Source organism: Anabrus simplex, chromosome 1, assembly GCF_040414725.1.
Source record: "Anabrus simplex isolate iqAnaSimp1 chromosome 1, ASM4041472v1, whole genome shotgun sequence".
Lineage (NCBI taxonomy): Eukaryota > Metazoa > Arthropoda > Insecta > Orthoptera > Tettigoniidae > Anabrus > Anabrus simplex.
The window spans coordinates 102,696,652-102,768,740 of NC_090265.1; positions in this window are offsets into that span (position 1 = coordinate 102,696,652).

The following is a 72,089-nucleotide window of genomic DNA, read 5'->3' on the forward strand; positions in this document are numbered from 1 at the left end:
GGGAGTGGATGAGGCTTTAGTTATGGGCAACTCTATTGTTAGGCGTGGCCGAGCGAGTTAGCCGTGCGGATAGGGGCGCGCAGCTGTGACCTTGCATCCAAGAGATAGTGGGTTCGAATCCCACTGTCGACAGACCTGAAGGTGGATTTCCGTGGTTTCACATTTTCGCACCAGGCGAATGCTGGAGCTGTACCTTAATTAAAGCCACGGCCGCTTCCTTTCCACTTCTAGGCATTTCCTATCCCATTGTCGCCATAAGACTTATCTGTGTCGATGCGACGTAAAGCAAACTGTAAATTGTTAGGCATGAGGGACAAGTGTGTGGAGGAAAGGGAGCCAGCATGTAGTGTTATCCAGGAATTGGGTTGAGGCAGATTTTGCTGAAAGTAGAATGATGGGGGTAAGGAAAATGCGGTAATTTTTCACGTTGGTACCAACAACGTAAGGCAAACAGGAATAGGTACTAACATTGTTGAGAATATATGGTATCTAGTTACGACAGCGCGGGAGAAGTTTAAGGAAGCAGAAATTGTTATAAGTTGGATACTGTGTGGGAGGGATACTGACCGGAAGTTGATTGGGGATTTAAATGAGACAATGGAGAAGGTATGTTGGTAACTGGATCTTGTATATCCTAATGGGTGAGTAGGAGAAAGGGATCTACGCTCAGACGACCTTTACATGAACCGAAGTGGTACATTTAAGTTAGGAAGTTTGTTCTTGTTTAGAAGGGTTATAGGTAGGTATATTCAGGGAAACGGGGTGGACTAGTGAGCGATGGTGAAGGCATAGGGAGCCGGAATTCCAGTAAGGACGACATAAATATGTTAGTGTTAAACTGTAGAAGTGCTGTAAATAAGGAATGGAATTAATTTAATAGATATAATCTACTCTCTACTGTAATAGGTGCTCGAGCATGGTTAAGAAGTGATATTATGGAAGCAGAAATTTTCTTGCAGAACTGGAGTGTTTATCGCAGAGACAAGATGGGAACGATTGGAGGTGGCTGTGAGTATTCATTCCGGTGAAAGGAGATTTCGTAAGTTACGAAGCAGTTAAGGCCGGGAAATATCAAATTCTAGGTGTAAGGCTCATATCTAAAGATAAGAGGCAACTTTATGTTTTGGAATGTACAGATCTGGCAAGGGTGGGGCTGACAATGACGCGGAATTATTTGCTAAATTAATTGTAGGGAACGACACAGGAAGGAACGTTATTGTAGCAGGGTGTTCTTAATTTACCGGATGTTAACAGGGAAGGTAATGAATATGACGGAAAGAATGGCCAACAGATGGTAAATAAGTTTATCCGGGGAGGAAAGCCGAATCCGAATGTAATGGAACCAACTAGAGAGCAAAATACTCTACACACTGGTTCTCTCAGTTTTTATTATTGTATCGATAGGGCGATAGCACATCATGGGGATCACTGTAATAACTTAGGTGTTAATATAAGGAAATAACTTCATTAAGGTAATCATTAACGAGATTGTAATTTTTTTTTTTGCTAGGGGCTTTACGTCGCACCGACACAGATAGGTCTTATGGCGACGATGGGATAGGAAAGGCGTAGGAGTTGGAAGGAAGCGGCCGTGGCCTTAATTAAGGTACAGCCCCAGCATTTGCTTGGTGTGAAAATGGGAAACCACGGAAAACCATCTTCAGGGCTGCCGATAGTGGGATTCGAACCTACTATCTCCCGGATGCAAGCTCACAGCCTCGCGCCTCTACGCGCACGGCCAACTCGCCCGGTAGAGAGATTATAAATTAACATTACTAATCTCTTCATATGTAAAGGAGAGAGCGTATAAGTCTCTAGTAAGAACCCAATTAGAGTACAGATCCAACGGCACCAAAGGTATACTTGCTACCTTCCACTGGGAGGGTTCGTCCAGAGCGCAGTTCTTTATCAAATCTTGATTTGTCGGCATTTACTACTTCATCAGGTGACAGACGTTTATCTTCAATGAGAGACTTGATTTCTATCACGAATTCAGGAGCTCCTTGTTCAATCCGTAGCCCCTTCAACCAATCGCTTGCTAAATCTGTGGGTTATTCCCCGACAAAGGATCTTATAATTTCGTTTAAACTTCTTAAACCACGAGTTGGAAGCGTCTATGGCATTTTCCTGACTCTGCTATAAAACGGTCAAGCACGTCAAGGTTTATCGTGTCGTGCAAGTCGGACAAGCACTGTTCTTTCTGCGCGTTTTCGAGGTTATGTGGCGCAGTCATGCTTTGTATATCTTCTTTTCTGTGCCATGACTGTTGAATGTTTCGGGCTAGGTGTCATATCAATTGCTAATCTCGATCGACACAGCGGAGGGAGGAAAGTGGCGATATTTTTCCCTTGGTTGTTTTGCCCCTGCCTTGCATACATCAGCCATATATTATTGTGGAAATTCCGTTTCTGCTTTTCTCGGAGGTGATGGCTGATAAGATGAACTGCTGCTTCCCTTGTCATCCACCACCGGTGACATTGCTCCACCACTGACCTTCACGCACTATCTATCATTTTCTTCATCTGACGCCTCCTCATCATTCAGAATTGTACTTACTTCTACTATTACAGCTTCTTCTCCTTCTGACAACTATTTCTTTATTAGAACTTATAAAACCGAGCTAATTGGCCGTGGGGTTAGGGGTACGGATATGTGAGCTTGCATTCGGGAGATAGAGAGTTCGCACACCACTGTCGGCAGCCTGAAGATGGTTTTCCATGGTTTCCAAATTTCACACTAGGCACATTCTGGGCCTACCTTAGTTAAGGATACATGTCTCTGAACGACCATAATTTGAACCAAAAGCACACACTCAATATCTCAACAGTACGCTTCATGTACACTTGAAATTTACTTTACTACTGGACAGGACCTTTTAGAACAATGAAATAACAAAAAAGAATTAGTGTGTCAAATACTTAAATATTTAGCCTACATTTTATTCATTAGGAATTTTACTTTTAAGAAGTGCAAATGGTTATTTTAGATACCCATATCTTAGAAACTTACCAATAAAAATCCACTAAAATTTTAACTGTATACAGAAAATATATGTGTGCACAAAGTACAGTATTATGGAGAACATATAGAAATAAATCTATTAACAGCATTAATTAAATTTCTGTCTTAAAATATATGAAATGTTTGATGGGTGTAACTAAAGTCATGTGCTTATTTTTTGAGACAAGTTCATGATTGTAGTTTAATTTCCTCCAATAATCATACTGAATGTATGTATAAATTTTCAGCTCTCTGGCTCAAGTAGTTATTTATCTATTAAATTAAAAGTATCTGAAAAGTAAACGTGCGGGGAAATGGACTTAAAGTTGGATATTGCTTTTAACTAAGGGTGTGGCATAACCTGATGTGTTTAATGCATTCCAGCCCAATAATAATCTTCGTTGACAAGTTTTTTTATCGTCCTTCCTCCTTGTATTTCTTTTTCTGGTTCTTGCCACCTTCGAAATCTCCTTGTACATTCTATCTGCCTCGGAAACTCTTCTTCTGTCAATAGCTGTGAGGGCATGCTTCATGTTGTACCCCGATTCCATGCTTAGCAGCTCCAGGACCATACATCTATATGATGTCCCTTCATTAAAACATATAACTACATTTAGAACTCATACTTTTAGTGTATGTACGCCCACAAAAAAACAGTTTTAGGAACACTGCCCCAGACTGAAGTACTCGTTGTGATTTTGAGTCCTACCATGAAGGCAATTCTCCAGTAGTTTTGGATTTCTTAGATCCCTGAAAATAGGCTATATTGCCTCAACAAAATAAGGCAAGGAATGCTTATGCTCATATTCAGTACCATTTACCTTTGCTTTCTGGAACTTGCACCATGAATCAGGACCTGTCGGGCAAAGAGCATGGCAGGGATGTTCATCAGTTGATGATTTGTGTATAGACTAGCCCATACATATTTTCTCATACCAACTAGGTTTCTCTCCTTCCTCCTAAAGGCCAGTCCATAACATTTCTGTAGTAGGTCTATTTACCTATCAGTGAGTTGACCTCTCGCACTCAAGTACTTCCCATCACAGAGCTTCTGACCTTTTAGATATTTTTGCAGCTTCCACATTCTAGTGCTTAAATCTCTTTTTCAAATACCATTTACCATTTCTGCTTACTCAATTACTTTCACTGCACCAGAATATCTTAGTTAGGAAATATTATGAAGGTTATGAAGGTATATTATGAAGGTTGATTACATCTGACATGTAAAGGGGTGTGGCAGAGCTCTGATGGCATTTAAGGATAGGGGTGTAAAGGGTCGCGAGCAATTAATAATATGAACTTCAGATATATGGCTAGCTTCAGGGAGAAATAGGCAATGATTTAGGAGCATTTTGTTTATATTTTTCGAAAAAATTCGCGTACATAGCCTATACCCTTAAGGCCATGGATGCTTCCTTCCCACTCCTTGCCCGTTCCTATCCTATCGTCGTCATAGCACCCATCTGTGTCGGTTCGACGTAAAAATTGAGAAATCATGAACTTATAAGCGTTAAAGTCTCTCGAAACGCGACATTCTTCGACGGACTGAAAAGCTTATAAGTCCTATTAACACTGAAAAAAAGGCTTCCATCTTAGCAAACAAACAAACAAAAATCCCCAGTTCTGGCCCTTCAGGCAAGCAACTCAATGTTGAAAACATTCTAGGGATATGAGCTACGAATTTTAGGTAAATAAAATATAATAAAGTGTGAGAATATATTCTTTATTTATTCCTAAAAATTACAAGCCGTTTCTTAATCATCGTTATCCGGTCGATTAGATTAGCAGGTTGCTTTCTTCTACCCCTGCGAGTGCTAATGTGAGTCAATGCAGAGTTTCAATTAATCCCTTAACTACATTCAGAGTGAACATTTTTTTTTAAACTAAGAAAAGCCTTGAGGGATGAGAGCCAAGAAACACATTACAGAAACAATTACGTAAATTAGTGAATTTTGTTAGGATATGAATCACAAAGAAAACGAATAAAGAAAAAAGCGATTTTAGGCTGTTTTTCCGGAAGTGCATTTAGATCGGAAGTGATTTTAGAATTTTTTTAAAGTTTGATATAGCTATCCAAAACTCACAATTTAGAAACCTTTTCTGGCTCTTTAGCTCTTCAGCTTTCAGCACAATTGATGAGATTGCTTAATTTTACATTTTTCGTAGTATGGGATCGCCTAATTTGTATGCTAAGAAATTTTTTCAACATTAAAAATCTTTATTTGTTCGTAAGTGAGCCTCCGTGGCTCAGACGGCAGCGCATCGGCCTCTCACCGGTGGATTCCGTGGTTCAAATCCCGGTCACTCCATGTGAGATTTGTGCTGGACAAAGTGGAGGCGCAGCAGGTTTTTCTCCGGGTACTCCGGTTTTCCCTGTCATCTTTCATTCCAACACCACTCTCCATTATCATTTCATAGCATATATCAGTCATTAATAAATCACCTTGGGAGTGGCGACCCCATTGTAATAACAGCCGCTCAAAGACTGGAAAACAGGTTGTAGGTTTTCATTTTCATTTGTTCATAAATAACACGCTCTTCACCTGTAAGTAATCGACCAAAAATTATAAATTACCGTAGGGCTCATTTTTGAGGACGGACTTACTGTACAAACCTACTCACACTGTAAACACACTTCCACACCGCACAGATAACGTGATCTATTCTAGCGGAAGACACAAAACTGTCTTGTGAGTTGGGACCACTGCACTGCTTGCAGGGAGATAGGAGAAACCTGTACTGTCCTACCTACTCCTCCCTCTCCTATCCACACCGTTGCACCGCAACGTAAGAATTGTGTGCTTACGATCATTAACAAAAAGGAATGAATCTATTCTCAGGAACAACTGCCGCGACCTCCCTTGTAAGTTTGCGGCACCTGCTATGTAGGATCTTCTCGCCCTGAGCCTCCGTGGCTCAGATGGCAGCGCGTCAGCCTATCACCACTGCGTTCCGTGCTTCAAATCCCGGTCACATCACTGTCATCTTCCATTCAAGCAACACTCTCCACTATCGTTTCAATGTATGTGTCAGTTATTAATCATTGCCCCAGAGGAGTGCGACAGACTTCCGCAGCCGGCACAATTCCTGTCATCGCCGCAATATGGGGCTTCATTCATTCCAAACCTGACCCGGTCATTCGCTGGAAACCAGGTTGTACGTTTCCTGCCCGACCTGAACGGGAGGGTGCTAGAAGGTGCCCTAAAATTCGAATTACTACCTAACTTGAATTCTTCATTTAGTTTCTTAATTATAACTCTACTCATTAGTATAGGGCTCATGCAAATAGATCAGCCATAACCCATTGGTGAAGTTCCCTCCGGACGAAATCCATTGAATAATATACGTACTAGTGTCATAAAAAGTAAACTCGTGCCCTCATCCCGAAGTGGTGCAGCTCTTTTCGGGTGAGCTGCATGTACCATTTCAAGCACATTCCAGCCTTCCTGCCATTCTTCAATTTCTGGCAGTACCGGGAATCGATCTTGGGCCCCCGAGAACGGCAGTTAATAACACTAACAGTTACGTTACGGAGGCGGACAGTAGTGTCATTAAGTTCGTGGACTGGCCATCTACGCTATGGTAGCTGCCGTGCACTACAGCGAAGAGTTTGCACCACAGGATGTTGCCGTGACAATTCTTCGCTTGTCCCAGCAAGAGGCAGTTGCGTACATACAGTATAAGCAGAACTACGGTCTATGTTGTGAAGGGTAGTTGAATGTCAGCGGCGGAACTTGAGAATGTCGTAGGTAGAGCAAGGGGCAAATTTCAAGTTCTGCCAAAAAATAGGCAAATTCGCTGACGAAACGTTTGAGACGCTCAAGGCGAAATCGCCTGGATCACTACGACGCGAATAGGCCGGGAAAAGACAGGTCGAGAGACTATGTGATCCTTGAACTCTTGACGCCAGTCCAAGAACATATTATTGGCTGTAGTACACGAGTGTATGCCATGTTGCCTGTACTGTAGGCACCAGTCCATGAAACTATTGACTGTAGTAGTATTCTACAGCAGAACAACGGAAAGAGGGACGTGATTAGCTGAGTAGTTTAGCTGCTGGCTTCCTACACGGAAGGCTAAATTTCGAAATCCGGTCGATTCTACGATGAGAATTTCATCTCAAAAATCACGTGGCGTCAGGAAGGGCGTGAAGCCTTAAACGCCCGGCCATAACAAAAATGAGCTTGCGTGGCTCCGGTGACCCCAGAAGTAACTGCGATAAGCTGAAGAAAATACGTCAGGACAAGTGAACGTTCAACCCAAGTAATGTAATGTGTTAGGTAATACAACCGACCACTTCGAACGAGCGAATACTAGTCCGCTTCACAAGGAGCTTCTTCACATAGTCATCTTTGAACTTTCAAAAGGTACAAAAGAGTGATGAAAATAGCTACTGAGTCCACTCGTAAGCACAGCATTCATTCATATACAGAGAGAGATACAACTGGGGAGGTTTTGTAATTACTCAAGAGTCTCCTCCAATGAAAATCACTGAACTAATTAAGCTGGCCATGCCACAGTGAAGTGATTGCTGCTGTATGCTTTACTTTGAAGTTTGCTGTGTAATGAACATTTTTTTAATTGGAAGATTTTTGGTGGCTAAAAATTTTAATTAATTTACTCCTCATCATAAAAAATTACAGAAGATTTCGTTGCTGCGGTAGACTTGTAGCACAGGCCAACTCACGATCCCTAATTCTCGATTTCGGTCTCGGTTGAGGTAGTCTAATTTTGACATACTTCATCATCATCATCATCATCATCTGTTTACCCTCCAGGTTCGGCTTTTCCCTCGGACTGAGCGAGGGATCCCACCTCTACCGCCACAAGGGCAGTGTCCTGGAGCTTCAGACTCTTGGTCGGGGGATACAACTGGGGAGTATGGCCAGTACCTCGCCCAGGCGGCCTCACCTGCTATAGTGAACAGGGGCCTAGTAGGGGGATGGGAAGATTGGAAGGGATAGGCAAGGATGAGGGAAGGAAGCGGCCGTGGCCTTAAGATAGGTACCATCCCGGCATTTGCCTGGAGGTGAAGTGGGAAACCACGGAAAACCACTTCGAGGATGGCTGAGGTGGGAATCGAACCCGCCTCTACTCAGTTGACCTCCCGAGGCTGAGTGGACCCCGTTCCAGCCCTCGTACCACTTTTCAAATTTCGTGGCAGAGCCGGGAATCGAACCCGGACTCCGGGGGTGGCAGCTAATCACGCTAACCACTACACCACAGAGGCGGCTTTGACATACTTACATCTTCATTATAGAGTGTATGACTTTCCGCGTTCAGTCTGCAAGCCTCTGTGAATTAAAGAAACGCCTCCACAATCCTCTATTTGTAACTAGCTCTGTGGAATCATTTAGTTCAATAGCTCTTATCTTTAAATCACTACAAACTGAGTCTAACCATAGACATGTTAGTCTCCCTCTACTTCTCTTACCCTCTATGACCAAGTCCGTTATTCTTCTAGGTAACATATCCTCATGCATTCACCTCAAATGACCACACCACCGAAGCCGGTTTATACGTACCGCTATGGCTATCAAGTTCATTCCCAACTTAGCCTTTATCTCCTCATTCCGAGTACCTGCCCTCCAGCCATTGTTCCCACTTGTTTGTATCAATGGTCGTACTCGCAACTTTCATGTCTGTTACTCCTAACTTATGAATAAGATATGCTGAATTTACCCAGCTTTCACACCCGTACAGCAAAGTTGATCTAAAAACAGACCGGTGTAAAGATAGTTTCGTCCGGCAAGTGATTTCCTTCTTATAGAATACTGTTGACCGCAACTGCGAGCTCACTGAACTAGCTTTGCTGCACCCCGATTCAGTCTCGCTTACCATGCCACCATCCTGGGAGACTACATATCCTAAATTCTTTAAATTATCTCTACCTGTTCTAGTTTTTACGCATGTCTCTGACGAATGGGAGTAATGGCGTCCTGGTTGCGTTTGACAGGCGAGGGACTGATTGGATACAACTTCACCTAATTCTGAAGGATGGTAAAATGTTGTTATTCCACATCATTGCTCTGAGTGTAACACCTTAAAAATAACTCAGCCGCAGGAACCATCCAGTTGAATTCTACTTGCGTTGACGGATATCGAATTGGTAGGCAGGCCACCTGTATGACACCGTTTCAGGAAGTCCGTAACAAGTGGCCGCGCGTGTAACCGCTGCGGCAATGCAGCCAAGCTCTGCATTCGGGAGATGCGTGGGTTCAACCCCCATCTCCGGCTGCCGGTTTTCCGCGGTTTCCCAATTTCACCTCCAGTCAAGAGTTCCTATTCATAGGTGACAGCCGATTCCTTCCTCTTCATGCGCAGTTTCATTCGCCATCATTCATTTAATTTTCACTAGACCGGGAGAGTTGCCCGTGTGGTTCGGAGTGCGCAGCTGTGAGCTCGCATCCGGGAGATAGTGGGTTCGAACCCTACTGTCGGCAGCCCTGAAGATGGTTTTCCGTGGTTTCCCATTTTCACACCAGGAAAATTCTGGGGCTGTACCTTACAGTAATTAAGGCCACGGCCGCTTCCATCCCATTCCTAGGCTTTTCCTGTCCCATCGTCGCCATGAGACCTATCCATGTCGGTGCGACGTAAAGCAACTAGCAAAAAAACTTCACTAGGTCCCCAAATTGAGTTTGGCGTTGGGATGGGCATCCAGCCATGAAAACAGGCCATATAATTTCACCACACCTCATCTCCGATCACGTTTCAGGAAATGGAACTCAAAGGTAGACGTACATGCACTACCGGTACTACAGTACCTTTCATGACCACAGAGCTACAATTGTGAACCGAGCTCGATAGCTGCAGTCGCTTAAGTGCGGCCAGTATCCAGTAATCGGGAGATAGTGGGTTCGAACCCCACTGTCGGCAGCCCTGAAAATGGTTTTCCGTGGTTTCCCATTTTCACACCAGGCAAATGCTGGGGCTGTACCTTAATTAAGGCCACGGCCACTTCCTTCAAACTCCTAGCCCCTTCCGGTCCCATTGTCGCCATAAGACCTACCAGTGTCGGTGCGACGTAAAGCAACTTGCAAAAATTATTATTATTATTATTATTATTATTATTATTATTATTATTATTATTATTATTATTATTCCGTACAGTTGTTATTTTGTTGTAAGTAATGTGGTGCTAGGTAGGAAAGTAGCTGCCAAGGAACAATTATTATAAAGAAAAATGTCCTTTGCGAGTTCATACACCTGTTATTCACAAGTGGAAAGATGTACGTGGCAGTGTTTAAATACATTAAATTATATGTGTCATCGACAAGGCGATAATTAAAGCAGACACAACCACCAGCTCTACGAGGGACTACCGAGGCCTGTCACAGAGAGGAAACGCGTAGTTCTCGCCTGCCAAATTAGTAGCCACAGTTTGTAATGTCAGAGAAAAATTATCTGAATTTGACGTCTAGTTTAGTAGTGAAGAGATCATAGTACTAAAGTTTTGGGACGAAATTTTGAATATCTGCCGTTCCGATAAAACCATAAGACCTTAGTAAAACACGTTTAAAGTATGAAAAAATAAAGTGACATATATTCGCAATGACACTTTCTTACTGGTACCGATAGGTTGTATCTGTATTCAAGTGCTTCGTGGGCGTCTAATTATGGTATCTCGTCATAGCTATGGAAGAATGAGGTCCCGAAATGAAAATTTTAACGGTGATGATAGACGATTACGGTAAGTGTTAATAATGATTTCGTGAACATTCAATTCATTGTTATAAGCAGACTGATTAATCGTAGCAAAATATTCATTTAGCTCTTGCACGGCTCCATGGTTAAATGGTTAGCGTGCTGGGTTTCGGTCCAGGGCGTCGCGCGTTTGATTCCCGGCCTGTTTGGGGATTTTACTCTTCATTGCCTCGGGGACTGGGTGTGTGTGTCCTCTTAAGCATTAGAATCGATCATAAGTAACGCCTCAACCTTACAAACGCACAGGTCGCCTATACGGCGTCAACTCGGAAACCTGCACCAGGCCCCTTTGGAGGCCACACGCCATTAAGTTTAGCTCTTGACCAGCAGGTAGTGATCTAACCTGCAACTCATATTTGTATAGATGAAGAAGCTTTCTCAGCCACATTTAATCAATTATTAAATTCTGAGTGGAATTCCACACATAATTATAGATATTTCGTCAGTTTGCAGCGAAATCGGTGCTCAAGATTTTTCTTCCCCAAAACAATCACCATCCTCAACACCTAGTCCTTAGATAGATCATGCGTGACCAGTGGTCATATGAATTGTCCTCATTCTGAATTCAGACGAGTTTAAAGATCATGAAATGTATTTAAATTTAAAAATAAATTTAATAACTTTGGTTTAGTGATTTATATTTTATTCGTTCAAAAAGAAACGACTCGTGTAGCGAAATCATTGAGCTACTTGAATTTATCAGTATCCGTAAGTGAATGTAACTTCTAGGGCTATTTCCATACGACATGTTTTCTGATTTGTTTGAGATATTATCCCAACAAAACACTTTTCACTCACTGAATTTCATCATCATCATCATCATCATCATCATCATCATCATCATCTGTTTACCCTCCAGGGTCGGCTATTCCCTCGAACACAGCGAGGGATCCCTCCTCTACCGCCCCAATGGCAGTGTCCTGGAGCTTCGGACTCTTGGTCGGGGATACAACTGGGGAGAATTACCAGTACCTCGCCCAGGCGGCCTCACCTGCTATGCTGAACAGGGGCCTTGTGGAGGGATGGGAAGATTGGAAGGGATAGGCAAGGAAGAGGCCGTGGCCTTATGTTAGGTACCATCCCGGCATTCGCCTGGAGGAGAAGTGGGAAACCACGGAAAACCACTTCGAGGATGGCTGAGGTGGGAATCGAACCCACCTCTACTCAGCTGACCTCCCGAGGCTGAGTGGACCCCGTTCCAGCAATCATACCACTTTTTCAAATTTCGTGGCAGAGCCGGGAATCGAACCCGGGCCTCCGGGGGTGGCAGCTAATCACGCTAACCACTACACCACAGAGGCGGACCTCACTGAATTTACGAATCAATATTTACAGCATTTATAGCATAGTCTCACAATACGTATAACCTCGACTGGTATAGAATTTTATCTCTTGTAGGACAATGTAGATCTTATGAAGAAAGTTTGCAATGCGTGTCTGTAAATGAAAATTATTATCTTTGATATTATATAATTCATTTAATTTGTTTGTTTATGCATATTCAGTTAATAAACAGTAAGTTAGGTGAGTGTTTAACACTATTTTTATTAAGAGATGCATTAATATTAATATATACCGACAGAAAGTGAATCATCATACCAACGAATGTGCAATAATTGAAAAATATTTCAAGAAAAAAAAATTAAGATACATATATTTTGGCTTATTTTTAATATCAACAAACGAAAAGAATGTAAAATAAATAATTACTTCTTCACTTCTTTTTTCGCAGGCGTTCAACTTTGTAAATTGATTTCACAAACGATACCTGAAGTGGATCATACGGATATTCATTCATTACGACACCCCCTTTCATTCTTATATCAGGATGTAACATGTGACTTAAAATTATTTATAAAAATACACCTCATTAATTGCACCCACAATCGGATTACTTTCTGGCCTTTTTGATTATTGAGGTGACCAGAATTGAAAAGCATTGATATCTCGAATATTTACTGTATACTAAGGCATGGATGTGACAAACAAGCCAGAGTATATGAAGGTAACAGTAGTCACGTAGACATTAAGGTGTTTGCTCGGGATAGGGTCATATGGAGAGGTGCATTAAGTCAGTATGTGGAGTAGTGACCCAAATAACTACTATATGCATCCAGGTATTTCTTCAGGAAGGTCAACGTGTTAATTCGCTGTTGCTTAAGCCTGTGTTCGCTTGGTCTACGTATACAATACACCTAATGTTGTCCTGACTGTAGAAATCATCAGGCTAATAAGTATGGCGTAGTGAGATTACTATGTAATATACAAAAGGACGGAATCATGAATTGCAGAACAAATGAAAAAAAGATGTGCTGCGAATCAATAAGCTCGACCTCGCTGTGAAGCTCTACCATAAAATACAACCTTCATTAAGGTCTTTTAACGTCACTCGGGCAGAGCTTGAAAAGTATGTATTCCTGCACATGCATCATAAATAAAATATATAAGGTAACATTTATTGCCAAACCTTATACCTTGAATTAATACTTTAGATCATTTTGTAAACACAGGAATAGGTACGTTAAAGAGGTCAGCAATTCCATTGCCATTAGTTCAAAATCACATCCTAGTTTTAATTCCGTGAGTTTTGACGACCAATATTACTTCAGAAATTTCGCTCGCTCAGAGATTTTAAAATATACATATTTACTTTCAAAATATATACCTCCACATACGACTGACGTCAAGAAAGACGTCCGTCCATAAAACTCAATTCGATCATATTAACTTATGTAGAACATATTTTCTTTGTGGGCATTTATAATAATATCCCGGCATTAACTATCGATTTCATGAAATGCCCGAGCTCTTTAAGCCACTGGAAACAATGGCACGAAGTTACTTGTAACATTGAAATTCCCTCGAATACCACTGATTTCACTCAAAATCGATACCGCTTTCTTGGTAACAGATGGACAGTAATTAATGCACCACCGACGTCACTTAAGTAGAGGAGTAGTGAGAGTTCAACGGCCCTCCAATCAGAGGCCACACAGTGGGTCACGTGACTGCGCGCGAGAAATTTGAATTCTACACGTGCGAAATTTGGATTCCACGTGCTCTTGTTCGTAAACAAAGCCACATGCTTTTTTGACAGCTGACAGCTGTCATTTTCAAACAAGTGACCATCGCTAACCTCAGTGTTGCCATCTTTACATCGCTAAACCTCATGGCTGTCACCTTATGCATTTGGAGGGGCGAAATTTGAATTCCACGTGCTTTTGAGGGACCTAACTACACTTCAACAACCAGTTGCCTTTCCCAACGCCTAAGAGAGCAATCCTAACCTAATGGAGGGGCCTAAAATTAGTTTTACGGCTAGATACCCTTATTGACGTGGACAGTCGTTATAATGGAGGGGTTTTACCTTAAATGACGTAGTTTTACGGCAAGATGCCCTTCCCGACGATAAATGAACATGATGACGGCTATACACAGCACTTTATGAGACGACATCCTAACCTCACATGAACGGCTAGTTGCCCTTTCCGACGCCTAAGGAAACGAGCCTAAACTCACATCCGCCACCTTGAAGGGACTATCCTTAGTTTTACGGCAAGATGCCCTTCCCGATGCCAATTGCACAAGATGGCGGCTATACACAGCTCCTTATGAGACGGCCTAGGGACGCTTGGGCAAGATGGTCGCTATACATAGGCTCTTATGAGGCGGATTAGGGGCGCTTGCTTAATATAGCGGTTGCTCTTCTGAGGCAGCCTAGGGGCGCTTGCGCAAGATGGCGGCTATACATGCGCTCTTATAGAGAAAGATGCCCGCCATGGGCGATTGCGCAAGATGGCGGCTATACATAGGCTCTAATAGATAGATGACGGCTATAGACGATTGCACGAAATGGCGGCTATACATGGGCTCATATGAGAACACGTAGTGGTGTAAGAAATACATTGGTTTCATTTATGCCCCTAGTAGTCGAACAAATTATCGGATAAACATGTAACTTAAAATTTCGGTTCGACAATATACTACTTCAGTTGACATGGGTTATGATCATGTAGCTCATGCGGAAAGTAAATTAAACAGAACGCCTTAGTGCTATAAGGAATACATTGGTTACATTTAAGCCCCTAGCAGTTGAACAAATTATCGGATAAACATGTAACTTGAAATTTCGGTTCGGAAATATACTATTTGAATCTCTTGGCATGGGTTATAGGCCTGTAGCTCATGCGGAAAGTAAAATAAACACTTCGCGTAGCGCTATAAGAAATATAATGCCTAAATTTAAGCCCCTAGCAGCCGAACAAATTATCGCATAAACATGTTACATAAAATATCGGTTCGGATACATATTATTTCAATCTGTTGCCATAGGTTATAAGCTTGTAGCTCATGCAGGAGTGAAATTAAACAGAACGCCTAGTGCTATAAGAAATACATTCGTTACATTTAAGCCCCTAGCAGTCGAATAAATTATCGGGTAAACATGTAACATGAAATTTCGGATCGGAAATATACTATTTGAATCTGTTGGCATGTAGCTCATGCAGGAGGTGAAATAAATAGTTCGCGTAGCACTATAAGAAATATATTGCTTACATTTAAGCCACAGAAGCCCTCCTCCCCCTCTTTACTCATATAGCAAAAGGGCATACGGGCACGAGGCGCAGACTCCCTTCTCCTCCTCCTCATCCGTATAGCAAAAGGCAAAAGGGCAAAAGGGCTCCTCCTCATGGCTCTCCATAGGCTCTTATAGCCTCCTCCTCCGCATCTGTATAGCAAAAGGCAAAAGGGCTCTTCTTCTTGGCAATACATAGGCTCTTATAGCCTCCTCCTGTTCCCCTTCCTCCTCCTCCTCCTCCGGCACGAAAGAGGGCAAGAGAAAACATGTTGACTATTAAACAGAAAAAACTTATAACACAATAGTTACTGTGCTATATGTTTTTAATCGACAAGACAAGTTGAATTCTGTTACAAATAGCACACACAGGAATTAAGTGTAGAACAAGAGAAAACATGTTGACTATTAGTGTTTAGAACAGAAAAACTTATAACGCAAACACAATAGTTATGTGCTGTATGTTTCTATTCGACAAGACAAGTTCAAACCTGTTACAATTAGCACAAACTAGAATTTATTGTAGAACAAGCTAATGTTGCATGCCTTCATCCAGCAAAAGAATACATGTTGACTATTAAACAGAAAAACTTACAACGCAAACACGGTACTTACTGTGCTGTATGTGTCTACTCGACAAGACAAGTTCAATCCTGTTGCAATTAGCACACACTAGAATTTATTGTAGAACAAGCTAATATTGTATGTCTTAATGCGACATAAAACACGTTGACAAGTAGTGTTAAAAATACAAAAAACTTCTAACGCTAGGGCCTACTGTGCTGTAGGTTTCTATTCGACAAGACAAGTTACAATTAGCACACACAAGAATTGATTGTAGAACAAGACGAAACATGTTTACAATTAGTGTTTAGAACAGAAAAAACTTATAACGCAAAACATTATGAGATTTGAAATCTGCATTATAAGATTAATCTCTCTGTTGTTACAAACGCACTTCTATGCAATCAGCGCGCGCACCTAGTATTGCAAATGTTGTATATCTCCATCCGACACACTTCTTCTTAATCACTGCAGATAAAATGATTTTACTACTTAGCAGGGTATATTATGAAAGATCTTTGGCGTAAGGAGGTGGATTTTTGCGGGATTCTGACACTTGCAACAGAAAACAAATATGTATAGATTTCGAAATCTGATTTTGTTACAATAGAAAAACATTAATTCAAACCCTTATTCCCTTATCGCAAACACCATATAGAAAGAAAAAATATTAGGAATCGAACTTAGATCCCAGGGGGGAAAGGAAATGATGTACTTCCTCTAAAATCAATGATCACTACTACAATGCAGATAAAATAACGCAAGACAATACTATGTTTTTTTCAAATATATCTTCTGTCGATATTCATATTAGAAGTTAAAAGCACCATAACAGCCTATACTTACTACCTTCTTGTAATCCCGGGAATCGAACTCGCGATTACGCTACTTAATTGTGCAACGATAACGCAGTAGTCATTGACAGAAGTGCAACTCCAAGTCAGCGGAGCGATAGAAATAGAGGATAGATGTACTTCCTTATAAAACAATAATTACTACTACTATTGATGTTATTAACGGCACAAGCTATATGCTACTAGGAATCGAACCCTCAGCCACATAGCAGAACGGTATAGACAGTTACAACAAATGTTTAGAACACACAATGTTTAAAATCGATCTACGAAGTACAGAATAAAACGTTACATTTCTCTTAAAACAATAATCACCACTACCACGATTAACATTACAGTTTGAACCGACTATCTTACAATCCGAAGGCTAACACCTCGCCAAACTTACAGTCTAAAGTTGATTACAGCTAAGATACAACTTCTATTATTTGTCTGGTGCGAAAATGAGAAACTACGGAAGCGCATCTTCAGAGTACGGTTCGAACCTGCCCGCTCCAAGCTGATAGCTGCATGCAGTAGCATGTGAATAAGCGGTGAAACAATCATCACAGCCTACTATTACTCTGCATCGTGAAATTACACACGCATACACAAGATGCATCCGGTTTTCGAAGGCGTTGATCTGTAAATTATTAACACTGTACAGTAGAAACGCACCTAAGATTAACAATACTTACATATTGAAAGGGAAAAGAACAGAACTGCAGTTAACACACAGTACATTCAAAGTAAATACACTGACTGACAGAGCAAATGCAACACCAAGAAGGAGTGGTTCGAAAGGGATAAAAGTTGGGGAAAAAACAGAAACGGCACGGACGAATAATTGATGTTTATTTCAAACCGATATGCAGGTTACACAATGCGCACGACATCGACTCAGTAGGATGTAGGACCACCGCGAGCGGCGATGCACGCAGAAACACGTCGAGGTACAGAGTCAATAAGAGTGCGGATGGTGTCCTGAGGGATGGTTCTCCATTCTCTGTCAACCATTTGCCACAGTTGGTCGTCCGTACGAGGCTGGGGCAGAGTTTGCAAACGGCGTCCAATGAGATCCCACACGTGTTCGATTGGTGAGAGATCCGGAGAGTACGCTGGCCACGGAAGCATCTGTACACCTCGTAGAGCCTGTTGGGAGATGCGAGCAGTGTGTGGGCGGGCATTATCCTGCTGAAACAGAGCATTGGGCAGACCCTGAAGGTACGGGAGTGCCACCGGCCGCAGCACATGCTGCACGTAGCGGTGGGCATTTAACGTGCCTTGAATACGCACTAGAGGTGACGTGGAATCATACGCAATAGCGCCCCAAACCATGATGCCGCGTTGTCTAGCGGTAGGGCGCTCCACAGTTACTGCCGGATTTGACCTTTCTCCACGCCGACGCCTCGTCTCACACTCGTCTGCGGTGACTATCACTGACAGAACAGAAGCGTGACTCATCGGAGAACACGACGTTCCGCCATTCCCTCATCCAAGTCGCTCTAGCCCGGCACCATGCCAGGCGTGCACGTCTATGCTGTGGAGTCAATGGTAGTCTTCTGAGCGGACGCCGAGAGTGCAGGCCTCCTTCAACCAATCGACGGGAAATTGTTCTGGTCGATATTGGAACAGCCAGGGTGTCTTGCACATGCTGAAGAATGGCGGTTGACGTGGCGTGCGGGGCTGCCACCGCTTGGCGCCGGATGCGCCGATCCTCGCGTGCTGACGTCACTCGGGCTGCGCCTGGACCCCTCGCACGTGCCACATGTCCCTGCGCCAACCATCTTCGCCACAGGCGCTGCACCGTGGACACATCCCTATGGGTATCTGCTGCGATTTGACGAAGCGACCAACCTGCCCTTCTCAGCCCGATCACCATACCCCTCGTAAAGTCGTCTGTCTGCTGGAAATGCCTCCGTTGACGGCGGCCTGGCATTCTTAGCTATACACGTGTCCTGTGGCACACGACAACACGTTCTACAATGACTGTCGGCTGAGAAATCACGGTATGAAGTGGGCCATTCGCCAACGCCGTGTCCCATTTATCGTTCGCTACGTGCGGAGCACAGCGGCGCATTTCACATCATGAGCATACCTCAGTGACGTCAGTCTACCCTGCAATTGGCATAAAGTTCTGACCACTCCTTCTTGGTGTTGCATTTGCTCTGTCAGTCAGTGTATTTGCATGCAGCAAGCTGGCTGACTCGCGACCGGAAATATGCGCAAAATTACTAATGACACAGCAGTGTGCGTCGACAGCATGCCGTGGCTTACAGAGGAATATTGTACCCAGTTAAGATTGCGTGGATTTTAAATTACCCGCCACCACATGCATAAGGTGGCAGCAATGATGTTTAGCGCCGTGAAGATGGCAGCAGTGAGGTTAGCGATGCTCTATTGTCCTTAAAGGTGAGGTTAGGGTCCGTTAACAAAGCACGTGGCCAAGCACGTGGCTTTGTTTACAAACAAGAACACGTCGTGCCGTCGCGATCACGTGGTATGCTGGGCCAGGACGTGAAGTTCAAAATCCACACCCATGTCGTTAGAACTTGTCAAGAAACCATGTAGATTTTAAATTTCGTGCACCTACGTCGTTAAGATGACAGCTGCTCTATTAGTATGTCCTATCTATGTGCACTAACTTAAAATTAGCCCCATGTAGGTAGATTTTACTGGTACGTAAGGCAATTGTTGTGGAACAAAATTCTGGCACCTCGGTGTCTCCGAAAAACGTAAAAATAGTTCATGGGACGTAAAACCAATAACATTGTTATTAAGTCTGATGGATGAGGTCGTTAAAGACTTGAGTAGACCCCTTGGTATTATTAGACAGGAATTTGACAGCGAGTTTCATCCTCTCCCTACGATAGATCTAATTGGTCGCAGTGTAAGATCGTACAGTGACCTCGCCCTTGTGACCTAACCTAATCTACAAGGTGGGAGAGAAAGCACAAGTCCATTGCTTATTTATTTATTTATTTATTTATTTATTTATTTATTTATTTATTTATTTATTTATTTATTTATTTATTTATTTATTTGCTTTCTTTCAGGTGGTGAAGTTAGGGCGCCCGGCCCTCTCTTACATTTAAACGCATACAATTCTGTAAATAGACTATCTTATAATTTAGCAGTTACGTTATGCAAACACACGCGCTCTCACTCACATTTATATAGGAATTAAAATAGTATACTATTCATTAACCAATATGAAATAGTATTGCTCAAATATACATCTCTATATATAAAATAATAGTTTTGTCTGTACATTGCTCAGAATTTAAAAAACAATGGTATTTCTGTATCAGTCGTGCCCACAGTAACAAGGAAATACACTACTTAAATTTCAGTCATGTCTGTCTGTCTGTCTGTCTGTCTGTCCATCTATCTGTCTATCTGTCTGTCTGTCTGTCTATAGGTGCAAAATGAGAAAATAGCTGAAGAGAATTTAATGAATATCGGTATGTATAGTCCAGGAATGAGTCACTACAATCTAGGCTATAAATAATTTTATACTCGCTGAATGAAATGGTAGTTTAGAGGAAGGCCTAAAATGTAAAATGTAAAATGTAAAATGTAATAGTATTAATATCTATGTTAGTAGTGGTCCTATCGATAAACACTGCATAACAAAAGTTATAGAGAATTCAATTTCCTATCATTCATGTTCCATACATTTTTACGTTACCGGCTATGATAACAGAGATATGCATGAATTTAAATTTTTGTTACTAAGTCCAAGCTACGAGAAAATGGGTAAATATAATTTCATGAAAAACGGCATCTATAGTCGGGGAATAAGGAACAATAGACTAGGCTATAAATCATTTTATTCACCTTGGAGTATATGGTAATTTAGGGGAAGACGCCCGAAATTTAATTTTTAATACCTATGTTATTGGTCCTATAAAAAAAGGAAAAAGCTGTGCAATTTAATACAATCTTACCCACAATATGTACACTACTTAACCTAGAATCCTGTATACAATGTAGAATTCCGTAGCGAAACACGGGTACATCAGCTAGTACAAAATAAATGTACATATTACACAACTATCAACTACTGTAGATCTACATATGCAAGAGAAACACTCACAGTATATCTCCATTCTCTCACTCAGGTGTACATTGCACACATCAGTCGGTAGCTTTCAACAGGTAATCTCGGCAAGATCAATTTTTAGGTAATGAATCACTGTCCATGACAATGAGAGGTAAGGAATTACAAAGTCTGGTATTGTTGAGTATTAATTGCTTTTGTCCAGTAAACACTGAATGTGCAACAGAAATCATTTGCATTGTACAATATTGGGTGTCAAATGGTGTTGTTCTGACCTCCAAAAATATCGGGATTGTACCCTCTGCCGTAGGATCCGAAAGCTGACACACTACCCCAAGTCCACAGAGGGAGGTGGCAAGAGTCTGAATACATTTTAATGGACACGAGACCAGAAAGGCTCTAGTGCATATGGCCCTTATATGAAGTTAAAACAAGGTTCTTCAGAGTTGTCGGTTGCCGAGCCTTGCTTTCGGCTCTAATTCACTCTGGCGTCGCAACTTGTGAAAATTGTGATTTATATTGCTCTCATTCCATCAGGCTACGGAGTGAGAGGAAGGCTATGCCTTTCGCTGACGTCACGGCTGTCATCAGCAGACATGACTTGCTAGTTCAATTTGTGCCGTTTCATTGTAACCTAAAATACTCTGTATTAATAAAATATGAAGGAAAAATCTGAAGTGCTGCGATGGCTCAATTATACAGTGAGTGGCCAGTAATCGGAAAAAGCTAGCGATCAAATTCCAGCTTATCAATTCCTGGTAACCTTGTTTTGATTACTTCAACGTTTATTACCTGAAGATTCAGTACGGTAAGCACGGCATGTGTGTACAGTGTTATTTGTAATATCTGTCGGCCTGAGTGGCTCAGACGGTTGAGGCGCTGGCCTTCGGACCCCAACTTGGCAGGCTCGACCCTGGCTCAGTCCGGTAGTATTTGAAGGTGCTCAAATACGTCAGCCTCGTGTCGGTAGATTTACTGGCACGTAAAAGATCTCTTGTGGGACAAAATTCCTGCACCTCGGCGTCTCCGAAAACCGTAAAAGCATTTAGTGGGACGTAAAGTCAATAACATTATTATTATTGTAATATCTGGTGCCATCACTTTTCAGTTTCGAATCAGTTAATTTAGAACTGATAGGATCTTTAGTGTGCCGAAACTAATTTTGAGTAATAAATTTCAATTTATAAACTACCCTAAAAAGAAAATATACCGGATAATACTGATTATATTTATTTATTTATTTATTTATTTATTTATTTATTTATTTATTTATTTATTTATTTATTTATTTAACTTAATTAACTTGCTTCTTTTTCAAGTATAACACTGTTACCATATGTTTTTCTTTTTCAGGTAGTGTATAAATTTATAACTCAAACTTAGTTTTGGCAGACTGAAAGTTTTTCTTTTTTTTTCTTTCTTTCTTTCTTTCCTTCTTTCTTTCTTTCTCAATCCGTTTACCTTCCAGGGTTGGCTTTTCCCTCAGCTCCAGCGAGGGATCCCCGCTCTACCGCCTCAAGGGCAGTGTCCTGGAGCATGAGACTTTCGGTCGGGGGTGAAACTGGGGAGAAGAACCAGTACCTCGCCAAGGCGACCTCACTTGCTGTGCTGAACAGGAGCCTTGTGGAGGGATGGAAAGATCGGGAGGGATAGACAAGGATGAGGGAAGGAAGTGACCCTGACTTTAAGCTAGGTACCATCCCGTCATTTGCCTAGAGGAGAAGTGGGAAACCACGGAAAACCACTTCGAGGATTCCTGAGGTGGAAATCGAAACCCCCTCTACACAGGTGACCTCCTGAGGCTGAGTGGATCCCGTCCCAGCCCTAGTACCACTTTTCAAATTTCGAGGCAGAGCCGGGCCTTCAGGGGTGGCAGCCAATCACACTAACCACACGGTGATTCAAAATGTTGTATGGAAACTCAAGTAGCACATACAGGGGTGGAGATAGAGTAAAACCTCGTTAATCCGAATGCCCATAAGCCGGGCTTCGCTTAACCAGGAAAAGCATGTAAAAATCCTTTGAGGAAGCAGAATGCAAAGTTTCAAAAGTAACTCGAAGTCAACAGTCACATTCGTCACTTAGCTCCGTGGTGGTTAAGATTGTTTGCCCATTGTTGTGAATACTCTACTACTGAAATGCTTTCATTTTTCCCCTGAAGGAAGCGTTCCTCTCAGACCGTAACGCCGTCTCTCAGACCAAGAGATTTGTAGTGAAGGTGAGAGGGTTGGAGGTCATGGCCTATACTAGGAACTGTGCCGACATTCGTCTTAGAGGAGTAAAATGGCAAACCACGGAAAACACCGAAAAAACACACCCAGGACTGCCGCCGGTGGGGATCTGCCCCTCTCCGTCCGCTGAATGCTGAGGCGTAGAACCACGGCAAATCGGAGGCCACCGTTCCTCTGCTCGATTGGTCGGTCAGAATGCAGAGCAATAATGGAAAAACGTGAAAAGGGTGCATCCTTGCGCTGTCTCCGATATTAAGAACAAAAGTAACCTGCTGGCATGTGCGCTAAAAAATAAATTAATATAAATAATAAATAAATACGAGTACATGTGAAGTAGTTGTTGTCTGAGTCATCAGTCCATAGACTGGTTTGATGCAGCTCTCCCTTCCACCCTAACTTATTGATAACCTTTTCATTTCTACATAACTATTGCATCTTGCATCTGTTCTAATCTGCTTGTCATATTTATACCTTGGTCTACCCCTACCGTTCTTACCACCTACACTTCCTTCAAAAACTAACTGAACAAGTCCTGGGTGTTTTAAGATGTGTCCAATCATTCTATCTCTTCTTCTCGTCAAATTTAGCCAAATCGATCTCCTCTCACCAATTCGATTCAGTATATCTTCACTCGTGATTCGATCTATCCATCTCACCTCAGCATTCTTCTGTAACACCACATTTCAAAAGCTTATATTCTCTTTCTTTCTGAGCTGGTTATCATCCATGTGAAGTAGTAAAGAGTAAATCCCTAGACGATGCTCACGTACAAGTAATATATAGAACTACGTTTGAGTGGAATGGCAGTCGAGGAACTCAAATTCAAGCTACTACGGAAATATTGGTAAAGTTAGGCAAATACGTTGAGCGAGTTCAGACTGGCTTTACAGATTTCCAAGTCACCAAGAAAATCCATAACCTGTTTCAACCGGTTCAACCACCATCTAGTGGCGAGGACAGGAACTGTGCCGACAGCCGAAGCCGGTCTCACTCCTCTGGGGCAATGATTAATGTCTAACAAATTCAATTACATTATGTTGGAGAGTGTTGCTGGAATGAAAAGTGACAGGGGAAAATCAGAGTACACGGAGGAAAACCTGTACCGCCTCCGCTTTGTCCAGCAAAGTATCACATGGCGTGACCGGGATTTGAGCCACGGAACTCGGTGGTGAGAGGCCGGCCTGCTGCCGTCTGAGCTAAGAAGACTACTTCCAAGTCGCAATAATATAAAATTTTAAAAATTATTAATTTTTGGCCTATGTCCTTTAAATTTACTATAATCGACGTAATTTGTTGCACTAAACGGAATGTTAAGAGGCAGTTTCGACTGTCCTTTTCGGTTATTTTCAGTTCATCCCGACTTTCATTAATCCGGACAACTTATCTTCCCAATTAGTCCGGGTTAAGAATTTTCTATTGTAATCGAAACCACTGATCCGCATTTAGCGCTGTCGTCCAGGTGGCAGATTCCCTAACAGTTCTTTACATGGTCTGTTCTTAAATGATTTCAATGAAGATGGAAATGTATAAATTATTCCAGTCCCTAATTACTCTTGCTATAAAGGAATATCTGTCCCAGTTTTTCCATTTTAAGTCCAACTTTATCACCTACAGAGACAACATCGTACAGCCTGCAGTTACAACATTCGAACGGAAATGCATAATCTGAGCAAGCCAACCGCACGCTTGAATTGAATGTGGTGGATGACAGGTCGAACAGAATTTTCAGAGAACCACCCGAGCGAATATGGCAGATTAGATAGTGCCAAATCGTCTGCACGACTGAAGACTGATATCAAGGTGGCCTGTGACGGAAGTTCCTCTTAAACCGCATCATAGGCCAGCTCGTGTGAGGTAAGCAACAACTGATAGCCCATGGAAACGCGAGAAGTGGAAGCGTACATTTTTTCAGATGAGGTTGTTTGCACCCATACAATAGGTGCTTTACAGTTTGGAGACGATCCACTGAGAGACGGAACGATTCGTTCATCCTGGAGGGCCATGCTAGGAAAAGGGATTCTGCCATGCTTTAGGATGGTATAATATTTTGTCGACATATGCCACTAATTCCAGTCTAGGGTAAGATGACGGGTCTGATCAGAGACAAGATCTTTCAACCTGTAGTTACAGGATTTGCTGCCACTATAGGGGAGGATTTACACTAGTGGATGATAACACTCGTGCCCATCGAGTGGTCCCATGGCATACAGCAAATAATGTGGCCGACATATTCTGCGGTCATGAACTCAGTTCAACATGCATGGCGTGAACTGAGGAGTGTCACTGCCCACCCCCGTCTTCTTCCTGCTAACATGCAGCATCTATCCGAAGCTGCTCTCCAGGTGTGTAATGATCTGTCCCCGAAACTAGTTTCTTTTTTTTTAATGCCTCGTCGTGTTGAAGTATGCGTCAGGTTCCGAAGCTGCTATACACGGTATCGATCTAGAACATAATGAACGAAAATATTACAATTTCGTGTGTTTGTTGCTGTTGCATACCTCACTCTATGTTATTTTTCGTTGTATACAGGGTATCTCTTATAAATCCTGACGGTCCAGCGGCGTTTCTATTTTCGGAGACTTAAGCTGCTGTACGGGAGGCGTGCGCATAGTTCTTGATCTTGCAAGGAGCGCGCACGTGTTCGACCTGGCAAGCATGAGTCGCCAGTCTGAATCTCAGCTGTTAACATGGTGAGGCAGTTATCATTGCAACACCGCATTTTTGTATGTAAAATATGTTTTAAGTACGAGTCGGCTCCACAGAGAAACTACTGGCTCAGTGCTCGATAAAATAAATGCGCGCACACGAACAGTTTTAACAGAGGAAAAGCTAGATCACATTTGTGCGAATCTTGAACGGTCACCGAATAAATCAGTCAGAAAATTAGCACAAGTAGGGATTTTGTTTTCTTCTGCACACAGAGCTGCACAGCTGTTATACATCAAATCGTACCGATTTACACGGATCCATTGTTTAAAACGTGCTGATACAGCCACAAAAATATTGTGAGTGATATCTTGCATCATTCAATGATCTTTTATTCGACCACGGCTTGTGTTCTTTTCGGATGAGGCCTGGTTTCATCTTAATGGTCGTGTGAACAACCATAACTCTCGCTATTGGTATGAAGAAAATTCTAATGGTGTTTATGAAGTTCCTCATTATGAAGGACGACACTTATAACACCTTTTATAAGGTAAGATTTCATATAAGATTGTATAGGACTACACGCTTAAAGTAGGGTGGCCGCGCGACGTAGGGGTTAGCTGGGCTGAGACAGCTGCTGTTAACACAAACACCATGCGCTCGAGTTTATAAGCGATACCTTGTATACCCTCCGTAATGTGTAATGTATTACACATATTCAACAACTATAGGGGTATTACCTTGCTTGTTACACTTCGTAAGATTTCTACCGGGATTCTGGCAAAAAGAATTATAAAATGGGTAGAAGATTAGTCTATACTCTAAGCGTGCCAATCGGGTTTTAGAAAAGAAATGAGACCTACAGATAATATATTTAAAATTAAAACAATAGACATATATTCAAAGAACAAATGGATCACATCAGTTAAGTAGGATATGGAACAACTCGATATCCCACTGGGACAAACTCATGACCAACTACTGTTCCGTCAAGCCATCCGGCACGGAGTTTTCCCAACGTCCCTTACAACTAAGAAGACTACAGGAACTAAGTGAACAGAGGAGAGAAAGCTGGCTCATAGTCAGCAAATGAAGGAGTATTGGAAGAAGAAGAAAGCAACAACTTTACCGAAGAGTAGATACGAGCCCCGTGGCCTCAGTAGGCCTAAACGACAAAGCAGAAGAAGAAGAAGAATAGGCACATATTTAATGAGAAAAGGTGGAAGATTATATATCGCAGCGATAGATCTCCAGAAACGTTTTGATTCAGTGAGCAGGCGGGTTGTTGTTGCGAAACTGGCCAGGATAGGGTTGTCAAACAAAGTGATCAGGGCTATAGAAAAATTATACACAGAGGTGATATGCACGATTAAAGTAAAGGAAGACTTGGCAGTAGGAGAGGGACACTCAAATATTGGACTAAAGCAGGGATATAAATTATCACCAATATTGTTCATACTTTTCATTAATGATGTGTTAGATAAACAAGGGAAGGAGGATAGAACAGACCCATGTATGAATAATAAAGAAAATCATGACCTAATTTTCGCGGACGATATCGTACTGCTCTCTCTGTCACCATGCGGTATGCAACAAAGCCTTAATAAAACTACTAAATATTGAAGAATATTGAATCTGAAAATAAGTATCAATAAAACAAAAGTAATAGTAAGTGAAAAAAGGAAATAAATTCAAGAAAAATTAAAGAGGCTAGAGAGTAGAGGTTCCAGAACTGGAATTTGTTAATAAAATCGAATATCTAAGAATTATTATGACATCGAATGGGAATGGAATGAGCAAATAAAACATGCTAAAATGAAAGGGTTGGTCGCTTCATCCAGCACAAGATGCTTAGAAAGGAAGATGCCGAATAACGAACACAAGTTATATAAGAACCTTTTAAATGCGCTAGTGATTACAAGAGCACTGTATGGAGCAGATATATGGGGCAATGAAGTAGAGAGAAAAAAAATTGATGTAATAAACAACAAATTCTGCAAAATAATCATGGAGCTCCCAGGGTGCACGGCAAATTGTGGAGTTAGATTATGCGAGGATATAAGTATTTAAACAGATATACTCAGAAAAGTAATAAAATATTGGTTAAGATTTAGAAGGGGAGGGAGGAGGGAAATACTGAATTTAGCATACAAACAACAGATGAAACACTTAAAGGATGATTACTGGCTAACGAAAGTGAAAAGGATGCTAGACAGAACAGGAATGGAAGCTACTGGGGTAAAGAATTCGGTAAGAAAGTAATGGTAAGAGTGAAGGATTTTGGGAAACACACGATTATGGCGAAATGTGAAACTAAAAGGACTTGCTGGAATTTTGTATAATCATACACTATATGGCAATAAGGAGAGAAAGGCTTCCTAACAGAGAATTGAGAGGAATAGTGTGGTGCCTAATGAGAATTTATAAAAATAAGGGCCAGGGAGAGAGAAAGAGAGAGAGAAATAATGAAAATCAGTGTCTACTCTCTGGAGAAGAAATGGAAGAAGCGCATCTAGCAAGAGTTTGTAGGGCAACCGAAGCACTGAGAGTAAAATATCTGGGAAGTGAATATAAAACAAAAATAGAAAGGGAGAGAGAATTCTATACAATTGCTAAAATATTAAATAAAGAGTGGATTACCCCGGGAAGGTGGTGATTAGTGGTGGTGATTATTGTTTTAAGAGGAAGTACAACTAGGCAACCATCCTCTGTATAACACTAATCAGAGAGAGAAAATAGAAGGGGTCCGACACCTCGAAAAGTGAAGGTATCAGCCAAAGGAAGTCAAGGGCCACGAAGGGCATGAAAATGAAAGACTCTCTAGGCCTCCGTACATAATACCGTCGGGGTCTGAAAAGAACAAGAGTTGACCAAGGGAGGTCGGACAGGATAGATGAAAGTGAGGAGCCTGGCACAAGCAAGTGGAACCAATGCCAGGACTCAGTTGAAGGCCCGGTCGTCGCCAACCCACGCTCCAAAGTTCAGAGCCCCTGAGGTCTACACCGGGAAGAATAGCAAACATTTTTCTATCTTGAAAGGATCTGGAAAAAGGGAATTAAAATCATCAAAACAAATACAAACGAGAGTAATGAAGGATAAAGGTGTCATGAATAAGAGACCTGCGTATCATAAAATAATGAATTAGGTAAAAAATTATGTCAAATATAGTAATATTTAAACTATTGTATTGTCATTATATTAAGTAAGGTATGTTGTAGGGAGTAGGATACTCCCAAAAGACTTGTGATACTAAGGTAAACGCTGGAATGGTGTGATCTATATATTAAAAAAATTATGAAAACTAAAGTCAGTCAGTCCGGCCATTCTATCCGGTCGATTTCCTTCATTCTTGTTTTAACTAAAAGCTATTCATGCACATATTTATCATCAGGCACCATAAATCACTTAATTTCCGCCTTCCTCAAATTATTTGATTTTTCAATTTTTTTGTCTCTCTGAACCAATGATATCACTGGTTCTAATTAAGGTACGGAGTTCGTTTTGGCCTAAAACTCTCAGTGGATCAAGCTCTTTCATTTCAGCTCTAAACTATTCGAATTGGATGATTCTGAGGAAAGTTATGAGTGCACATTCAATTTGACGTCTCATTTCTTCAACATTTTTTTCTCATTGAGGCAATCATATCTTTCGTTCTAATTGAGGTACGCAGTTCCTTTTGGTCTACAAACACTCAGTGGATCAAGCGCTCTTTTTTGAGGCAATAACTACTTAAATTGGTAGATTCGCAAAAATGTTATGAGTACATTTGTGTCCATAACAAAGATCTTCTAAGGACTTTTTAACAGTTCGGCGCGTAGTGTTGTTCCAAGGAACGTTTAATTCAATTTATTTGTGTGATGTATTCTCAAGTGTTTTGTTGACATAATATCACATTCTACTACCACAGCAGATCATGTGCTTTATTTCATTAACTCGAATCTCTGCAAATACATCCGTGAGGATAGTAACGAACACCACCATACTTTGTACACTGCGGGCGGAGCCAGCGGGAAACTGCTAGTATACCTGAAAAGGCTTTCTAAATGCCTGTGAAGGTGCTTTTGTGTTTTCCCTGAAAAGGTTTGACATAGTGTTGTAGTATCTACTGTAAAGTGGGTATTAACATTTATTTAAATTATTTATGCTGCGAGGTAGAAGTGTGTGTATTTGTAAGTTGCCGCGAGGTGAGCTGTTGTATTATACGTTTTGATGATGATCATTTATTGCCTTATGTTAAGTTTGTAAATAAATTAAGGAAAGATACATGTTGTCTTAGGCAATATAGCATTGTTAACGTCTAGAACAAAACAAATTATGTTTAGTATAGTAACAGTTAAATAATCATGAAAGGAAAATGTAATGCATGTATCAAACTTGAACGATTTGCAATAAAAGAGTGCTCTCTCCCTTAATTCCGGACGATCCGGAACTGGGGGATGGGATTACTCTATTCTATTCTATTCTATTCTATTCTATTCTATTCTATTCTATTCTATTCTATTCTATTCTATTCTATCTACACACATACATTTATACATACATGCATACACACATACATACATACATACATACATACGAAGGGCGTACTATATTGTTTTCCACTTTCTACTCAAATGAACTACATTTCACATCAGTTGTTACGTCCACCATCTCAATCTAATCTCCTTGTAGCTGTATGTTTTTTTTTTTTTTTTGTTTTGCCATCGATGTGTCATTCTCTCCAGACATTCCTGAACCCATTAATTCGGAATGTTGCGTACCCATACCTAGACAGCTGTGTCCAGTTCTGCAAAATCCGCAAAACGGCGACCACGCAGAACTTTCTTCATGTTCGACAATACTTTGGCGGTGGACTGCCCTTATGCTTCCATTGCATCGATTGTTGTTTCGTTTGTGGTACATGGTAATGGAGCCATGTCTCATCACCAGTCACAAGGCTAGCCATGAAGTCGGGTGGATCTTGATCATGGCGTTGCAAAAGTTCTCTGCACATGTCCACACGCCTCTGCTTATCTACTGCAGACAAGAGTCTAGACACCCACGTGGAGGACACCTTCCCCAACTATAAGTGACCGTGCACGATCCGCAGGGATATCGTGGGTGTTATTTTACCGCCCCCACCCACAGGGGGAGCAAAGACGTCAGCCTCGTGTCGGTAGATTTATTAGCACGTTAAATTATATTATTATTATTATTATTATTATTATTATTATTATTATTATTATTATTATTATTATTATTGTTGTTGTTGTTGTTGTTGTTATTTCGTTATGCCCATTCATAGAGCACGTTGGAAGTTGTTCATTAGCTTGATGACCTTTGCCTTCCTATTCTTCCAAAATCTCTTCATGGACGCACTGTGTTGCCACTTCCTTTCTTCTGACCACTTTGTACCAGTCCCGTTGCTAGTTTTGACTACAAACCTGTCTTTATTTACTGAGGTCCTGAAGACTTGGCTAATTTTCATGCTGTCTTCCCCGATGTTCAATTCATTCAGGTCTCCTCTTCATTCCAACAGCCATTTTTTTCCTCTTTTGAGAATCTATTACATTGAATAACCTTTTTGTGAGTCTTTTATTGTCCATCCTTAAAATGCGTCCAAAAATGTCAAACGTCTCCTCCGTACAGTATTGATGAAACTATCTGTGTAACTATAGAGGTGTGCAGTTCGCCTTTGGATCCAAATTCCATTTTCTTTTATGGGGCCGAAAATTTTTCTAAGAATTTTACGTTCTTGTTTTTCAATATCTGCAATTTATGAATGACCTCCTAAAGTTAAGGTTTAGAATGCATATAGAGATTCCGGTAGAATAAATGTTTTGTAATGTTTCAATTTAGTGTTACGTGACATTATTATTATTATTATTATTATTATTATTATTATTATTATTATTATTATTATTATTATTATTATTATTATTATTATTATTATTATTGTCAATCACACTTTGCTGTTGAAACTAACATTTATTATTTATTTATTTAGTTATTTATTTAGTTATTTATTTATTTATTTAGTTATTTATTTATTTAGTTATTTAGTTATTTATTTATTTATTTATTTATTTGTTTATTTAGTTATTTATTTAGTTATTTATTTAGTTATTTAGTTATTTAGTTTAGTTATTTAGTTATTTATTTAGTTATTTAGTTATTTATTTAGTTATTTAGTTATTTATTTATTTAGTTATTTAGTTTAGTTATTTAAAATAAATTACAAGTATAGGACCAATATCTGTTAAGATGTAACTAACTGCCACCAAAACTTGGTAATCTAAAAATATCTAAGAGGAATACAGATAAAAGAACTCAAAGTACGTTTTCGTACTGAAATGTAATCAGTATTAAACTTTACATCTTGTCTTGTTGAGAATATAAGAAATCAAACTATTCTTTTTGAGGATTTTAAACTCTCAGTTTCCATTTTAGTAACCAGATTATAAGCACACATAATTGCTCAACATTACATTTCTGGTGTTCCTTTCATTGGTATTTTCAGGAGTTCACTGGGAAGTTTTTGACTGATGTATGGTTTCAGAATTCACTGCGTCCCGGCTTTCGTTTGGAGGCTGCTTCATCACACTCCAGATTCTAGTTGTGACAAGCACCAGCTCCAGACGTGTTTTCAGGCTCCCCAGGCTAGCAATTTTCTTCCGAGGGTTCTAATACTTAGTGTCCCCATTTTCGTGAGTGGTGTATAATTTATACCTTCGCACAGGTATGTTATTTTCAGTGCCCATGATATGAAGATAAGACACTATCAGCCGCTCGCTATGATCTCCAAGGAAGCTGAAAGATCACGCCAGACATCTTAGCTTCATTTGATATTCATATAGTCAATGAGGATAAATACGATATTTTCCTTTTCTGAGTCCATTCTAGGTCAGATGCTGCACGATGACTACTCCTACAGCCAACAATGTTTTCACACCTCTGTAAAGTAGAGGCGGGCTGATGACGTTAGATGTTTCGCCCCTTTAAAGAACAAGCAACAAAAAAGTAGAGGATGAAGCACCATGACATTAATAGGTACTTTATGTAGATTGTGAAAAACATCCACCTCCCAAAACTGAAATGTCATGCTTTCCACGATTAATAGAGAACTGAGCTGCTTCTAATCCTGCCTGATTCTTCAGCAGTTGGTCAGCTAGCTTTCCCTATATTGTTGTTTATCAACGTGTACGTACTCGCTTTACTGGTGGTGGTAAATCTCGAAGACCAGAAAAATATTCGATGCTATGTAAACCAAGTCCGAGGCATCTCGTTGCTTACGCAGTTCTTATGTGTATCTCCTTAACTCTTATTCTGTGCAGTTGCTTTGCTGCTACTGAACTCCTTACTTTCACAATGTTTGCAGTGTATCTTATGATAAAGACAGTTGCAAGCCTATATATTGATTTTTCAACAAACACAACCTCACCACATACTTTACAACTTAATTTGTCACCAAAATACTACTCACTAAAATAGTTACATAGATCAATAATACGATATCCAGCGCTTTTTACATTCCCAGGTGTCCAGGTGTCTTCAGAAAATCTGGCTTATTCGCTATACAAATCTTCCTACATTATTTTACACATTGCTTTACGTCGCGCCGACACAGATAGGCGACGATGGGATAGGAAAGGCCTAGGAGTGGGAAGGAAGCGGCCGTGGCCTTAATTAAGGTACGCCCCAGCTTTTGCCTGGTGTAAAAATGGAAAACCACGGAAATCTTCCTACCCGAGGGACTAGGTGGAGTTTCGGAAATGCTAGTATACTACAAAATTTCTCTTCTTTCTTCTGGCAACAATTCCCTTCCATTTCACTCAGAAATAATACAGAATAATTCCTTGTCTAGAAGGCCGCAGGGGGTCTTATCTTGGAAGCGTGGGCTGGCAACCACGAGGCCCTTAGCTGAGTCGTGTATTGCTTTCACTTACTTGTGCCAGGCTCCTCACTTTCATCTATCTTGTCCGACATCCTTTGGTCAACTCTTGTCCTTTTGCGACCCTGGCGTATGGAGGCCTAGGGAGTCTTTCATTTTCACGCAATTTATGGCCTTTATATTATTTTGGCCGATAATTTCCTTTTTGGAAGGGTTGAATCGCTTCCATTTTTCCCTCTGATTAGCTTTGTATAGAGGATGGCTGCATAGTTGTACTTCCTCTTAAAACAATAATCACCACCACCATATCTAGAATACTCAACCACCTACAATCTTCCCAAGTTATAAAAAACCACGGATATTTAATAATCAAACTTATTTCCAAAGAAAAAAATCTGGACGAGGATAAAAACATCGCTTTATACTTTTGCCTATTCTTTGGCCAAGAGAGGAAAGAAAGCGACTCGAATAATAAACGTCATGCGAGATACAGTGCTGTGCTTTGCTAATGTACCATGTCCAATACTCTGGCGCGAGGAGAGCCAACTATTGCAGACTAGCTGTAATACTCGGCGTTTAGAGCTCTGTCATATAGTATGTGCAAAGTAACATAACTCCCAGCCAATATTTTGGCAGGCTGTTTTACTCGGAACGCAGCAGTAGTCCCATCTATCGGAAATAAGTGGCAGCAGACGAGACAAAGCATATCACGACAAGCATTGGGCAATTTAATATTATTGTTGAGCAATTTTGTAGGTCTTCACATTCAGTTTTCATCAGACTCTGTGACATTAGGGCATCTAATGTAAAGTGAGTCCTCTGCATCTATATGGCTGCCATCATCGTGTAGAATATTCCCGCTCTCCCCCTCAATCTACGAACCGACCTCCCACATCTCGACGACGCCTCGGCCAACCCCTCCTCCCCCGCCTCGCCAACATATCCGTTTTTCCCCACCCCCTCCTGGTTACTTTTCATCCCCATCGCCTAACTTTGACCTCCTTCGTCTCCTCCTCAAATTGTTCGTAAATATCTCCTCCTTATTCCACCTCCTGGCACTCCACATTTCCCATCATGTCCTAGTTTAAATCTTCTATCTTATACAAGACTAACTTAACCGATGAAATAAATAAAGCGATTGTCCCATGTTTAGGGATAGACACACTTCCTCTCCCATCTCCTACTTCTTCACATCCTTTACCCACGTCCTTCTTATTTTGCTTTATTGGTGTCAAATATGCATGTTACCTAGTACAAGGTTATTCCGATATTTTTGTTAGAGATAGAAGGATTAGATTGCCAAAATCAACCACTTTCCAAGTTAAACACTTGCGGCGTTGAGAGTAAATTTTATTTTTCTATTTAGAAAGATTAGTAACAGATAGGTTGCATGACGCATGTATTTCCGGAGCTGTGACGTGTGTGGAGCTGTATATGCACCATTGATTAGAAAAGATTATTTTAACGTGGGTTGGAAACTGTTTCGTACAATGATTTGAGAGGAATCAAATCCTGCTTTATAATGAGAAAGGCTGATGAGATTATAAGACATACAAGAGAATTTAATGCATGCTGAAATGTGAATTTCGAATCCCCGTCAGGAAGTCGTAAAATTTAAGAAACGAGATTTCCACTTCCGGAGGTGCATATGGCCCTGAGGTTCACTCAGTCTATACCAAAAATGAGAACCATATTAATTCCTGGGGCAAAGGCGGCCGGGCGTAAAGTTAACCACTCTACCCCATCACGTACCGCGGTTAACAATGGTGGAAGCCTTTACCTTCCACTCCAAGGGCCTTCATGGCCTGTACGGAGGTGACTTTGTATTTGACTTTTTGAAATGTGAATTTGATTATGTAGGCCGATTGCATGCCTGATGACGTTATAAGAATTGTGTGCACCGAGAATAGGCCTGTGATTGTATTCTGAGAGATTATTGGGAATCAGAATTGACGGGAAATTAATGTCAGGCCCGTGAATATGATATGTGCGTTGAATTTAGTAGCATGCTGGCAAGAAGTACGATTGTGTATGTGAATCTCCGAGCTGATGATGAGATACGAGCTCGCCTTACAAGTTAGCTTATCAGCCTTGTTTATATAGACAGTCTGAAATGAGATGTTTCCGTAATACAATCTTGTCGGAACAGTGACCAAGTCCTCAGAGCAGTATTGAGTTTTAACATTTCTTTTCAGCCCACTGCACAGCAGGAAATATATGACAGTTGAAGGCACTATCCGGTGCGCAAATGCAGCAGAGGAACGCAATGTTGCCTATTGCTTTCCACGTGTTTATTAAAGTATATTATTTGTTTTCTTTTACAGGATGATGTTTTATGTAAATTCATGTTGTTTTGATATGTTGTCTTGTTGTTTAATGGGGAACAGCCCGAATGCTGGGTGAATGTTTATTGTCAATCTAGTTCTTACTAGATCCTTTGGTGAACCGCGTTTCACGTCGAGTCAGTGTAGTATATAAGTTTTCCCCTACCTAATCCAATATAAATATTTGAGATATTTTAATTATGTTGTGATTATTGTAAATATAGCATAGGGAAATCCCACTAGTATTTTTCGTAGTTCATATCATGTCCTATTGCGTCTTAATTTTCGTTTTAAGGTAAATTTTGAGGCAACTTCCCTGAATTTTAATCCGTATTATGGTGACACTTAAAATCGTGCTACTCCATACGAATACGAATATGAACATGAACATTGGACAGTAAGGTGAAGTAATTTTGAAGCTCACAAATATTTAATGTTGTATTTGAACTTTCAATTTTGCATTTAATTGTTTGCGTAATTAACGCTTGTTGTCCATATTCTTTTCAATTTTATTTCTTTGATAATTTCGTACTCTTTTCATTATTTGAATTTTTAATTGTTATAGTATGATTCGGGGTTGTTTTATGGAATAAACTCATCTTACCCCATATTATTGTTTCTCATTCGAGATAAACCTCCATTATTCCTGTCATATACTTGTAGTTAAGTGATAAACTTCGACATTTATACTTACCCGGGGTACGGTGCAGTATAAGACATAAATGATCAGAAACTGTATTCTCTATAATTTTTGTTACGTAGTACTTTTCGATAGGACCGATAACATACGTATTTTTTTTTTTTTTTTTGCTAGTGGCTTTATGTCGCACCGACACGGATAGGTCTCGTGGCGACGATGGGATAGGAAAGGCCTAGGAGTTGGAAGGAAGTGGCCGTGGCCGTGGCCTTGATTAAGGCACAGCATTTGCCTGGTGTGAAAATGGGAAACCACGAAAAACATCTTCAGGGCTGCCGACACTGGGATTCGAACCCACTATCTGCCGGGTGCAAGCTCACAGCCTCGTGCCTCTAACCGCACGGCCAACTCGCCCGGTTAAAATAAATTTTAGACGCCTACCCCTTAACTATCATCAAGTAGCGTGAATATTTATAGCCCAGGCTGTAGTACCTTATTCCCTGACTTTGCACACCGATTTTCATTACATTGTCCGGCTCCATGGCTAAATGGTCAGCGTGCTGGCCTTTGGTCACAGGGGTCCCGTTTTCGATTCCCGGCAGGGTCGGGAATTTTAACCATAAGTGGTTAATTCCGCTGGTACAGGGGCTGGATGTATGTGTCGTCTTCATCATCATTTCATCCTCATCACGACGCACAAGTCGCCTATGGACGTCAAATCGAAAGACCTCCTCCTGGCGAGCCAAACTTGTCCTCGGACACTCCCGGCACTAAAAGCCATACGCCATTTCATTTTTCATTAGATTACGTTCATTCACTTTCTCGTAATTCTGTGCTGATAGTGACTTAGCGACAAACATCGAAATTCATGAATATCTCTATTATAGCCGGTACGGTAAATGTATATAAGACATAAATGACCGGAAATTTAATTCTATATAACTTTAGTTATGTAGTATTTATCTATACGACTATTAATAACATAGAAATTTGAGAATTACATTTTAGGCCTTCCCATAACTACCATTTCACTCAAAGTGAATAAAATTATCTATATCCTAGATTGTAGTGCCCCATTCCCTGACATTACATACCAATTTTCACTAAATGATCCTCAGCCATTTGCTCTTGATGCGCGTACAGACAGACAGACAGACAGACAGACAGACAGACAGACAGACAGACAGACAGAATTGAAGGAAAATAAAAAAGTGCATTTCTTTGTTACTGTGGACACGACCGACACAAAAATACAATTTCTTTCAAATTCTGAGCAATGTAGAGACAAAACTCTCATTTTACATTTAGGCTATAAATTATTGTTGAGTTACTATAAACTACTGAATCGATTTTGAGGGAATTGTAATGGAGCTAGTTCGAGATTATCCCCTTAAAAAAAAAAAAAAATCACGCAAATCGATCGCGGAATCACTGAGTAATCGGTGTACATACATTTAAAAAACACACCCCGAACTGAGACCCACCATCTTTTTGAAATCGTTTTAAAGAATAAACATTGAATGAACTGTGTGGTTGGCTAACTTTAGTTGGAGGATCGGATACAGAATAAGTTGGTTTCCATTGTTGTTAAATGCGCGAGTTTCATGTCAGTAACTATATTGTCATGTTAAAAATTATATTTTCATGGTAAAATTCCAGCACTCCGGCGTCTCTTTAACACCACGCAAGGCTTACTACACACAAATAATAATAATAATAATAATAGTAATAATAATAATAATAATAATAATAATAATAATATATTACATTAATTATATTATTTTACAATCAGCTGTATGTCGCACCGACACAGATAGGTCTTATGGCGACGCTGGGATAGAAAAGGGCTAGAAGTGGGAAGGAAATGGGCGTGGCCTCAATTAAGGTACAGTGTGAAAATGGGAAATCTCTTCAGGGCTGCCGACAATGGGGTTCGAACCCGCTATATTCGGAATGCAAGCTCCCAGCTGCGCGGCCTAAACTCACGGCCAACTCGCTTGGTATTATTATTATTATTATTATTATTATTATTATTATTAATTTTTAAATTATTATATTTGATAGTGCCTGATCGAGGTAGTAGAGTTTTTCTTCGTTCACCGAGAATGACATGGGTTTGATTCCCTGTCAAAAAGTCGAAACCTCTTAAAACAAGACTTCAGTTTCCTTGGGTTCACTTTGGCGAATCCAGAATTGAATACTATCTTGGGGACAAAGATAGTGAACAAAGAATTGCAGCGGCCACCCAATTCTCCCAATTAAAGCTGAAACTTTAATTTAAAAGCATATACTGGCATAAACTTCCCGGTTATCATGATTCGAAGACTGGAATAATGTAAAACATGTTTATAAGTTTAATTTCTTTAATTCTCAAGGACGTTCAAAGGCGTTCTGTTGCTTAATGTATTCCACTGATTTAATTAGTTATTCCGTACGTTCTAATTTGATAACCACTAAATATAATTGACGTGGAGGGAAGTCTGTCCAGTCCATATCCAACAAAACACTGAACAAAGTATTCAGCAAGTAATGAAGTAATGAAGTAACTTGTTGGAATGGCAGAGCTCATGGCTGTCCTTTAATTAATTCGTATTGTTTCTGCCCCAAGGCCTTTCATCATCGCTGAAGAAGAAATCTTTGCAAACTCGAGACGAACTTTGAGCTTTCAGCAGTATACATGGTGCTGGTACATTTATACAACAATCGTGCGGTTTCTCCACAGCTTGCTCTAGGCAAGCAGCTAATAATGAATCAGCGAGTCCTCGGCACAAAGGCAGGGCGATTGAGCTAGATGGCTCTGAGACAACGGAGAGGGGGTTATACAGTATACAAAATGTACGGAGACCCATGAAATATTACAGTAATTTATCTTGGATACAAAGGAAGCCACAGTGTAGGAAATACATATTTTGATCTGCGATGAAACAAAACTGGGCAATATCACAGCACAAAATCATGGTTATGCAGAAGTAGCGATCTACCTCGATCCTTTGAGGATTGTTAACGGAAACCTACGTTTACTGTGATAGGAATTGCACTCTATGAAATGAAGGTACTCAACTTGCTCCATGAAGGATGCGTATGGACCTGAGAATATTTTATTTTACCATTTGTTTTACGTCGCACATACACCGATGTGTCCTATGGCGACGATGGGACAGGAATGGGATAGGAGTGGCCTTGATTAAGGTACAGCCCCAACATTTGCTTGGTGTGAAAATGGGAAACCACCGAAAATCACCTCCAGGGCTGCCGACAGTGGGGTTCGAACCAACTATCTCCCGAATGCAAGCTGACAGCTATATGACACAAACCGCGCAGCGGCTCGCTCTGAGAAATCTCTTCAACATATTGTTGATAAAGCATAGTCCCATGTTATATTTCAAATTATACCTCACTCCCTTCCAGTGGCGGCGCGTGACTTTCGTCACTGGGGGTTCAACAGAAAGAAATATCCCCCCCCCATCAATATCTCCTCTCCCCCCTGTCACCTGTGCCATGACTAAGTTCAGAGAATGGGCATAACGGTGCACATTATGTGCATGCCTAAAATCTTCCCTGATTAGAACTTGCACCCTGAATGGTGACCACTCATTACATTTGCTCCATCGTAACCTTGTGAAATCAACTTATCTCTGTTATCCACAACTTCGCTCAAACAGAATTTTAAACACTCTGCTATTGTCTTAGCATCATGACTAGAGGGTAGAGGAAACCCCAGAATCTTTCAACTGGTTTACCGTTGGGAAGAATGATAACAAATTGTGCTGTAGTTGATATATCGGTGGTCTTATCTGCGATTACCGAAATGAAGTGCGCTGTGGTGATTTTTTTTTCCTCACGACAGATTTCATACCTGCACGAAAGCAAATCATTCTGAATGTCTTTCGAGGTGCCTTTGAAAACAGTAGCTTTGAACAGATGGTCTCTTAATGCAACGTCAGTTTCAGAATTAAAATTGACGAGGCCTCGAAATATGCCAGGATTCGATGATTCACTTGTTTCGTCATGCCCGCGCAATGCCATCTCAAACGCGCCACATACTTTACACAGCACATAACGAATTTTCCGTACTTGGTCGTTGTCTCTTTCCACAGACTGCCTGTAAGCACAGTCAAATTACTGACGGTTATCGTGTCTTCCCAGGAGATCGAACTGTAACTGGGCAAGCATATGAGATTTAGAAATTCTGTGTTTCTTTATTATTATTTTTTGGGCAGATATCCTATATCTACCACTCCGACTTTGGTCCAAGTCCCTTTGCTTTCATCACTCATGAATCATAAAAAAGGAAAACGAATCACCATGTTAGTAATTTCGCACCCACAGATCCACTCGATTATTTTCTACGGTATAAATCCAATCTGAATTTACGCACGATGTCATTACTTTTACTTTTAGGATGCCTCGTTATATCAAGATCAGGCATTGGGCGTCCGGCATCCTTAATCTTAAGTTTACGCTCAAGAGAGAGAGAGAGAGAGAGAGAGAGAGATAGAGAAAGGTTGTCTTCTTAAGTGTCATATCACTCTTCAAACTTATTATGTAGCTCCTTACCTTTCCCGGGAACAAAAATTATGGACGCAACTACAGTGCACAAAAATACACACACGGAGAAAATATTGTTACTTCTTTATGTCCTAAAAATTATGTTTCTGAATGGCACAACAATGCAGAAAAACACTCACACGCTTGCACAGCGTACAATAATATTACGAATTATGATAACTATTGCAAACTGTTGTAAACACTAGCATCACACTTGAAAAACAGAGTAAACTTTATGGATGCATGTTCGCAATGTTGGTAACTTAATTTTAAGAACTCCTGTGGCTAGACAGTTAGCGTTTTCATTGGTATTACATTCCCGCTACTCTTTGCCTCGGTGATTTTTAAGTTAATTTTCTCTCCGAAAAGTAATTATTCCAAAGAAGGCAAAATTTGGGAAAATACATCAATTGGAATTTGGCAGTTTAATGTGACTGCTGGCAGTAATGATGCTCTTCAACACTAGCGCTAATTATGTGCACTATTTTCTGTTACGTAGTTGAATTCCTGTAAGGGCAACAGATGGCAGGCGCATACCCCAACACAAGGTCAGTCTACCTTGCCCCAACACCCCCGACAACACTAGAGAGAGTGGCATATTGCACATGCGTAAACCAAGGATATCTGTTTCTGCGATATCCTGGTCTTGTCTACGTGCCGGCCGATGTCCCCCCGCACCTCGCCACTCCCTTCGCCCAGGTACGGACGGAGAGAGCGCCTTCGAAGGGGGTTCATTCCAGACAAGTATCCAGCCACGGAACGTGCGCAGTTCACATGAAATGAAAGCCAATTCGAGTATATTACGGATAGATGGGCTAAGCAAGAGCTTCGAGATTGACAAGGGACTTATGAATATTAAGTAGTTGAATAAAATTTGATATAAACCGGAGGTTCATTGCTCCATTGCGCTATACCAGAAACCGCCACTGCTCCCTTCTAATGCTCGAGAAGTGTAATTGTTATTCAAGTAAAATACGTCACCACTGAACAAACATTTCTGCCTCTCGTCGATGTTACTATTGCAAGAAAAAAAAAAGCTGCCGATGACAGGGTATTTGTAGTAGGTCGTAAAGTGGCCATAGACAATGGGAGTCTCATTCTGGAAAGTCACGTCATTTGACACATCCTGAGGTGTATTCTCATGTGACGAACGATGACGCACTCTGGTGGATAACCCGAAACTTCAACAGTATTCTCGGGATGATTATGCTCCTTGTCACCATAACTGTTATAACTGCTATAATCGCCATAACACAATGCAATGGAACGATGCATGTGTTTAAGGGAGAGGTCTAGGTCTGGTTCTTACGTCTGGATCGGACCGGCGAGATCTGAACCGAACCCGAGCTCAAGCCCGGGATATAGTTTACCATCTGGTCCGCCCCATTTTTTCGTAATTACGATTATAATATGTTTTAAGCAAAGTTATGCAGTAATTATAAGAGAGGTTCTTCTTCCTCCTCTTCCTATTATTATTATTATTATTATTATTATTATTATTATTATTATTATTGTTCCGTAAATTATCTCTGGTTAACCATAAGAAGGAGCGGCCCTCATAGGATCTGGACTATGTAAGGATGGAACCTACCCAGAGGACAAACAGTGATACCGGTAGGAAAACAGTATAACAAAAATGTATAAACCAAAGAAAACAAACATGGAAGAGAATAGGAAAAATGTTAAATGTTTCAAAAAACTAACATCCCTGAGGTTTACATTGACACGTGTCTCGTACAATTCACAGGGAACCAGCCCTGTTCACCATATAACATACAGTGGACTCGAAAACAATAAATAACTCTGTTTACATATATCATCAATAATACGCCACTTCAAGTGACTCAAGAAGGGGGAGCACAAGGTACCCCTAGCGACCATTCAATGGTTTCAAATGTTTCTTAAAAGAGCAAATGCTCTGCCCCACATAATTTCTTACACCTACCAACTTTCGAAAACATACTCTAAACTGCAGGAAACAGAACGCATGGTTCACCGAGAACTTACTAATATAGACTTGCTAGGTTTTAAATAACTTGGCCTTTAAAATGCCTTAAACCAATCTTTAGCGCCCATCAAGGGACTTAGAAGAAAAGAAATGTCCTCCCATCATCCACAAGTTCAATGAAGAGTCAGACGCTTACCTCCCATTAGGGATGGGCGCGACTGAAGCCTGGAATCGAGAGTGTCGACTCCATCGACTCCGAACACCGGTCTCTGTTCGCATGAAGCCTCACGACTCCAAGTTACCCTGATGCGCATTGCGGGGCCGCACGGTCGCTTCTACAGTGACTCTATATGTACAGTGTGGCCAAGGCCAGTCCAGCCGCCATGTTTTTGCCAAGTACTCAATCAGCTGATAGATGAAGTAGAGTGATATTATTATTATTTCAGTAAAGAATAGGCTAGGTCGATGTTTTAAGATGTTATTTATTTTGCTTATGCTGTATGTATATAGGCCTATCAGTATTTGTTATATTCAGAGTCTGACTACTTGACGTAAGACTTCAAAATTTAGAGTAATACGTGGTATAGACCTACAAGTTTTAATTATTATTGAAGAGGTTAGAAATTCTGTGTTGGTAGCTAGGCTTATCATAACATTTACATTATAATACATGTGGCATAAAATAGTATAATCATTGTCTTGAATAATGTATGTGATGACTGTAAAGTTAGCCTACATTTTTTTTCTATTTCCTTCACGTCGCACCGACACAGGTAGATCGTATGGCGACGATGGGACAGGAAAGGCCTAAGAATACGAAGGAAGCGGCCGTGGCCTTATTTAAGGTACAGCCCCAGCATTTTGCCTGGTTTGAAAATGGGAAACCACGGAAACCATCTTCAGGGCTGCCGACAGTGAGGTTCGAACCCACTATCTCCCGGATGCAAGCTCACATCTGCGCGCCCCTAACCGTACGGCCAACTCACCCGGTCATTTAAATGTAAAAAAGTAACATTACCATACATCAGGTTACATGGTTTTATATATCAGAATGTACAACGCAGTATCAAAAAAGTATACGTAAAAATGTACTTTTTATATATGACTTATCGGTATGTATATAATCTGAACACACGCAGAAGATAGAAAATAATATGACTAGTTAACCGATGGGTAGACAAAATTGTATTACCTACCTCCATATTTATGTTAACGTAATATAAGTTAGCATAATATAATGTACCATTTTACTCGTCGTACTAATAGTAATAATAGAGAAAACCTGTTACTCTTTAGTGGCGAAAACAAACAACTGCCATGGTCCCCGGGTTATGTATAGTGCTCCTTTAATGATCGCTACGGTTTGATCCACGTAACGAGGAATTAAATGTTAGTATCACTATACAACAGGCCTATCGTTTGAGAAAATACTACGTGTTGCTCGGTGAAAACAAGCAGTTTTCCTGGTCCCGGTGTACTTGTATTCAGGACTCAATTATCGACCACCCGCTGTTCGATTTCAGTGATGTGCGACTAATTCTGTGCCCCGGTTCGGTTAGTACTGGTAGATATCCGCTGTATTTTAAACATTCTGTTTACTACTATAGGTTTTGCTAATGCATTGCTATCACTTATCAATACCTTCTTCTTTTTTTACCGCTCTTTCCACAACTATGGGGTTGTGGGTGGGAACTGTGTCATGTAGCTTTGGTCCCGTTTAACAGCCGGATGCTATTCCTGACACAAATCGTATATGGAGTGATGTAATCACCATTGCGTGTTTCTGTGGTGATTTGTAGTGTGGTATGTTGTCTGAGTATGAAGAGGAGAGTGTTGGGACAAACGCAAACACCCAGTCCCCAAGCTCGAGCTATTAAAATACCCCACCCGGCTGGCAATCGAACCCGGGACACACTGAACCGAAGGGCAGTGTGCTGACCATTCAACCACGGAGTCAGACTATTATTGTTATCATTATAATGCATGGGAAAACTCAACTTGATGATAGGCGGCACTTATAACCAACCACGTCCTTCAACAGATGAATAGCCATAAAAGTTTAAATGATCGGGAGTGACCTTTCCTGTAAGTTTTGTTAAGTACAGGTTTCAGATAAAACAGATATTTTCGGGGATACTTGAACATTTGTGAAAAATAATATAATCGTGAAAATCTCTGTTATTTTCCTTACACGGTAAAATCGCACAGAACGTAAAATGTTGGAAATTATATGCTAAACAACTTTCATTATGTACAGGTTTTCGATACGGCGAATATTAACGGAGAAATCTGACATTTACTATCCTGGACTCTATGAAATTACTAACCCATTTTGTTATTATTGTTACCATTATAATGCATGAAACAACTCTATTCGTTGTTGGGAATGTCTTATAACGTGCTGAAAATAAGCAATGGCCTAATTTCATTTTTAAAACCTTTCCTGATCTGTTTCTGCAACCATAAGCATAACAGCCTGGCGTAATTTTATTCAAAACTCAGACCTCAGAAATACGTAAATTCACACGCATTTCTTAACTAATAATACTAAATAATCTTCCGTGTTTAATAAGAACATATTTTCGGTGTATTAAGGTTAAAACAGGTAGCCTGCACTTCGCTGAAATTGCATAAAGAGTGATCTTACCCTGTGCTGAAAACACGTTTAAATCAGCTGACGGGACATTTGGCAAAAACATGGCGGAGCCAATCAGAATGAAGTACTCGTTGGCCACTAGTCGCTTCGCATGAAGCAGCGCCTCTCTAGGAGGCGCTGCATGAAGCCTCACGACTCCAAGCGAACTTGACTCTCATTTCGGGGCCGCTTGCGTATCGAGGCGCGGAAAATATCGTACATGTTGCTGCTCATTTGCCCATTGGGTTTTTTAAGAGTATTGTAGAGTGAAGTACGGTATCGTTAACGAAGACGACGAGCGTAATGTTGTAGTTGAAATAAAACTAAACGTGTCAAGTCAGAAAGTACCGTCATAGCAGACCACGGACATTTAATTTCACGTCTTTATTTGTCGTGATCAGGAAACTGATAAACAGATATCAATGGTAAATCATTATGAATTCCACATGAACGATGAAAACAAATCTAATATGGGTAAATCCACTAACATAATTCGAATATAGATCAAGCCATCTTGGCCTCTCACCGCTGGATTCCGTGGTTCAAATCCCGGTCACTCCAGGTGAAATTCGTTTTTCTCCGGGTACTCCGGTTTTCCCTGTCATCTTTCATTCTAGCAATACTCTCCAATAATTCATTTCATCCGTTAGTCATTCATCATTGCCCCAGAGGAGTGCAGCAGGCCTCGGCAGCCGGTACAATTCCTATCCTCGCCGCAGGATGGGGGCTTCATTCACTCCATTCCTGACCCGGTCAGTGACTGGAAAACGGGTTGTAGGTTTTCGTTATAATTCAAGGACCACCTGAAGTCTTGTTGCAATATTATTATTATTATTATTATTATTATTATTATTATTATTATTATTATTATTATTATTATTATTACTATACACAAAAGCCCTTTTTCGCGACAGCCAAGGCCTACCAAGTGACCCCTGCCCAGCTCGAAGGCCAGTAGATTACGAGGTGACGTGTGTTCAGCACGACGAATCCTCTCGACCGTTATTCTTGGCTTTCTGGACCCGGTCTCTACCTCACCGTCATCTCAAAACCTGAGATACAGGTAAAAATCCCTGACCTGGCCGGAATCGATCCCGAAGCCTCCCTAGACTGCGGAGATGGCTGTTATGACGCACAATGTTTGGTAAAATATTTGTTGTAAAATCATACTCTAAGCACTCGCTTCTTTTTTTTCTTTCTGTTTTATGCCCCAGGCTAGGGATATTAATCATTTATAATTAAAAAATCCAACCCGGCCGAGAATCGAGCCCGAGGCCGCCGGGTGACAGGCGGACGCTTTGCTCCCTACACCGCAGGGCTGAACTGACTGAAGATAATATTGGCGATTATGTAAACGTATACTGTCAGATTATTATTACCACTGCTATTATCGTCATCTTTATCATCATCGTCACCAAAATAGACCTACAACATTAACACCAACGATGATAAAATCCCGAAACAATATTTAATGTTTGCTGGCTAATAAAATCATCTTGTATTCATCGTATCACAAGTTACCAAGAGACGAACGTGGAACTATAATTCCAAGCAGTTCCGACAATACTTGTTAGATGGCGTTAGTGCATCAGTGGAGTCGACACTGGAGTCGAGAGTGTCGGTTCCAGAGGTAGCAGTCTCAACTCTTCGCGACTCCGTTCGCAGCCCATCCCTACCTCCCATACCCCAAGCGGTCCTGGGTTCGACGGAGCCGTGCGGTGCTCGAGATAGAAAGAGAAACAGGCACGAAGTGAACAGCTGCTCACAGCGAGTCCGCCCGACCTCGCCAAGCGAGACAATCGCGCAAGGCGACTCGCGCAGGCGGGTAAAGGGAGCACAGCGCATCCGCAGGGATAAGGGAGGGAAGCAAGGGGAGAAAGCAAAGGGCAGATCGCTCCTAGGGCGGAAAGCTCCTTTACCCTAGGGCCATAGTTTAGGAACATAATTTCATTTTGCCCGAGGGCATTACACAAGGGGACAAAATACCATAGTTATGCATAAAATAATCAGTAAACATCAAAATAGACATAATAAATAGAATAAATTGAGAGGGGAAATCAAATTCATGGCACAATTATTATTATTATTAATACAATTTTGTTTTATGTCGCATCGATACAGATAAGTCTTATGGCGACGCTGGGATAGCAAAGGACTAGGAGTGGTAAGGGAGAGGCCGTGGCATTAATTAAGGTACAGTCCCAGCATTTTCCTGGGGTGAAAATCGGAAACCACGGAAAACTATCTTTGCGGCTGCCGACAGTGGGGTTCGAATCCATCATCTCCAGAATGCAAGTTCACAGGCTACGGGACCCTAACCGCACGGCCAACTCGCTCGGTTTATTTATTATTATTATTATTATTATTATTATTATTATTATTATTATTATTATTATTATTATTATTATTATTATTATTGTTACCGTGTTTTTGTGGTAGTTATGCGTGAAAGAAGGTGCGGGGTGGTGAACGGGTCTCAAGCTACTAAAGTAAAATTAATTTAAAATTTAACAAGGTTATATTTTCTTTTTAAAAGAAGAAATAACAAGCATGGCAGGTATAAAGTAGCAAGTCCAAAGGGTAGTTACAATATTTACAGAATTTGGGCTTCGCGCCCTGACTTCACAATGCTAGGGCAATCAGCCCAATTTTACCCCAAACACAAGTTTCAACAGAGGGGCAGAAAACCCCATTCATGCCTAGGAGCCCTTGCTCCAAATTACACTGAAAAGCCTCCACGAGGCGTACAACACTCAATTTTCAAAAGAGCCACTCGCTCTCAAATTTAAGCCTCTCCCAGGCCACACCAAACTCCACCTTCAAGTTGTCCTCAACGGATTTAAACACAGGGGTAAAATACCCAATCTACTGAGGTCTATTAAATGAAAAGAAGGTTAATTAAATGACCTCTAAGGTAACAATTTGAGAGGAGGCGAACTTGCACTCCTAATACACTTTGATTAAGACCTACTTGGCACTAGGCCGTTAATACAAGGGCTAATCCCATACTAAAGAGGTGACTTAAGAAGAGAACAATTTGTTTTACGTTAACGTAGAATAGGTTGAGAAAGTTCACCTCAAAACAATATGAGTAGGAGCTCGAGAGGGTTAGCACTCTCTATCCCAGTATGTAGCTTTAAAAGAGAATATATGAAAAGAGTAGTTACATTTAGGAAAAGGTTACATGGTGGAACGCTTAGAACCCGCCCCGAGAGTTAAACTGCTGAGCTAGCAAAGAAAAAAGGTTATTAATTGGCCATTACCTTGTTGTTGACCGCTGCCGAGGAAAGAGGCGCTTCCCGCCTCCTGCTATGTACTTTATACACTGAAAGATGGAACAGAAGTGGCCCGGAGACCCTAAAATCAGCAGTTTATATACTCTCGCGGAAGGTTCTAGGCGTTAGGGGAATGAGAACACCCTCCCACGAGGATTTTATTGGTTCATCAATAAACCCCCTACACAATACTAAGAAGAAACACATAATTGGTGGAAAATTAATTTAAGAAATTCGGGATAGGCTAGATTTAAAATAAGGGGAAAGGAGGGGTTAATATTGCCAACTTAACCAATGACTGAAAAAAAATTAGCAAAGACAAACATTTGAAATAAAAATTTCTCCAACAAAATAGTTCTTTGACTTCGCACTAGGGTGCACTATTGTTGATCTTCAGTAGTGTCCTCTAGAAGAGAAAGTTCATACTTCTTACTTCAAGCGAAACAAAAACACATCAAAAATGACACAGTTCAAAAACTCAAAATTTTCCACGTGGTGACCTCTTCTGAGAAAGTAGAGAATTAATAGCGTAAATAAAGTTCAGACTTCCTCCAGCAGAGGAGTTTCAACAGGCGCAAATTTTAAATTAGCGGCGTGGAGGTGTACCGCCCGGTACAATTATTATTATTATTATTATTATTATTATTATTATTATTATTATTATTATTATTATTATTATTATTATTATTATTATTATTATTAAGAATAAAACACTGACCGCTTTAATGTAATTTAATCTGGGATGTTCCGATCAATACACACACAAAATTGTACCTGATAATGATCGACAACAGTTCACTAATTTACAAGGTCTCTAGTCTGCACATCAGGTCGCCAGGTGGCAAGTACACCGGGGGGAAAAAATATCCAAACACTAAGAAGGGGTTGTGCTATATTAACGAACGTTGGTAGGCGTGTTTATACATCTGAAAGATGATGTTGATTGCCTGCAAGTTGGATTAGCGTGACGCTAATAGCGAGCCCATGACGCTGCACATCGAGTTTCTTTTAAATACGTGCTGTACTGTGCGAGAGCGTTAGTTACCTGTGAGATTGTACATAGTGACTGTGCTGGGTCAACAATGCCTTTACGACGATGAAGAGGCCAGTATCAACATCTCACTGCAATTGAACGAGGCCGTATAATAAGGCTACGTGAAGGTGGAGTTTCCTTCCACGCTATTGCAGAACAACTTGGCAGGAATGTTTCCACTGTGCATGCGTGCTGGCAGCAGTGGCCACGAGAAGGTACGCTCGCAAGAAACCGGGCTCCGGACGTCCCCGTGGCACCAACGAGAGAGAGGACCGCCGTATTCGGAGCATGGCTGTGGCTTAGCAGACTGCGTCTGCAGCAGCAAGTCGAGCGGCAGTTGGCACCACAGGGACACAATGAACTGTTCGAAATCGGTTACTTGAAGGACAGCTCACCGAGCTCGATAGCTGCAGTCGCTTAAGTGCGGCCAGTATCCAGTATTCGGGAGATAGTAGGTTCGAACCCCACTGTCGGCAGCCCTGAAGATGGTTTTCCGTGCTTTCCCATTTTCACACCAGGCAAATGATGGTTAAGGCCACGGCCGCTTCCTTCCCACTTCTAGCCCTTCCCCGTCCCATCGTCGCCATAAGACCTTTCTGTGTCGGTGCGACGTAAAGCAAGTAGCAAGAAAGAAGGACAACTCCGAGCGGACCGCCCTACGGTGTGCGTTCCACTTACCCCAAACCACCGCCGTGTGCGACTTCAGTAAGAAATGGCGTATGGCTTTTAGTGCCAGGAATTTCCGAGGGCAAGTTTGGCTCGCCAGGTGCAGGTCTTTCGATTTGACACCCGTAGGCGACCTGCGCGTCGTGATGGGGATTAAATGATGATGAAGACGACACAAACACCCAGCCCCCGTGCCAGAGAAATTAACCAATGATGGTTAAAATTCCCGACCCTTCCGTGAATCGAACCCGGGACCCATGTGACCAAAGGCCAGCACGCTAACCATTTAACCATGGAGCCGTACTGCGACTTCAGTGGTGTCAAATGAGAGCTCCGCGGTGGTGATGGTGTGGTGGTTATTATTGTTTTTAGAGGAAGTAAAACTGGCCAACCGTTCTCTATATAACACTAATCAGAGGGAGAAAATGGAAGGTATCCGACACTTCGAAAAATGAAGGTATCGGCCAAAGAAAGCCAAGGGCCACGAAGGGCGTGAAAATGAAAGACTCTCTTGGTCCTAGCAAACCTAATAGCGCCGGAGCCAGATAAGAACAAGAGTTGACCAAGGAAGGTCGGATAGGATAGATGAAAGTGAGAAGTAAGTAAGTGGAAGCAATGCCAAGACTCAGCTAAGAGCCACGTGGTTGCCAACCTACGTTCCCCTGAGGCCCTTTTAGTCGCCTCTTACGACAGGTAGAGGATACCGTGTGTGTTATTCTATCGCCCCCGCTCACAGCGGGCTGAGAGCTCCTTCGAGGATAGAGTGGAGGTCGGTTGTGTTTTCCGATGAAAGCCGGTTCTGCCTTGGTGCTAGTGATGGCCGTATGTTGGTCAGAAGAAGACCAGGTGAGCACCTGCATTCCACCTGTCTGCGGAGTCGACACACTGGACTTACACTGGGAGTTCTGGTCTGGGGAGCAATTTCCTATGACAGCACGAACACTCTCGTGGTTATCCCACGCACCCTGACTGCAGATGAGTACGTCCGTCTGGTTATTTGACCTATTGTGCTAGCATTTCATGAAAAGCATTCTCGGGGGTGTTTTCCAACATGATAATGCACGCCCCCATGCCGCTGTTGTAACCCAATATGCTCTACAGAGTGTCTACATGTTGCCTTAACCTGTTCAATCCCCCAATCTGTCGCCAATCGACCACGTATGGGACATCATTGGACGACAATTCCAGCGTCATCCACAACCGGCATTAACCGTCCCTGTATTGACCAACCAAGTGAACATGCGTTGAACTCCATCCCACATGCTGACGTCAGGTACCTGTACGACACGATGCATGCACGTTTGCATGCTTGCATTTAACAGTCAGGCGATTACACCGGTTATTGATGGACCAGCATGGCACATTTGAGATGGCTTTTCTCCCGCGGATATTAATCTGTGGTCTTGTACCTTTAATCAATTAAATGTTAGCTAGTCAAATATATTACCAAAATTTCCGTATTCTACATTCATCGTTTCATGGTGTTTGAATATTTTTCCCGCCAGTGTATTTACCTGGAGGCGGACGGTCATTCTGTAAATCCAGACAAGTCCGGTAACTCGTACAATCAACTCAACGCAATTGACTCACGATCATGGTGACTGCTCCAAACACTGGATTGCTCAAAACATGCCATTCAACAGTAGCACGGTTATGACCAACACCAGCTACGACGACAAAACTTCAACATTACTCTGTGACTCCCTAATCCAATACTCTCGAAGGCGACAACACTCACGACATCATTCTCTCAGCACTCTGATAATTAACAGTGCTGTTCGCGGCTAGTCTCCTCCTTTATCCCTGCTGATGAAGACCTGGAATGTACGGAGAGCGGCCGGAGAGAGAACGTTCGAATTTCGCTTTTCATAAACTCCAAGTAGACACCAGACGAAAGCATAATACAAGCAGAGGTAAGCACAGGCCCTTACGCAGGTCGGGAGGTGACCGGCCTGACTTACTCACCACTTCCAGAAAGTAACGAAGGGGGCTGCAACATGGCTGTCATTAGCATGGGCACATAACATTATATTATTATTATTACTATTATTATTATTATTATTATTATTATTATTATTATTATTATTATTATTATTGTACCAGGTGGTACACCTCCACGCCGCTTATTTAACATTTGCGCCAATTGAAACTCCTCTGCTGGAGGAAGTCTGAACTTTATCTACGGTATTAATTTTCAAGTTTCTCAGAAGATGTCACTACTTGGAAACTTTGGAGTTTTTGAACGGGGTCATTTTTGATGTATTTTTGTTTTACCTATAGTAAGGAGTGTGAACTTTCTCTTCTATAGGACACTACTGAAAAACTACAATTGTGCACCATAGTGCGAAGTGAAAGAACTTTTTTTGGAGAAAATTTAATTTCAAAAGTTTGTTCTTTGCTAAATTTCGTTCAGTCATTGTTTAAGTTGGCAACATTAACCCTTTCTTTCCCCTTGTTTTGAATTTAGCCAATCCCGAATTTCTTCAATTAATTTTCCACCAATTATGTGTTTCTTCTTCAGATTGTGTAGGGGTTTTCTTGGTTAGCCAATAAAGTTTTTTTGGGAGGGTGTTCTCATTCCCCTAACGCCTCGAACTTTCCGCGAGAGTATATAAACTGCTGATTTTAGGGTCTCCGGGCCACTTCTGTACCATTTTTCAGTGTGTAAAGTACGTAGCAGGGGGCGGGAAGCGCCTCTTTCTTCGGGCAGCAGCTCAATAACCAGGTAATGGCCTTTTAATAACTTCTTTTCTTGCTAGCTCAGCAGTTTAACTCTCGGGGCGGGTCCGAAGCGTTTCCACCATGTAACCCTTTCCTAAAATGTAACTACTCTTAGCATCTATTCTCTTTTAAAGCTACATATTGGGATAGAGAGTGCTTAACCCTCTCGAGCTCCCACTCATATTGCTTTGAGGTGAACTTATTTCTCACAACCGCTTCTTCCTTAATGTAATGTAAATTGTTCTTTTCTAAAGTCACCTCTGTAGTATGGGATTAGCCCTTGCATTAGCGGCCTAGAGCCAGATTAGGTTTTAAACAAAATGTATTAGGAGCGCAGATCGCCTCCTCTCAAGTGGTTATTTTAGAGGTCATGTAATTAACCTTTTTCTTACTTAATAGGCCTCAGTAGGTTGGGTATTTTACCCCTGTATCTATGTCCTTAGAGGACAACTTGAAGGTGGAGTTTGGTGTGGCCTTTAATAGGCTTAATGTTGAGAGCGAGTGGCTCTTTCTCGAAAATTGAGTGTTGTATGCCTCGAGGAGGCTTTACTGTGTAATTGGGAGCGAGTGCTCCTGGGCATGATTGGGGTCTTCTGCCCCTTTGTTGAATTTCTGTATATCGTAAGATTGAGCTAATTGTTCATGTATTGTGGGTTTGGCTCTCGGAGCCCATCCTGTAACTCTGTAATTGTACATTCTCGAATAGTGGCTTTGCTACTCTGTACCTGCCATGCTTGTTATTTCTTAATTTTGAAAAGAAAATATAACCTTGTTAAATTTTAAATTCACTTTAATTTCGTAGCCTGAGACCTGTTCACCCCCCGCACCTTCTTTCACCTCTAACTACCACGGAAAACTCCGTAACAAGTGGTAGCAGAGCGTGGTTGAATGGGTCTCAATTTAGCCCCTTTTGACGGCTAAACATTGTTTTGATTCGAACTCTAACAATTTTCTCAGTTGCTGGAATTTTTAAAATTTTCCTTTTCAAAATTGTTCTGTCATCATGCCCGGCCCTCGCGATGTTCTCCATCTTAACTATTTGCGCAAGGAGGAGTTGATATATGAGTTAACTATCAGAAATGTGCAATCTGGAGGCACGGTTGCAGTAGACACAAACAAGCTTAGAGAGTCCCTTGATTTGCCCATTTCCATCCCCACTTTGGGAGAGAAAGAAATTGACGACTCTCTTTCCACGATCCTCGAGAATATTACTGGGCTAGCATCTGTAGTTAGTTTTTTTGACGAAAATGATCCTTCTCCTAATCTAATTAAGCGTGTGCAAGCCAGGCTGTTTCATTTTTCAAATAGAGTTAACGATCTGTTGTCTCTGAAGTTGAATGACGTTCAGAGGAAGGAAGCTAGTACGTTGCTTGAAAGTATTTCTGAATTATCCAGTAAGGTTACCCAATTGTTAACTGGGGAAGTTCCTCCCAAAACTGATGAATCCACTACGGTGGGTGTAGGTAGTGTGGAAGAGCCTCCTAAGGGAGACGTTAATAGGAAAACCGTTGCGGCTCAAACAACCTCTGCCCCATTGGACAACGAGTCTGAACGCCGTAACTCATTGAATAATGTACGTTCTGAATTAACGTCCTTGCCACTGAAACCTTTACCTACTATGTCACCTGGGTTCAGCAGCTTGCCTCATCCATTGGCAATGTTGCTCAGAGGTATCTCTAAGTTTTCTGTTAATACCACCAGTGACGTTATTTCATTCTTAAGGTTTTTAGTTGAATTTCAGGATCATGCCCTTGTTTTTTTCTCTTTCCCCATGTCAGATTTTGCAAATCATCTATCCCTATGCAATAGTTATTCTCTCAGACAAAATAGTTAGAGCCATTGCCGAGCAATCATCGATCGAAGACTTCCACGCCCACTTGCTAGCTAACTTCATCCCGGCTAGGGCAAGGTCCTCCCTTATTCAGAAGTACTATTATCGGGTACAGCGCTTGGATGAAAACTTGGCAGATTTCATCCAAGATATTAAATTCTATACTAGGGTGTTTGCTCTTCACTTCCCTGAGGATCAAATTGTACAAGCTATTGTGGAAGGCATTTCACCATCCTATAGGTCATATTTGTGTTTCGCGGCGTGCCCGCAAACTTTCTCTGAACTTGAAGCATTGGCCGTCTCAGCGGAATGAGTTAGATACGCCGATTCCTTGCGTGTCGCGAAAGAACCCCCGCCTTCTTTTAGTAATACTCGGCCTCCACCTCGCCGATCAGTCATACCTCGTAAATGTTATGCTTGCGGGTCGCCTGACCACCTTCGCAATAAGTGTCCATCAATCAAGTCTAGTGGGACAAGGAATGGAGCTGGTTCATCACAAGGCTGTTTTAAATGTGGGGCTTTCTCACATATCGCCAAGAATTGCCCAAATTCAAATAGCACCCCCTCCTGCTCAACTTCTGGTGCAAATTCCACCAATGCCAATAATAAAAAGTGACTAGTGGCTTTGGCTGAGTCGACTAATCCATCTTTCCGAGGCTCAGCCCCTTGTAAACAGGTCGAAAATTCAGGGAACGTTCAATCTTCAAATTCATCTTTTGAATGCCCCAAAGAATGTCTTAGGATTGCGGCAGATACCCCCGCACATGTTCCTTTTCTTAAAATTGTGTTAAATAATGAGCCTATAACAGCTCTATTAGATTCAGGCAGTGTTTGTTCAATTATTTCGGAACAATGGTATTCAAAATTGAAATCGGTTTGTAAACTACTTGACTATGGTTCATCTCCTGTTCAATATGTTTCGGCTAATTCATCTCCATTAGAAATTAGCGGTTCTGTAAAGGTCAAAATTCGTATTTTTAAATTTACATGGAAAATCAAATTGTTTGTGGCCAAGCACTTGTCTTGCCCCATTATATTGGGAGCTGACTTCATTTCTTACACTGGTCTTGTGCTCGATCTTCAGAGTAGGTCGTGCACTTTCAAATTTGCTTCCAATTGTAAAATCCCCTTGTTAAAATGTAATTCTGCATCATGTTCATCTATTTCGCCTACCCAGGATGAGATGTTGTTAGACCTTAGACATCTACCTGAGGAGCAGGCTGATAGTATTCGTAAGTTGTGTCAGTCGTTAACAGAGGTGTTCTCTGATACTCTTGGTGTTACTGACCTTATTGAATACAAAATTGAGGTCACGGATTCGATTCCTGTCCGTTTTCCACCTTATAGGCTATCTCCACCTAAAATGAAGGCTCTGAAAGAAATTATCGATCAGGTGTTGAAGGATGGTATTATTAGGCCCTCTAAGTCGGCGTATTCTTCGCCTATTTTTCTAGTCCCGAAACCCCAAGGGGGCTTCAGGCCTGTCATTGATTATAGGGCTCTCAATCAGAAGGTGGTGTTACAATCTGTGCCCCTTCCTGACCTTCATTCTTGTTTTTCATGGTTTCGTAAGGCCAAGTTCTTTACTATCATGGACCTGAATCAGGCCTACAATCAAATTCCCCTAGCGGAAGAGTCTAAACATCTTACAGCGTTTGCCACGGATTGGAATTTGTATGAATACAACCGCGTGCCTTTTGGGCTCCCCACGGGAGCAGCTGTACTCACTAGGCAACTAGATAGGGTCTTCTCCGACATCAAATTTGAGTACTTATATCACTACTTGGATGATGTCGTCGTATTTTCGAAGACCTTTGAAGAACATCTAGATCATCTGCGAGAAGTTCTCAATCGCCTTCGTAAGGCTGGGTTAACTGTCAAGTTGTCCAAGGTTGCCTTCGCTAAGCCCTCTATGTCATTTCTAGGGCATATTGTGTCACCTGATGGTGTTGCCGTCGATCATTCTAGAACACAGGCCATCCGTGATTTTAAACCTCCCAAGGACATTAAAGGTATCGCCAGGTTCATTGGTATGGTGAATTTCTTCAGGAAGTTTATTCCTAACTTCGCTAATAGAGCGGCGCCCTTGAACCTTCTTCGTAGGAAAGGCATCAAATTCGAGTGGGGACCTTCTCAACAAGCCGCTTTTGAAGATCTTAAATTAGCTCTCTGTAGTGCCCCTGTCCTTGCTATGCCTGATTTCTCAAAGAAATTCATCGTCCAAACTGAGGCGTCGTCGTCAGCAGTAGCTGCAGTCCTCCTTCAAGAGACTGAATTAGGGAGGCGACCCATCGCCTATGCATCTAGGACTCTATCGGATCAGGAAGCCAAGTATTCCATCTATGAGCTCGAAAGTTTGGCAGTCTTATTTGCCTTAGAAAAGTTCCGTCTCTATCTGGAACATGTCAAATTCGACCTGGAGACAGATAATCAAGCCTTAAGCTGGGTCTTAGGTAGGCCGCGTCGTACTGGTCGTATAGCCCGTTGGGCCATCCGTATTTCTGCCTTCCAATTCGATGTCAGGCATATCAGAGGGACCGAAAATGTTGTTGCCGATGGACTCAGCCGTACGTTTTCCAACGACGTCGAGACCCATGATCCGGTCGATAGTTCTTCACCTCCCGAGTCCATGCTATCTGATGTTAATGCCATCTTAACAGATGCTCCCATGCTCTTTAGGGATATCGAGAAATACCAACGTGAAGATCCGACGCTGGCTCCGATTATGGAAACCCTTTCTTCTGGGGAACATGTCGTCCCTTATGTTCTGAGGAATGGTGTTTTATGTTGCCCATCGAGGCATGATAAGATGATGAAAGTTGTCGTTCCAGCTGTTCTTGTACCTATGATCTTCAAGTATTATCATGAGACCCCATTAGAGGGGCATCTTGGAATCTTTAAAACCCGTGAAAAGATTCGTGAAATGTTCATCTGGAAGGGTACGGACGGTGAAATCCGTGAACTAGTAAAAGCTTGTAAATCTTGTTTGCTTAGTAAACCAACCATGTCCACCAAGGTAGGCCTTCTGTCTTCGCATCAAGCGTCGCGCCCCATGGAACGCCTGTATATTGATTATGTAGGACCCTTCCCCCAGTCGAAGGGAAATGCCAACAAGTTCATCTTTGTATGTGTAGATGGTTTTACAAGATTTTCCTGGTTATTTCCGACTAGGCTGGCTACCGCTCAGTCCACCATTACTTGTCTAAATTCTATCTTTGCTTCTTTTGGTCCGTGTCAATATATTGTATCTGATAATGCTAAGGCTTTTACATCTAATCTATTTCGTAAATTCTGCTTTGACCTGTCCATCTCTCATGTGACTACTTCTGCTTATTACCCTCAACCATCTCTGGCTGAACGGGTTAACCGTAATCTCAGGTCCGCGCTTATTGCCTATCATCATGAAGATCATTCCAGGTGGGACACGTCCCTGCATTGGTTAGCTTTTGCTTTGAATTCGGCGGTTCATGAATCACATAAATTTACTCCAGCCTCCTTGATGTTCAAGTTTGTTCCCAACACGCCGCTCTCTAACCTCTGGTCTCTGAGTGACATTCTACCCGAGACAATAGATCCGGATAATATCAAAGATCTTTGGAAGAAAGCTAAAGCCAATCTTAAGGTGTCTCATGAAAAGGTTAGGGAAAGATATGATCGTGGACGGAGACCCACCAATTTGAAGGTAGGCGACCAAGTGATGGTCAAGAATTTTTTTCCCGCGGGCAAGCTTGCCCCCAGATTTCATGGGCCATGTGTCATTCTCGATTTCTTTACGCCGGTTACGTTGTTATTAAGCAATCCAGCCACCGAGAGGATATTTAGGGTTCACCTGTCGCAGGTGAAACCTGTATAATTTCTGTGCTAACTTGTCTCATATAATCTTGAAAGGATTATGAAGGTTATATTTTTTTGAGTTTTTTCTTTTAAGGCATTCTGCCCCTTCTATAATATTTTTCTATATTTAAGCATTTTTTGTAAACCTCCCCCGATTAGTTAAACTGCCATTCTGTCCTTACCACGGCCATTACCACGCTCCCGTCTCCTGCTCCACTACACACAGTGGCTTATGGGAATTAAATAAATATCTCCACGCCGCTGGCCCCTCTACCTCACCACAATGAATATACCCTAAAATCATTCTGGTCCAACAGAAATTCTGCCGCCGAGCTTTAATGTTTCAGTGCCCCCGCAGCTGCGCGGCGCCGTACCGCTACTGGAATAGAGTAAGGGCCCCCTCTCCTCCAGCGAGGTCGACCAGTGTACGGCGAGCCGGAGCCCTCCTCCCGGCCAAGGCTGATGTGCGGCGCACGACCTGCTACTTGCCCGCAGCCTGTATATGTTTACCGCGGGTGCGGCGTGCTTCAACACCACCACTCCTCCCATAGTGCGGGCGAGCGGTATCTCAGGGTACTTGAGGGGTCCGAGCGGCCTCCTCTGGACACAAGCTGCAGCGGCCGGTCTGGCCATCCTATTTAATCAACTACATGGACATTTACTATCAGCAATTACTACACTTGGGAATTCTACCTCAATATTTGGTGGACTTAGAAAATTTTTCCTCAACTTTAAAAAATTAAGATTTCCTTCTGAATTTAACTTCTACAAACATGAAGACATTACTTCAGCAGTTACTATGAGAATTTTTAAACTGGATCAAATCAAATTTCAACAATTTTGATAAATGCTTCTGCAATTAATCTCCATATCAACATCATAACTTGGACCTGGTTTTCAAACAAAAGTTTATGTTCTTCTGTGTTACCCCCTTGGAGGAACTTTTGGGGGGAGGAGGTCTGTACCGGGTGGTACACCTCCACGCCGCTTATTTAAAATTTGCGCCAATTGAAACTCCTCTGCTAGAGGAAGTCTGAACTTTATCTACGGTATTAATTTTCAAGTTTCTCAGAAGATGTCACTACTTGGAAACTTTGGAGTTTTTGAACGGGGTCATTTTTGATGTATTTTTGTTTTACCTATAGTAAGAAGTGTGAACTTTCTCTTCTAGAGGACACTACTGAAAAACTACAATGGTGCACCCTAGCGCGAAGTGAAAGAACTTTTTTTGGAGAAAATTTAATTTCAAAAGTTTGTTCTTTGCTAAATTTCGTTCAGTCATTTGTTTAAGTTGGCAACATTAACCCTTTCTTTCCCCTTGTTTTGAATTTAGCCAATCCCGAATTTCTTCAATTAATTTTCCACCAATTATGTGTTTCTTCTTCAGATTGTGTAGGGGTTTTCTTGGTTAGCCAATAAAGTTCTTTTGGGAGGGTGTTCTCATTCCCCTAACGCCTCGAACTTTCCGCGAGAGTATATAAACTGCTGATTTTAGGGTCTCCGGGCCACTTCTGTACCATTTTTCAGTGTGTAAAGTACGTAGCAGGGGGCGGGAAGCGCCTCTTTCTTCGGGCAGCAGCTCAATAACCAGGTAATGGCCTTTTAATAACTTCTTTTCTTGCTAGCTCAGCAGTTTAACTCTCGGGGCGGGTCCGAAGCGTTTCCACCATGTAACCCTTTCCTAAAATGTAACTACTCTTAGCATCTATTCTCTTTTAAAGCTACATATTGGGATAGAGAGTGCTTAACCCTCTCGAGCTCCCACTCATATTGCTTTGAGGTGAACTTATTTCTCACAACCGCTTCTTCCTTAATGTAATGTAAATTGTTCTTTTCTAAAGTCACCTCTGTAGTATGGGATTAGCCCTTGCATTAGCGGCCTAGAGCCAGATTAGGTTTTAAACAAAATGTATTAGGAGCGCAGATCGCCTCCTCTCAAGTGGTTATTTTAGAGGTCATGTAATTAACCTTTTTCTTACTTAATAGGCCTCAGTAGGTTGGGTATTTTACCCCTGTATCTATGTCCTTAGAGGACAACTTGAAGGTGGAGTTTGGTGTGGCCTTTAATAGGCTTAATGTTGAGAGCGAGTGGCTCTTTCTCGAAAATTGAGTGTTGTATGCCTCGAGGAGGCTTTACTGTGTAATTGGGAGCGAGTGCTCCTGGGCATGATTGGGGTCTTCTGCCCCTTTGTTGAATTTCTGTATATCGTAAGATTGAGCTAATTGTTCATGTATTGTGGGTTTGGCTCTCGGAGCCCATCCTGTAACTCTGTAATTGTACATTCTCGAATAGTGGCTTTGCTACTCTGTACCTGCCATGCTTGTTATTTCTTAATTTTGAAAAGAAAATATAACCTTGTTAAATTTTAAATTCACTTTAATTTCGTAGCCTGAGACCTGTTCACCCCCCGCACCTTCTTTCACCTCTAACTACCACGGAAAACTCCGTAACAATTATTATTATTATTAGCCGGTCCCGCGGTATAGGAGGTTGCGTGCCTGCTTTTTACACGAAGGCTCCGGGTTCGACTCCCGGCCAGGTCAGGGATTTTCACCTAGATTTGAGTGCTGTTTCGAGGTTCACTCAGCCTACGTGATTAGAACTGAGGAGCTAAGTGACAGTGAGATAGCGGCCGTGGTCTAGAAAGCCAATAATTACGGCCGAGAGGATTCGTTGTGGCGACCACATAACACCTCATAATCTGCAGGTCTTCGGGCTGAACAGCGGTCGCTTGATAGGCCACGGCCCTTCGGGGATGTTGCACCACAAGATTTGGTTTGGTTTGGTTCGATTATAAAATTAAAGCGATGAATGTATGCACACATTTCGAAACCAAGCAAGCAGTCATAAAGTACATCAATAAAAATACAATTGTGTCTGTACACTTCAAATTTCTGCTTCATAGTTCGCCTTCTCTTGGATTAGGTATACAAAAGTCGAAATAGTGTTCAGTTCTATACTTGTCTGTCAGTCCGCCTGGATGTTGGTGGGAAGATCACGGGAAAATGGCTTGACAAAAGTTTTGAAATTAAGTGTCTGATTTCGATATTCGGACAGTTCATTGATCATCATCATCGTCATAGTTAGCATCATCATTTACTAAAGGCTATGTCTCGTCGCTGCAACCAAGTTTTGCTATTTGACAGCATCTTCATTTTCCCATAGGAGCTGCAGTTCACTTACCATCATGAGGTCCGTGATGTATGAAATTCTCAGTCATACTCTTCCATTTTTGCCTGGGACTTTCTATTCCAAGCTAGTCCCAATGAACTTTTATGCCTCGTTAGGCGACGAAACAATTTCACCTTTCACTTCTTTACTTCTTTGGTGAGACTTTCTTTTCATTACTTTTTTCTGTCCAGCTTGTTCGGTTTGATAGTTTTCAAAACCACACCTCTGCTGCTTCTAGGTCCCAATGTCCATGTTTCGCTCCTCTAGGTTAGTACACTCCACACATAAGATTTAACATAATTTTAACTGATTTAATTTATTGATTAAACATTATTTTATTTTGAAATGCATTCTTAGCCATAGCTATTATCTTTTAAACCTCCCTCATACTTCGGTTATTGATAGTGTTAATACTTCATAAAACCTTCGCAACCTTAAATTGATACATAGATATAAAGTAACCACGATATCGTCCAACTATATCGAGCCCTACATGAACCAGATTATTTAAATGAGAGAATAACAATATACTTAGATGATGTTACTGGAGATGCAAAGCGGGATTGAATAAAGTGTTCATCCGCGACCTCACCAAAGACTACATTAATTGTGGCAGTGCAGTTAATTAGTAGCTACTTCAGACTGGAAGGAAGAAATCAACAAATATTGTGTTTCTGCGGGAAATTCGTTCGAGTGATGATGGACAAAGATAGGAAACAACTAACACTGAAACAGAGAGAGCAGTAGAGTGAGAAATGATAAGAGGTCGTTGAAAATCAGAGAAAAAGATGCAGAAGAAATCGAGAAGTTTCTTGTGAGAAATGGTGTCAAAGAACGGCAGGGGGAAAATGGGGACAGGGAATTCTCGCAAATAAACATGAATCAGTTACGTTAAATGAACTGAAGTGGAGTTTATGACTGTCACAATGTAATGTAACTATGGCCGTCAAAGATTGAGTTCAGTCAGCTCTACAGGGGCTCACAACAGGAGAGGTGACCTGCTGAGTCTGTTGTACCCTCAATTTACTTGTGACTGCCTCCTCTTAAGACTTCCCCTGTTCGACCTCCCGTCGTCAGGTCTTTTCTCGTACGACCTCGGCTATATGATTCTTGCGACACCAAGAAAGTAAACTATTTATATCACTGTCGCTCGCCCTTTCAACTTTCTCCGATAACCGTGTCCATCCTCCTTCAGCCATGCGGTTCGTAACGGCAACATTAATATCCCTAAACTGAAACACCAATCACGCCAGCAAAACATTATACGTTCTAAACACTATAGTACCGCCTAGAAATAAGAGACCCTATGAAATGACAGAGGTTCTATTCACTTTACTGGATACCATCATTTCCCAAAGCTTCTCCATGATCTGCGGGTGCGAATGCTCAGATAGACACCAAGGACATCGCTTCGTGACCATGTAAATAATTACACAATTCGGAATCAATTATGCGTGCAATCAATAACAGAAAAGGTGAGAGAAAACCTGTTTCAGCCCTTTGGGCATGTCCTGATGGCAGTACCGTACCCCTAAAATTGCTAGAACCACTTACCACTAGCGACCATGTGGACGGACGGACGGACGGATGGACAGACAAACGTTCTGCTTTATATAGGACCATATTGAACCCTCGACTTACCATTCCATCGTTGGTTGGCCACAGCTGCTGCAGTAGAGCAATATCGAACTCTTAAACCTTGGGGTCGTACCGGGAATAATTCGGTCACGATCTTAACCAAACGATGGGGTTCAGAAGAGAGCCTAACTACTTGAAATAAGGAGCAAATATGTGCTTAATAACTTTTATTGACTCAATTAACTGCACAAAAAAATCATTTATATAAAATCCTTGATCAAGAAAATATTTAATTATTTAATGTTTCAAACGCAGTCACATTGCATGGCGTTAGTTTTATTGACTACAGTATTGAAGAATTTTCTTCGGAGAAAAATAGAAATATCACAGATTATTGGACGGCGAAACTGAAAAAGTGAAACGAAAACCTGAAAATCGGGCACCTATTAATCCAAACGATAACTGAGAATTAATCCACACGAACCGTCGAAAATCTGACCTTCAACAAACAGAGTTTCAAATTTACACTTAATTAAGGTTATCCACCAGTCAAATACTTTGTCGGATATGGAAAACCCGCCGAATGGACCCTTAATCGAACCAAATTGACTATCAGTTGCTTTGGATAGGTTGCGAAATATTATTGGAAAGCATGGTGTTCACTACAAGTTAACAGCAGCATTCACAATTGAAAATAAAATTCCACCATGTATTGTCATGTCGTGACACCCTTAAGTTGTAAAATAATCCCGATCCTGAAACGTGCATCACCCAAACAGATGTTCAGAAGGAACCAACAACAACACGATCCGAGAGGATCTTACGTTACATCGTTCTGAAGGAACAAAGCTGCGAAATGCAGGAAACACTTATTCAGCATGCATTTAGAAGAAATGCCAAATACTGAAGTTAAATAAAAGTGGTAAATCACTTGGAAAATATTATTACAAAACCAAATTTCAGGTTATAAATGTTTACGTTACGCTTAATAAAATTACAAGTCCACGCGGTAAAATAAAATGAAAACCTAAGACTTCTTTCCTTTACAACAACGACTAATATCACGGATCCATCTACTTATTGTTTGTCCAACACACAACCTACAAAGTTATTAATCGACCACAATCAACTACGCATTATAAAATGAAAGAACGAAAAATTGAAAATAAAATATATTACCGGCTGACGAATCGAACCCGCATTCCTAACTCAAGTCTCACACAAATAAGCTCAGTGTCAACACGCACACTAGCAAAGCAAACGGACGTCAGAACGACAAAACAATTAAGTCCGTAAATAAAAATAAAATACCGAAGTTCATTGAACTCAAACACGCATGGCAGATCGCAGCAAATACAATCACTATTAGCTCAGTACCCAATATTGGACAACCCTCACGTTCATGCCAATAGTGGTTCCATAATCTTAGGTAAACACCTTCCAGCTGGTAAGGGCTGCGCGCAAAGCATGGCATGAATATTACTTAGCTAACACTCTTCGCATTGTATACACTACTGCAGACACTACCATCGCTCAAGTTACTTCGCAAAAACACCTAATCTAAGACTTGAGTATATACAGCCGACATCCTAAACCTATCGTCGGGCCTACCTAATGACTGCACACCCTAACACCAACCTCTATGTACACACACACCCCTTCCTAAACCTATCGTTGAGCGTGAACTAGGATGTCTCATCATCAGTATACTCCTAGGATAACATGTGACGTCCTAAAACTATTGTCGAGCGGAAATTGGGTTGTCTACGCTTCCTGTAGAATGTCAGGCGAAATCGTAACTTCGAACACACTCTTAGATATTTTAGCTGTAAACCTTGTCGAAACTAATATCACACAATGAAACAAATCTTGCCACAGAATGGACGCAAATCGGGAAATGCAACTAAGTCCCTATCTTGTTAATAAAACGTGAAATTGAAAATAAATAACGCGTGGCAAGCAATCCACAACTCAAACACGAATTCGACATACGCAATGAAGTTTAAAAAAATAACATGACTTTCAACACACGTCTAACATTACGTGAATATCGCCTAAAACAGTAATCATCACCACCGCAAAAATCCATAACGTAACTATAGGGTGAGGCCCTCAAATCGCCTACCATCTTACTATTCCAAATATCCATATCTATTAACTATCCAGTGAAGCGAAATTCAATTAATCTCACAGCTAAACTATGTTTCCGACTTAATGATAAATTATAGTCTCGTAATTTATGAAGTTTACTGATTGGAACTTTGCCATTACAGTCAAATAACACCAACAGTTTATTCAGAATGCTCTTCTACCCTTGAGGTCGTATAATATAATAGTCATTATGCTGACTTTACGTAAACTAGTCACTTGGATTTAACTACCACGAGCTACAATCTACAACAGAAATTGTTTTTCACAGGGGATTTTAACTTGAAATCTTACTGTGCATCCCACAATACTCATCTCGAACCAACCTTCGGTTAGCTGTTACGGATTGTTAGCGGAATATAGTACAGCCTGCCACATACAGCCTGTCTCAAAAATCCTCCGCCATCAACAAACATAGCCTGTCTCAAAATTCATTCTCATCGCCTCCCACGGCGGCATTACATGAAATACAGGCTTCCTCTGCCTTCATCATCTATACAACTCTTATCTCAACATATCATTTCGGAACAATCCATTTTTCTGTTTCAAGACAACTTTTATGAAATCTTTTTTTTTTCATTTATTTTTACTACAACTTTCGGACCTCAGGAATACAACAACACACCGTGATTTCCCATATCACCGACATACACGATGTCACAAAATTACCTTCCCATATAAAACATTATCAGATTTCACTGGATTTCGAGATGAACGCAAATCTTGTTGAACATGACTGTTAAAAATATTTTCTGAACTCATACGATATTCGAAATTAAGACATTCATCACGACTTCATTATCGTTGTCATCTTCCTAATTTTACTCAATTTGAACAATATCTCACGGAATATTAACACATTATTTAGACTTCGCATTTTATAGTTCCTCGGCATGAATTTTACAGCCCTGAAGAGTTTCACACGGCGACCAGAAATGTATTACATTCGCCTGATCATTATTAAATATAAATTTGACACGCGCACTGAAAATTTGGTGGGACAAACATTATTCTAACTACAACATCGATAAAATATATGTACAGACCTGTGATCTTAGCCGCCATCCTGGATTTCTGGCTGCATTCTAGCCAGCAAGCCTTGTGCCTAGCCTTTCATGGCTACATTTGACATCATCTTCTTATATATAACTTAAAATACACAAAAATTTACATTCGGTGTCGATCAACACCGCAAACCGCAATTTCTTGGCATTTGCCCTGCGATGAGCCCGCTCCTCAAATGGCGACTGACACAGTTTTCTCAGGACCCTGCTGTCGTTTACCCTACTACTGGCCAGGTGTTCAAACAGATAAGACAATTAGACCTCGCTGCCAGCCTCCAGACTTCACTTTTAACAAATATCAAACGCACCTGATTGTAATACAGGGAGAAACTCAGCTACGTATTTTAGCCAACTACCTAAACCTTCAAAGTTATCATCTGCGGCAGTTAAGGAAAATTTCTATCACCTTTGACTTTAATATTTTACTTGAACCGTTGACACGAACATGTAACAAGTTACTTGGAGAACGAAACCCCGCACTTTCTTCCCGACGAGTAACGTGAGCTTCGCCGTTCAGACAACCAGACAGTGTGTTAAATAGACGGAGGGAGATTTCTTTTATACCCTCTGGGAGGGACACCACCCTCTCCACGAGGCTTGATTGCACAATCTGCTAATTCCACATCCAATGGACCAATTTTCTTAATTTTTTTCCATAACTTCGGACAGACTTACAATTCATTACGGTGTTAATTTCAATTTTTCCCATACTTGCAAAGGGCGAAATGAATTACTTCTACCCTGGAGTTTCGCGGGGTTTTCGTCATACATTGGCCTTGCCACGTGCCGCTAATTCGGGAGCTGGACGCAAACGTTTCTCCGGACTTAACTGCATTTATATTTACCCTGGAGGTTCTATCTTCACATACGGTTTATGAATAATTTAGATCCTTTATTCCTCGATTTATCATGTCAAAATCTCTCGTTATGAAGGATTTCTTGAATTTGACAAATTGTCCAATACTCGAGATCCACCGAAGTGTCCCGGCGTTTCACGAGCTCGCGGCTTGCTTGTCACGGAGAGCTCTGTTCCCACGAGAGAGCCAGACACTTGAAATAAAAACATGGCTATTCTCAAAAAGTAGTTTGTAGCTGAAATAAATATTTGGAATTAAAATAAAAATTTCTCATGGTAGAATTAGGGGTTCAATATTATAACATGCATGTAAAAAGTACGCACTATTAAACAATGAATCACATGTTCCGTTTACAAAGAATACCCTCAGATTGTATTAAATCTCTTTAAATTAAGCGCAAATACCACAATATTGTCTAAAATGCGTATACTACTGATTAGGAATTGGTAATATTATAAACAAATTAAAGTGAACAAATAATGAATGTGTTAGTCTAGTACTATCACTTTAGTAAATTATGGACATTTTACAGTTCTTATCTTAGCTGTTGTCGTCCGTTACCTTCAGCACCTGTGTCTGGACTGATGCCAGTTGTTTATTTCCGGTCTTGGTCTTTGTAACTAACAAGTAAGTAGGGGAAGGGGGTGAGGAGAAATTTTGTAATCATTAACTCTGTTTCATGGAGATATGAGAGGAAACAGGTGGGGCAATGGGAATGTGTGCGCATTACTTTTGTATAATGGGGAAGGGAGGGCTTCAGCTTCTTCATCTTATAATGTATTTGTGTGTATTATCCAGTAAATTTCAGTTTAATGATTTTGGTGAAGTAAAGTATGGATCTGAATTAAACGTAACGTGTTAACCTTATTTTAGAGAAATAATAAACTAAAAAGGTATCGATTGGTTAAGACGTTGCGTAAATTCAGAGAATTTACTACAGATTAGAGTATCTTATTTTCGAGACTTTTAAGTCTGAATAGCCTCCTGTAAGATGAATTAAGCGCTAACGCAAAAAAAGGTAGTCAGAAATTAATTTAGTAGAGCGTCAAGAGCTAAACTTTTAATTTGTGTGTTCATTGATGTTGGTTTGATTGGCCTTTTCGCGAAGAAAATTTCAACAGCCTCTTTAATTTTCAAAGTTTTACTTCTATTTTCGACATGTAAAATTTTTAAATCTGTGCCTATAGGGGCCGATGACCTCGATGTTAGGCCCCTTTAAACAACAAACATCAATCATCAATAGATCTGTGCCTGTGTTCGTGAAGTGGTGTAAGTTGTCGTACATGTGTGCTCCGTAGGCAGAATACAGATTGTACCTAATTGCATTTTTGTGTTCTTTTTATCTGGTGTGGAAATTACGTTTTGTTTAGTCTGTATGTACCGTGTGGCCAAACGTCATGTGTTAGTTGCTCCTCCGCGAGCCCTCAAAACGGCAGAAGTACGGCGAGGCATAGACTCTACAAGATATTGGAATCATTCTGGAGTGAACTGGACCCACGCATCTTCCATTGCTTGGTCTTTTGTGTAGTTGGTGCGGAGTTCATGGAGCGCACACCAGCATCGACAACATCCCATAAATGCTCGATTGGATTAAGATCGGGAGATCTGGAGGGCCAGTCCATGGTCAAAACATCACCGGAGTGCTCCTTTGAACAGCTGCGTGACATCAAAGAACGGTGACATGGCGCACTGTCCTATTGAAACATGGCATCTCCATCAGGGTTCTCTAGGGTCAGAACGGAATGCAGATGGTCTAAAAAAATGCCCACATAACGTGCACCTGTCAGCGCTCCCTGCGGCCGGACAATGGGACCATGAGAACGTCGCCCAGACCAGAACTGAGCCACCTCCCACCTGGATACAACCTTATTGAAATGCAGGATCCATAGCCTCATACGGTATAAGCCAAACTCTTACGCGCCCATCGGCTCGATACAATTGGAACCGGAATTCATCGGACCATACCACACGCCGCAACGGTTCCATGGTTCATTGCTAATGTTCGCGGGCCCATGCACGTCGTTGAGGTAGCGTAGGGGTAGCGTATCTGCTTCTTACTCGGAGGCACTGGGTTCAATTTCCGGCCATGTCGGGACATTTTACCTGGATCTGAGGGCTAGTTTGGGGTCCACTCAGCCTACGCGATTACAGATGAGGACCTATCTTACATGAGATAGCGGCCGCGGTCTAGAAAGCCAAGAATAACAGCCGACAGGATTCCGCCGTGCCGAACACCCGACACCTCGTAAACTGCAGGCCATCGGGCTGAGCAGAGGTCGCTTGAGAGACCATGGGTCTTCGGGACTGTTGCACTATGGGATTCGGTTTTTCTTTACTTATTTATTTTGTTTATTACTGACATCATCATCTTTGCGTATTCCCGCAGAACCAAGATCCTTTGCGTGTCAATTCGAACGTGTAACTTGGAAGCTCTTCAGTCTGTCGAACACACAAATTCAAAATATAATATAGCCCCAGTTGTCGTGTAGGATTCAGTGTATCGAAAGGGGAAAAGGCAACTCAGGGCCTGTGAAACTAACACAAATGAAATAATTTTCTAGTAATAAAAGCGTTACTTGCTTTACGTCTCACTAACTACTCCTACGGTTTCGGAGACGCCGAGGTGCCGGAATTTTGTGCCATAGGAGTTCTTTTACGTGCCAGTAAATCTACTGACACGAGGCTGACGAATTTGAGCACTTTCAGGATCGAATCTGCCAGTCGGTTCTGAAGAGTATGATAATGAGAGGCCTCTTTGATGAAAGCTGCAAGATCACATCAACTATCTGTTCTCCAACGCTCCCCTTCGATGATATGTCTCTCGGTTATGACCATCCATCAATATTGCACATCACAGCCTGCATGGTTTCTAGGTAAACATCGCGTCTGACATTTTGCTACTTGCTTTACGTCGCACAGACACAGATAGGTCTTATGGCGACGATGGGACAGGAAAGGGCTAGGAGTGGGAAGGAAGCGGCCGTGGCCTTAATTAAGGTACAGCCCCAGCATTTGCCTGGTGTGAAAATGGGAAAACACGGAAAACCATTTTCAGGGCTGCCGACAGTGGGGTTCGAACCTACTATCTCCCGAATACTGGATACTGGCCGCATTTAAGCGACTGCAGCTATCGAGCTCGGTCGTCTGACATTTTGTACCGCTGATGTCGTGATGCACTTTTCCAGATAACCCCAAGCCATAAGACATATGTAGTCAATATTGCAATTTTTGGTCCCGGCAGTGATTTTGCATTTGACTTTGACCCACTCTTTTCCACCCAAAAAATGCACACACACACATTCTTGTTTTCGCACATTGTTGACAGTCAGCTAAAGTTCTGCTCCAATGATCGCCTGTTAATCTAAACCTACATCGTCAACTGTCCATTAAATTGTTTACGCCAAAGAATTTACTAACCTTTTACTACAGAGGTCGCCATTCATAACGCGAGTAAAAATGTTGGGTGTTAGCAGCACCAAGTTTAAATATGGAATTCCGAGTAAAGGGTCTTTTTATATTTGTTCTTTCTTCAAAAGCTTTATTGTTTAATATTTTATTAAACATACTAGGTACATTATGTTCTCTATGTTTATAATATGTTATACATTCATTGGTAAACGAGAAGTTTATGAAAAAGAGTTACAAATGTTAAAGTGCGCGTATTTCTCCAGATGTGTTTACAAAGCTTTAATTATATTATAATATTATAAGAATACAACATAATATTATAGTTATATTAAAACTAACATAGATGCAGACAAATAAATCACTTGCATTTGGAACATAAGACTGTTCTTTTTAAAGGCTAATCGTAGATTTTGATGATTAGAGAATATAACTTTGAACTGCCAAAATAACTTGTTACGTTTTTAAGATTGTTCAGATTGTTTTGTGTATGTTTTCAGATTCTTTCTTGGACCTCTCCTAGACATTAAAGATGAAGCGTTTTGAATACCAGGTAAGGAATACAAAATAGGAGCAGGTGGATGAATTCAAGAAGTTACGATGTGTATTCTCCCAGGATCACCCTTGGCGAGCGTCTAAACCACCACCTCTACTTCCGACATCTCCAAATCAAAACCACAAACCTCTAACCAATCTGAAATGTTTTACTTTTCCTTACACAAACATTATTCAAAGAAACAACTTATATACTTCATTTACTTACTTCTTTTTTCTTGTGGTCTACATTGTTTGTGCACCGGAGTTTTAAATCACATTTTACATCGAGTAGAAGGTACAACATTAAATCTGAACTTTATTGGATCAGCGTCCAAGTTTCTTTGTTGTTCGTTACTCAGATGTTCAGCTCCAAGGCAGTAAAACAG